General features: G+C 37.5%; 4 protein-coding genes and 2 long non-coding RNA genes across 7 annotated transcripts; 2 read left to right on the forward strand and 4 right to left on the reverse strand.

Annotated features, from left to right (window-relative positions):
• The first annotated feature begins 2,481 nt into the window (after positions 1–2,481).
• On the forward strand, positions 2,482–4,675 carry LOC143890703 (uncharacterized). Its single transcript, XR_013255220.1, has 2 exons — positions 2,482–3,474; positions 4,259–4,675. It is a non-coding gene; the product is annotated as an uncharacterized LOC143890703 (long non-coding RNA).
• Positions 4,676–6,071: 1,396 nt separating this feature from the next.
• On the reverse strand, positions 6,072–26,923 carry TOC64-V (translocon at the outer membrane of chloroplasts 64-V). The gene is made up of 14 exons (XM_077395316.1): positions 26,853–26,923; positions 24,718–24,999; positions 24,463–24,615; positions 23,284–23,408; positions 21,129–21,254; positions 19,787–19,969; positions 19,449–19,593; positions 15,380–15,548; positions 12,604–12,738; positions 12,061–12,261; positions 10,300–10,427; positions 9,365–9,416; positions 8,030–8,099; positions 6,072–6,464 (listed from the first exon to the last, which is right to left on the reverse strand). Exons 1-14 carry the CDS (start codon positions 26,921–26,923, stop codon positions 6,382–6,384), a joined length of 1,923 nt encoding a protein of 640 aa, XP_077251431.1. The 3' UTR covers positions 6,072–6,381.
• Positions 26,924–27,741: 818 nt separating this feature from the next.
• Positions 27,742–29,027, reverse strand: LOC143890823 (uncharacterized). The gene is made up of 2 exons (XR_013255255.1): positions 28,493–29,027; positions 27,742–28,388 (listed from the first exon to the last, which is right to left on the reverse strand). It is a non-coding gene; the product is annotated as an uncharacterized LOC143890823 (long non-coding RNA).
• A 1,348-nt stretch (positions 29,028–30,375) lies between these two features.
• On the reverse strand, positions 30,376–40,384 carry LOC143889553 (putative protein phosphatase 2C 9). Of its 2 annotated transcripts, none has more exons than XM_077393804.1 (6): positions 40,159–40,384; positions 39,919–40,001; positions 38,484–38,729; positions 37,756–38,032; positions 31,436–31,590; positions 30,376–30,859 (listed from the first exon to the last, which is right to left on the reverse strand). In XM_077393804.1, the coding sequence occupies exons 2-6, from the start codon at positions 39,961–39,963 to the stop codon at positions 30,719–30,721; spliced, it is 864 nt and encodes a 287-aa protein (XP_077249919.1). In that variant the 5' UTR covers positions 39,964–40,001; positions 40,159–40,384; the 3' UTR covers positions 30,376–30,718. The 2 variants fall into 2 exon arrangements, with proteins under 2 accessions (XP_077249919.1, XP_077249918.1); XM_077393803.1 differs by having other exon boundaries at positions 39,919–40,021.
• An 8,443-nt stretch (positions 40,385–48,827) lies between these two features.
• Positions 48,828–58,786, forward strand: LOC143890704 (tobamovirus multiplication protein 1-like). The gene is made up of 11 exons (XM_077395384.1): positions 48,828–49,044; positions 54,349–54,439; positions 54,519–54,571; positions 55,295–55,387; positions 55,480–55,551; positions 55,670–55,742; positions 56,816–56,861; positions 56,972–57,035; positions 57,900–57,953; positions 58,039–58,116; positions 58,427–58,786. The coding sequence occupies exons 1-11, from the start codon at positions 48,913–48,915 to the stop codon at positions 58,517–58,519; spliced, it is 849 nt and encodes a 282-aa protein (XP_077251499.1). The 5' UTR covers positions 48,828–48,912; the 3' UTR covers positions 58,520–58,786.
• A 3,373-nt stretch (positions 58,787–62,159) lies between these two features.
• Positions 62,160–69,515, reverse strand: LOC143889554 (cryptochrome-1-like). The gene is made up of 4 exons (XM_077393806.1): positions 68,643–69,515; positions 66,761–66,979; positions 64,623–65,329; positions 62,160–63,093 (listed from the first exon to the last, which is right to left on the reverse strand). The coding sequence occupies exons 1-4, from the start codon at positions 68,953–68,955 to the stop codon at positions 62,992–62,994; spliced, it is 1,341 nt and encodes a 446-aa protein (XP_077249921.1). The 5' UTR covers positions 68,956–69,515; the 3' UTR covers positions 62,160–62,991.
• Between the last annotated feature and the right edge of the window lie 1,899 nt (positions 69,516–71,414).

Below are 71,414 nucleotides of genomic sequence, written 5' to 3' on the forward strand. Positions count from 1 at the left end.
ATGGTGTAAAATTTGAGGTCTTCACAGATCACAAAAGCCTCAAATATCTTTTTGACCAAAATGAGTTAATTATGCGACAGAGAAGGTGGTTCGAATTCCTCATGGACTACGACTTCACCTTGAGCTACCATCTTGGGAAGGCCAATGTTGTGGCAGATGCTTTCAGCAGGCAAAGATGTGCGAAGATGGCTTGTTTGATGATGGAGGAATGGAAGCTTTTAGAGCAGTTCAAGGATTTGACCTTGGGAACTTGCGAGGCTCGTAAGAATTCCTTCATAGCCACCTTCGAGTTCAGTCTGATTTCCTGGAGTCGATTAAGTCAGCTCAGGCTGATGATGCTGAGATTGCAAAGTTACAGGCCAGTGTAGATTCTAGACCACAGTTCTCTGTTAGTACCGATGATTGTTTATATTTTAAGGGCAAGATATGTGTACCAGCCAAGGAGGACCTCAGAAGGAGCATCTTGGATGAGGCTTACAAACTCGCTACACCATCCATCCGGGTAGCACCAAGATGTATCAAGATCTGAAGAGTAACTTCTGGTGAAATGGAATAAAGAAGGAAGTAGCTGAATATGTCTCCAAGTGCTTAATGTGACAAAAGGCAAAGATTGAACATTAGAAACCTGAGGGCACTCTTGATCGTTTGGAGATCCCTATATGGAAGTGGGATAGCCTATGCTCTGTTCACTTGTGTTCTCGGGAAATCAAATCCTGGGAAAACACATCTTTTCTTCCCGAGAAAGCTAAAATAGTGGTGTTCACTTGTTTTCTTGAGAAACTAACATTACATAGGTGGAAAATTGGAAAAAATTGGAAAAATGACGTGGAAAATGGTGTTTTCTCGCTAAAGCGAGATTCCATTTCCCACCTGGATATTGCGAGATTTGTTTTCTTTTCTCGCACGGGAAAAAAAGAAAAGACGGGCTGCCTTCTCTCTTCGAGATTTGTTTTCTTTTCCTGCACAGTTTCTCGGGGTTTCATGCGCGGGAAACCTTTTCCTGCACAGTTTCTCGGGATTTCTTTTCCTTTTGCCACGTCAGTTTCTCAAGCATCTTTTTCTTTCCCTTTCCCTGGAAAACAATTGAACGTATGGGTTTGCCCAAGACCAGGAGTGGGATGGACAATATTAGGGTGATTGTAGATCGTCTCACCAAGTCTGCTCACTTTATTGCCATGAAGAAAACCTGGACATTGGAAAAGTTGGCAAAGATCTATGTTGCACAAATTGTCAGAATGCACGGTATACCTGCGTCTATCATCTCTGCCTTTTGGCGGAGTCTACATGGAACTTTGGGGTCAAAATTGAATTATAGTACTGCTTATCATCCCCAAATTGATGGTCAAACGGAGAGGGTAAATCAAATAATGGACCTTTTGAGGGCTTGCATCCTTGATTTTGGGGGAGATTGAGACCGAATCGTGGGTTCGAATTGTGCCAGCTCCATTATGTCAGATGATCTCATGCCCTGAGTAATTCAGGGGAACATGAGTAATAGCCAATGAATACCCACCTATGAGGCTCTAATTTTTGAATAACTGACATCCTTTTACCCTTTACCCTTTTACTCTATTTGCTGCTATTTTTACCCTTGGTGGAGCCGGGTATTACATATGGCCAACCCAAAAGAGGGGCCACATGTGCCACGTGTAGGCCAACCCTAAAAAGAGGGCCCACACATGAGGGGGGAGTGTTAAAGTATAAAAGATTAAATAACACCATCTCCTCCAACAGATTAAGCTTTTGGAGTAATTGGTTGTTTCACGGTAGAGCCCAACGTAGAAACACATGCAAAACCTCTCCTTTTGCTCTTCCTTCAATGCTTCTTCATCCAACAGATATGATGGCGGAGCTCAATCAATTTCTTGGTAATCCAAAGCGACAAAATCTATCATGCGTTTGACGTAGAAGAACCCACCGTTTCTAGAACTTCAATCGACATTGCTAGCTTTTCTAGTTGCTACAAGATATCAAGGCCATGTCTGGGAAATATGATTTTTTTTATTTTTCATGATAAATTAGTTTCTCAAGTGACGAGGGGTAGGGTGTGTGGGAGGAGAGACTTGAGAGGGCACGAATGGGCATAGAGTGGGAACTGGCTAGAAAACAAGGAAAAATCAATCATTTTTTGGGTGGAGTTTTTTGTTTCCTTGTTTTTCAGGCTTTTCTTACCCTTTCCTCATTCAGTCCCTCTGATGTCTATCCCTCTCCCACCCTCCCTCTCACCATTGGGTAAGCTAATATTCCAAGAAAAAAAATCATAGTAGCCAAACATGCCCCGAGTGTTCTATCTATTTATAGATTTCTTTTTTGTATGTGCGTGCTGTTAGAGATCCTAGGATTTTATTTACATATTTCTGATAGACTGAAACTGTATCACCATATCCGTGATTCTGTTCAACATGGTCTCTCCTTTTTCTTGATGTTAGGTGAACTTGATGTTTCTTCCCTCCTTATGTCTATTACAGCTAGGAATGTTTCTGGCTCTCTCTCTATTACATCGAGTAATGCTTCAGTAGGGCACTCTCTTTCGATTGGTCTGGATCATATCTCCTTTCTTGGATATCCGATGTCCCAAAATTAAAGCCAATCAAAAAATCCTAAAATTCAGCTAAGGCCATGTTTGGTCAGCATGAAAAATTATTCCATTGAGTGTTCGTGGGGCCAGTTGTGTTAGATGGGCCAGAGATGGAGACACTTGAGAGGGTGGTAGTGTGGGGAGCATGAAAACATCCAAAAAACTAGGAAAACAAAAAACAACTTCTATGTAGATATTTTCTTTTCGCTAGTTTTTAGAAATTTGTGATACCATCTCTACTCCTGCCCACTCAATTCTCTCCCTCTCCTCAGCCCGGCTCAAACGTAGGGTTGCAACTTGGGTTGGGTTTTACCTGACCCGCATAACCCTACCCGAAAAAACTTTGGGTCGGATTCCAAAAGAGTGGGTCTTGGGCCAGGTCGGGATTGACCGAAGTAATGTTGGGTTGGTTCGGGTTTAAGGGGGTAAAACCCTGCCGGCTTCATTTTAGTTTTTCTATAATAAAATAGTAGCTGTACTGAAATAAATTTAGAAACATGTGATTTGCCAAAGATTTTGGCTAACCGCTCCCTTGCTCTTGCCCTTTCTCTCCCTCTCCACTTGCAAAACCAGAAAGAGGAAACTGAAACTGCAAGACCCTTGCCTCTCTCTCTCTCTCTCTCTCTCTCTCTCTCTCGATTTTAACCGCCGCTCATCTTCCTTTACGTCTAGACACCTTTCCTCCATCCCATTGCATCAAGAAGGTATGTTATTCCCTCTTCCCCTGTCTTTCGATTTTAACCGCCGCTCATCTTCCTTTACGGCTGGACCCCTTTCCTTCATCCCGTTGCATCAAGAAGGTATGTTATTCCCTCTTCCCCTGTCTTTCGATTTTAACCGCCTCTCATCTTCCTTTACGGCTGGACCCCTTTCCTTCATCCCGTTGCATCAAGAAGGTATGTTACTGCAAACCCTAGGCTTTGATACCAAATTGGTGCAAACTTAGGGTTCGCAGGGTGACTTCCGGGAATTAAGAACAATAAAAGGGTTTTAATTCGATAGAAGACACCAATTTGCATTCCCAAAATCATATTAAACATCCCATAAGATTCAATTTCAGCCAAGATTTTGTAAGAACTCATAGCCATGTGCATCCATTCTTCAAATAGTAATATGCAGCCCACACATGTTCCATATTGGATCACATCACATGTTGATTTTTCGCTTTTCTATTTTCCCTTTTCTTTTTAGGCTTTCTTCTTCTTAAGTTTCTTGTTAGGTTTTCTTCCACAACACTGAGATTTTATTGTTTTTCTTGCATTTTTGACGTTCTTTAGTTTATTTTGGTATGCATACCATCTCCCTTTCTATAGATAGTTTAAAAACCCTGAAGTAATGTCATGTCCGTTCGGTTAAAAAATCTATACCATCTCCCTTTCGGTTTTTCTTTGTGTCCACCCTTTCTTTATTTTATTTTTCTGTATATAATTTCGGTTCAGTTATGGCATTAATATCAGTGATATGGTATGCAATTTCAGTTTTCTTTATTTTATTTTTACACCATTGGGATTTTGTTGTTCATATGTTTGTGTTCAAGTGGAAATGAAAAATTCTTACATCTTCATTCATCTCTCGTTTATAGTTCTATTAAATGATCATAGACTGAGAATATGAATTCAATAAAAAATTTGTTCGTCTGTTTTGATTTTCTCCTCTCATTACATATAATGAACTCTGCAGATGCTAAAGCTAATAAAGGAGACAATGAGGATCCTTCTGTTACTCTGTTATTGCATCCCACTTGGAGAGTATGTTTGCCAAGTAAGTATATAGATCAATCCGAGTGTGTCTTCATGGATTCTTTGGGTCACAATTCTAGCAGAACTACTGTAAAAGGTGTAGGCATTATTCAAACTGAAGGTGGAAAAATGTTCTAATCCTTCAAAACATGGTATTCTCAGCTTCATTGAAAAGGTAAAGGGCTCTATTGCGAATGAAATTAGCTTACCCTCACCAAACACTAGTTGAATAGAGATTTGTAAGATGAAGAACAAGTGGTTAGATTTTCAGCCAAATGGGGGTGTTGCTCATTCATGGCAATGTAACAATGATACTCATTTTAGGCTTGAATCAAACTGAAGTAACTGGTTTTTTGTTGGTGGTTTTCATTGGTGATACTAAAGCAATTCCAACTCTTGATCCAACTGGTTGCAGAATTAGGTAAGCTGATTTGTGTTCTCAATGGTTGCATCCTGCCAATCTCCTAAAACTCATAGATTTGTCCACTTTAATCTTTCCTTCATAAATAGTTGCATTGTACAGCTTGTTCATGCAATAATCTTGCTGAAAATAGACTGAAATTCAACAAATTCATCTCTCAACCTATGTATTGTGTGGCGATATGCACTGTACATTTGAAAATTAAGTATCCTGACCTGAGAATCTATCTCGGGTAGGGCCGGGTTTATGAATCTTAGGTTTTCCAAAATAATACCTGATTCGACCTGAGATGGTTTCTTGGGTAGTAGGCGCCCATTTCAGACTTATTCTCTCTCCTTCCCCTTCAATCGGGCATTGCAAAACCCATCCGAACTTAGTTGCAGCTCTACTCACCCAGTCGGACTAACTAATATTCCATGGAATGATTTTTCATGGTCGCCAAACATGGCTTGGAAGTAGTTTTTGTTGAACATCAGAAACTGTGTACTCTGGCCAACAGTACACATTCAACTACTAATATCGGGCGACATAGAGAGCCCTTGCTGCAAGGTTTTTGAAAAGGCACCCTTATAAAATTCCAACCACAAGGGCACTCATCTTACAACATTTATAATTAGTGTAAAGGGATTTGCTAGCGTCCATCGCAGAAGGCATTTGGCGGATGGTCTGCTGCATCCGACAGCAGCCACCTAGTGAATGAAGACAGAATCTGCTGAAAAGTGAGCCTCTGTGGCTGCCGCGAAAAGGCTTCTGCGATGGACGCTAGGATCCAATGGGGGCGCCCTTGCAAAAACTCAGCCACAAGTGTGCCCTGGTGCACCTATATCATCCGACAGCAACTATAACGACATTGAAAAATGTAAAACGATTGGGGGGTGATTTGGATCCAAGTGGGTGCCCTTGGGGTTTGGTTTATGTAGGAATTTTACTTTTATAGAAAAGATAAAAAAAAATGGACGTATAGGTAACTTTCTTTATTTTTACTGAAAGTTTTATGCAGGAATTTCCAAAGTTTTCAGTAAAAGACAGAATTGAGGTTGTAACTTGTAAATCCATCCATTTTTTGTGAAAAAGACAAAAAAAGAGAGGTGGAAATAGCATTACTCTTGTGTAAGTAAAACTTTTCATTGAGCTGTCAAATTTTTAGACCTACAGGAATTGTTTGGTGTTTTGATATCAACGGCTTAAAATCATTCAATATCGATAAAATCAAAGGCATTGGGCCAGCCTAATTCAAGCACCAACGAAGTATCAGAAATGAAGAAATAGAGAGTGTCAGCAGCATCAAAAGTATGACTCTAAACTAACCAGGAAACTAGAAAAGTCCAAAGAATCAAAAGCACAGGGCAGAGCATGCCCTAGCAAAGTCGTTCTATCAAATAAACAAGAAACTTTTCTCAATTCATGTGATCTCGTTCATTTATATGCCAGTTACAGTAACAGATTAGAACAGTTTATAATACAAGAGATGCAAAAAAGGAAAAAAAAAAAAAAAAACTATACCGCGATTATGCAAAAGCATGCTTGACTGGAACTCAGTGATGTCGGCCATTTCCAGCGGCTGACGGAATAATAAGATACTTGGAAAAATTTCTGACTCAGGCAGATTTGATTGTATGGAATGGGCGAACTCTCCCCGAATATCACCCTGCGAGTTTCCTCAATCTTTTCTCTGCAAGAAGGGCAGCTTTGTTTTGTGGTTCCAAAACTAGTGCATGCTTGAAATCTGCAATACCATTAGGAAAATTAAATCTGTAAGTCTAAACTTGCTCTAGAATAATTCCTTCTTTCTTTTCTTCTTTTTTTTTTTTTTTTTTTTTTTTTTTTGTAAAAGAAAGAAAATAAACTTGCTCCGAGGTTCCATTACGACCCTCAAACGAAAACTTTGTATCGGAAATCCTACGATGAAGTGCTCCTGCCCTATTGCTGGGGACTTCAAGATGGACGTGAGAGCCACAATATCTCCTGAATCCACTGGCTTTATGAAAGAAAAGAGAGGTTTTGCGCTAGGCTGAGCCACCAAGCAACGATTGAGCACGCGAGGAGATACAGAAGTAGGAAAAGACAAACAGAAAGCAAATGGGAAATGATAAACACTTTTCTGATTGGCCGTTGATAGCCTTTTGGGAAGGGAAATGATAAATGCGCCCCTTTTCATTACTAGGGACACCCAGCTACAGTGTATCTATGACTGCTGCAAAGGTGCTGATGTACTTCATACTTGAAGGAATGAAGTAACCTGATTGCCACGTACAATGCAGCTGGGGGTCCCAAGTGATGCAGCTGGGTGTCCCAAGTGATGAAAAGGGCGCATTTATCATTTCCCTTTTGCTCTGTTTGGTTGATTGGTTGGTTGCGCAGGAAGATTAGCGGAAGATGTAGGGTGTCGTTATCAAAATATAGGGTGTAAGAGAGAGAAAGGGAAGAGAGAGAAAGAGAGAAAAAGAATAAGGCAAGAATCTTCTCCTAATTCCCCACACAAATTTCACCATTTTGGTGAAAAAAGGAGAGAAGATTATGGGGGGGAACATCTCCGCCACGTAGGCGCCACCTAGGATAAAAGGCAATAATGATGTCTAGAAGTTGTCTAGTGGTCAAAGGTCTAAATGACAACCAAACATGGTTTGGGGAGATCTTTGGAAGATCTCAAGCATTTGAAACTCCCACAATCCCCCCAAAAAGAGCAACCAAACAGAGCATTTGGGAATTGTAAACAATACAAGTATCAAACTACAATCAATATCTCGTATTCTCGTGGCGCCACCTAGGATAAAAAGCAATAATGATGTCTAGAAGTTGTCTAGTGGTCAAACGTCTAAATGACAGCCAAACATGCTTTGGGGAGATCTTTGGAAGATCTCAAGCATTTGAAACTCCTACAATCCCCCCAAAATGAGCAATCAAACAGAGCATTTGGGAATTGTAAACAATACAAGTATCAAACTACAATCAATATCTCGTATTCTCATGCAAGGAACTCATTTTGGAAATCAAGATCCCAGGCTCTCTCAAGGTTCAGAATTCAAGCCTATCATAGCTGCTAAATGAAGCACACTGATGTTACAAATAGATGTGTTGCCCAAAATTGCAGAAGTGACACATCATTGCCTATATTAATGACCAAACCTAAAATAATATCATTTTGCCTTTTTTTATAGAGTTTTCTTTTCTTTTCTTTTTTTAAAAAATGATTATAGAGTTTTCTTTTCTATCATTTAAAAAATTAAATTTTCATAAGCAGCAATTCTCCATCAGAAAAAAATGCTGGCTATTTAAAAAATGCATTCACACCTTGAGCAGCTTCTTTATAGCATAAAAGCATTTCTCTTGCTGTTCCTCGTCTCAGATACGCTTTCACATTCTGTACATGGAAATAGAAAATAACTGACTAAATTATTAAGTGCACAGGTGCATAAAAGAATTATCAGAAACTTTCTAAGCTTGCATTACATGCATGTAGAACTAAAACATTAAGAAACTATGAAACTATGAAACTATGAAACTACGAAATTTCCTCATTTGTTTAAATTCTTGACATGTTGAATTAATTTTTATTATTTATGATTTTAAATTAATTATATGTTCCGCACTAATTTCCCAATAAAATGTCAAATTGAAATTATATCGATAAATATCCAAGCCAATAAATTCTCAATAACAATGTGTGTGTGTCAGGGAATTGATATCCACACACCTTTCTTTCAATAATAGCAACTCCTCTCCTTTGTACTTTTTAGCTAAAGTTTTTTACAATTCCCAAGATGCTTTTGGAAGTTTTTGGAGGGAGCGTTTTGAGTTTCCTAATCTTGGTGACTTGAAATATCAATCCTAAGATTGTTTGGTTGCACAGAAGCCAGGATGGCTTACGGATTTTGTTTGGCATTTGGGTGCCACGTCAGCAAAACTACTTGTTTGGTTGCCAAAATACCATTGAAATTCCTGGAGACTCCCAATAGCGAGAAAATGTGCTGCCTATAATGATGCCTATATGTTTTAATGCCTTCTTGGTGTACTAGGAAGCTAATGTTACCTAGCCAGAATGCGGTTACATTTCAAGGGAGCATAATTATCCTTGCAAGCAAACATAATTTGATAAGAATTGCGAGCATGACATGATGAAAGGTTATGCCATCCATAAGGAGTATATAGTCTTAAGACTCTTAACAATCATAAGTAGTCCAATGTCTTTAAAGCATAATTTGATATCAAATAAGCAGATTTATTTTTGGCAAACGTACAACTACTAGAAAACAGACAAAAGACTGGGCAGACAAACATGACTTACAAGGAACCACAGCTGCAAAAACAAAATTTCTGGAATAGATATCTTCATTCCTTTCCAATAACAGTAACATGTGCTTATATAAAGCGCTTAAAGATGAGCACTTAAAGATGAGCATATAGAAAGATCTAGAAAGATCTTATGTTAAGAATGAAAATAACTAATAAACATTAACCTAATTTTGACTAATATCCAAATCAATCCTAGTTGCTTAATCTACCCTAATACAAGGGATCTGATATATTCCAAATCTACTAATTTATTCAAGTCTAAAGGGACCCGTCTAGGCACGTAACATATTAACAATTGTAGAACCTGACAAGATAATTAAAATTTTGTTTTACCTTCTTATCAAGTACAATCGCCTGGCTGCAGTCTGCATCAGCTTGCTGAAAGCTGCAAAATTGAGAACACACAGTGAAGGGAAGCCTCAAGATATCAAGAGACCCAGTGAAGGTCATTATTGTGCAAATCACTTATGCCCTGTTCGTTTAAGATTCTGACAACCGAATTGTGACTCCAATACCGATTATTGGACTCAAATTTACGTTAAATTCAAAGTCCAATAATCGGTATTGGAGTCACAATTGGTTGTCAGAAATTTAAACGGACAGGGCCCTGAACCTATGTCACAAATGTCGTACTCGGGAATTTCTCGGCAAGGCAAAATCTCTGGATATTTTTATTTTTTTCGGGTTTATATCGAGAAAAACGATAAAAATAAAATTATTTAAAAACTATATAAATATATAAATTTTAAGAAAAATATAAAATAGAAATATCATAAGAATATCGGGATAATATCGTGATATTATCATGATATTTTACGGGAAATGATTTCAGTGCTCAAGTGTTTTGATAAACATGCGCTCCACTTGTTTGTCGTGTAGCATTTAAAGGGATGTCAGATGATATTACGGATCTCAAAAACTTTTAAAGCCCTTTAAATACTACAGACAAACAAGTGAGCGCATGTTTATCAAAACATTGGAGCACTGAAATCATTTCCCTATTTAACGATAAAAATGAAAATATAGCTATATTTTTAAAATCTCGGGATTATCTTGGGATTTTGTTGTTTTATCAAAATGCCGCAATAAAAATGGGATATTTTGAAAATATCGGAGATATTTGTGACTTAGATTCTGACAACCGAATTTTGACTCCAACACCGATTATTGGACTCAAAATCACGTTAAATTTAGAGTCCAATAATCGGTATAGGAGTCACAGTCAGTTGTCAGAATCTTAAACGAACAGGGCCTTAAACGTATCATACCATCCCAGCTCTAAATAAGCAGCTGCCCTGTTGGAGTAATAGGTTGTACTGGTGCCATTCAACTTGATAGCTTCAGTGTAGAAGTTTACAGCTTTATTCCACTGTCTTCCTTTAAAAGCAGCATTGCCCTGCAAACGGTTATGGAATCAATTACTCATGAATTTATGTACTGGTTAGAAATTAACATGCTACAATGGTTAGAAACTCAAGATTTTCAAGCTGTAAGCTCAAGATTTTCAAGCTATAACCTCAAGATTTTCAGTGTATAAATTTACAGATTTATTCCACTGCCTTCCTTTAAAGGCAGCATTTTTCTCATTCTTTGTTAATAGGCCGGTTTGTATTTTCTGGTTGGATATTCAGCAAGTTAATTTGTGCTCAACTTGATGAAAGGGAATTTTTATGTGCACCTTCTGTCTTTGTGTTTTCATTACTTTCTTCTCCTGTTTGAGTGCTTACTGCCGAGTGTCTGTACTCTAGGGAGGCTACACGGGAGTTTGGTATTCGGAGAGGACTGCAGAGAAACTGGTGAGACTAACAGAAATGGGCAGCGTCGAGGTGGCCTTGGAGCATAACTAGCTGCCCAAGGCGAGCTGTTGCTGTAGGCACGCGCTCTGGCTGAAATTGGGCTTTTGGAGAGAGTAGAGGTATTTTGGGTTATTGTTCTTTCGGGGGCTAACCAAGCTTGGTGAATTGCACCCAAATCCAAACATGGTGACTGATATTATGCGCTGCACATATCACAGTTATATTATAGATGTCAATGCAATTCATTCGGTATATTATTTCATTTTATTTCATACACTATTTTATGCAATCTAAAGCATGCATGAATATTTAAATATATAGTTACAGCCATGGATTTAAATTTTGGTTTTGGCCTTGGCCGAAATTTCGGGATTTCGGCCGAAATTCAGTAAAAAAGTAATAATTTATTCTTTCCGGCCGAAATTTCAGAAAAAATATATTTTTGAAAAAAAATCAATTTTACAAAATTTCCGAAAAATCCGAAATTTCGGATTTCGGGAAATTTTGGTTTTGGTCCCAAGGCCGAAATTTAAAACCAAGGTTACAGCAGCTACTATCAAAATCTAAAATATAGTTACAATGGATGCATGAATCAACATATATTTAAATATTAATCTAAAATATAGTTATGATGGATGAATGTATATTAATGTACTTGAATGGATTAAATAGAATGTACAATTATGCTATGTTTTATGCATGCATACTGCTAATTACTAAAAAACTAACATTTTGTATAGAACAAAATAATTAACTAAACCAGTTAACACATCCATTATACAGACTTTATAGGCCTACAAATACTTCCCGCAGAGGTCAGATAAGATTTATTGCCAGTACTTAAATAAAAGACCATCTATCACAAGACATTGACTCTTGTTTGAGGTCAGATTTAGCACACCAAAGAACACTAGTCCGCCCTATTCCATATACCAAAATCAAGAGAACCCGCATAAATCAAGGAGACCTCCCATCCAATTCCATCCAGGGTTGGGTCAATTGATTTGGGCCAAGTATTCTGTGGAGTACCAATTGTTTTCCCTGTCTTGTTTATCATACTAAACTCAAAACACAACCTCCTTGTCTTGGACCATGTTTGTTGTAACTGCCCTAAACTTTAAATTGGGAAAACCATGATGACGTGATCCATTACAAGACAATATAAGCAAGGTAATAAAGCAATTACACGTATTGATACATTCATAATGACTATAGCAGAAGAGAAGAAAAAACCTTTTCTTTCAGGAGTTCTGAAGCATCCATGTCTCCATTGGTATCCGGTAACGGTGATAAATTTGACGCAATGCTGACTTGTTCTTGAAGAGAGGAAAACATATCCAAAACAGTATCTAGAAGAAATTTATCCGATCCGTGTGATGCTATAAATGAAACTGAAATAGGAGAGTCTTCATGCTTTCCTATTGGAATGGTAACCTGGCATCCAGAACTAATAAAATTTAGTAAGCTTTATAATAAAAAAAGATAAATTAAAAAAAAAGAGTTTGGATAATCTACAGTCCTCAGAATGCATTTCATATGTGACCATAGTTTTAAATTTCAGATTTTGGTTAGGACCGAACCCGAAATTTAGAGAAATTCATTTTTTTCTTTTTAAAAAATAACATTTTTATGAAATTTCGGCCGAAATTACCAAAATGATTAGTTAATTCTTTTTTTTTACTGGATTTTGGCCGAAATTTCGGTTTCGGCCAAGGCGAAATCGAAATTTAAATCCATGTATGTGACTACAAATTCCACAGTACCCAACTTAGATACCTGACAGCAGCCAGACATCCCAGCAATGCTCAATAATGCAAGCGCTCTATCCTGGAACTCATTGTTCGGGTTTTTCTTTGAATTAAGCTTTAAGGGAGTATCTGGAACTGTTGGAATTACTAATATTCCATCATCCTAAGGAAGAGAAAAGGAAACCACCAAAAAGAAAAATATATTAAAACAAAAGAAAAAGGCTGTCAAAGTATAAGAGAATCAACAAAGATCAATCAAATCAGCAATAAAATCAAACCATAACAAAACTGAAATTTCCTTGAACAACTATACTACATATCATAAGACACTAAATTAAAAGTAAAATAGGGAGCCCGTGTATAGTAAGGAAATTGAAAATGTGAGAGTAATTTTCTCATGGTGCATGAGTAGTTTAAACATATTAGAAAAAAGGGAAGTGATATATCCACCCCTTTTGATTACTTGGGAGACCCAGCAGCAGTGTACGTGGCAATCAGCCCCATTGAATCCTTCTGACGTGAAGTACATCAGCCCCTCTGTAGTCATTGATACAATGTTGCTGGGTGTCCCAAGTAATCAAAGGGGGCGGATATATCACTTCCCCAGAAAAAATCATAGTTGCCAAAGCAGGAAGTGAGGGCTCTGATAGAGAGAAAATGTGGGGAGATAGAAATACGGTAAGTGATGGGGAAGGCAAACTTCATGGGTAGCGAACATGAAGCGTGTACAAAGCGTCATTGGAAGCAAACGAGAAGCATATATGTAGAGACGAGATTATGATATAGTTGGGAGCGATGATCCGTGCAGTTAGGTTCCAAGGAGAACTTCATGGTCGATAATGGCTACAAGATATAGGGATTTATTTTAAAAAATTTAAAAGTCATTTAGATTTAACAATAAATTGTATTCCAAAATTTCCATTAGGATACATTTTGGGAGAAAGCTTCATAAGTTCCATTTGCAATTTTTAAACGGGGTTTTAAAGGTTTAACTATACTCTAAATAGTATATTTAAAAGGAGTCTTTAACTCTTAAGCAAAGTCCTTTGGCATTACCAAAAGGAGAAAAACTCCTTTTGAAAAGAAATACCAGCAAAAGAAGGCGTGCACTTAATTACGAGAAAAATGCAAGAGTGCACACTTTCACTGAAATTTGGGAGCTAGAAGACTTTAGCTTCTGAAGCAAGTTACCGCGGAAGCAAGGTTCCGACCCTAGTGGGGCACTTCCAATAACTATGGAAAAAAATAAAGGAACCTAGATGGGCGATATCGATCATTGCACCTATCCCATTCCTAGTTGTTCTGCCTAACGACAAGAGGCACACCGAGTAGGACATTAGACATCCTAACTCTCTCCCAATGAGAATTTTGAACCAAAAATGTACAATCACAAGAAAATATCATCATCACGGACCATTCGTTAGTCCATAAGAAGACCCAACTTCCAATGGAATGAGCAAACAACTAATCAAGTAAATAGGTGTATCGATTGCCTTGACCTAGAGGGGAGAGAGAGACTCAAAAAGTTTTCAATACACCCAAGTCCATAAAGTGCAGAGAGATTTATAGGTTTTTTGTGCACCCGAGCACAGAAAAGGCGAAGATATTCAAAAGTTTTCTGTGCACCCAAGTACAGAAAGAGGGGAGAGCCTCACAGGTTTGTTGTTCATCCAACAAGAGGAAACCACTAGATCTTGTGGTCCAATCAGAACAAGACAGATCTAGGGTTTCCAATAGATGTATCAAGAAGAAGAGGGAAACGAAGAAGAAAGGTGGAAGACGATTTTAGTAAAAGATCAGTGCTCTCAGACCATATTAAAGAAATAAAAGAAGAAGAGCATTACAGAATATCACCCAGCATGTAGAATAGAGGGAAGATGAGAGAAGAAGAAAGAAAGATATTGAAGGATTTGGCTGTTTGACGCACGAAATACATACATTTATATACAAAGGGATTGAAAAACAACAATTACAACAATGTTATTAATGAAAATGGGCCCTATCATAGCCCATATAACTAGTCATTAAAACATAAAATAAACCACTAAAATACATTCTAGTCTCAACACTGCTCATCATTGCAATGGGTAGATACCCAAACGATGGATCTCAATGAAAAACACACCCAAAATTTACAGACTTCGATTTTGATCAATGGTTGCAGAATAATAACGATTTTTTTAATATTAATAACGAAAACATATTCATTCTCAAAAACCTTGCCTCAAAACCCCACATCATCTATGTCTCCAACGGGACTGACTTGGTTTGTAAAATAGTTAAGTACACTCCCCTTAGCTTGAATTGGGCATAACACATAAAAGTTGAAAACAAGAAAAGATAAGGCAAAAAAAATAATTTGAAAAGTCACAATTCTACTCCCGTGTGGTCCTACGAGGCTTACTGCCCAAACTTGAGGCATACACGTCATGCACCACAGTATGCCTCAAGGGTTTGAGATGCACGTCTCAAGGCATTGCGGCTACGCCTCACCATTTCATGGTGTGTGCCTTCAAAACATTTCTACTAACATACAACTAGTGGCAACTACATTTCAACTCTTAGTACCGTTTCTATGACAACTTTAAGCAACCTATAAAATTTATAATCAAAACAAAGTCATATAGCTTGGTTTTCTCCAACCTTCAAGTATGAACATGTGCATAAATAATTTGCCTCATCCCACAATAAGAAAATCTAACTAATTTCAATGTAAGAATAATAAGCGCAATTGAATGAACTTCAAAAAGAAAAATAGAAGTACTGTTAGTTAAATTAAATATAATGCTAAAAAAATGGAATACCTTCAAGAGGCTTTTGAGTGCAGCTCGCATTTCAGTCCGGACCTTATAGAAAGACTTAATGTTCTTGTGGGTAGTGTTTACGGCTGCAAGAACACGAGCAGAGATATCTGGCCCTAACCTGGGCTTCATTGTTTTAATCCATTCTTCATGATTTGTTTTGAACTCGTATCTAGAAAAAGCAATGGACATCATAAAAGTTGGTCAGAGTGAAATTGATGTATCGAATAAAGTGCAAAAGCATAGTCATGACATTCGCTACCCACACGCACAAAGGCCTCCCTTGGCAACAACACGAAATATAAAAGGAAAGAGAAAACCAATTAATTAATAACGGCACAACAGAGGCTTAAGGATATAAATACAGTGAAGGAGATCTACAAAGAATAATGCAACATGCATACTCACAAATATCTCCAATTTTTTCAAAATATCGAGATTTTACTGCGACATTTTGTTAAAACGACCAAATCCCGAAATAATCCCAATATTTTAAAGAAACATTGCGACATTTTCATTTTTATCATTTATCACTAAAAATATCATGATATTTTTAAGATATTTTTTATATTTTCTTAAATCATATACTTTATATATTTTTTAAATAATTTTTATTTCAATTTTTTCCAAAAAAATCTGAAAGTAACAAAAAAAATTAAAATCTCCCAAGATATACACTTGCCAAGAAATTACCGAGGCAAATATTCGTGACTATGGCAACATGCACCCACAACTTTAGCTTCTTTTGTAAAGCTCAGGCAACCAAGTGTTTCTTGGCCCCTCTATAAGGTGGTATCTAAGTGCTTCCAGACACAATGTGAATGTCATAATTAAGGTTGGGCGTCTATCTTATAGGGGTTGTCAAAGAGAAATTCTTGATGCTGTTCTTTAGCCTGGGAAGTGGTCATATCCAAACCTCCTGACTACAACAAGGGTTAGTCTTAAAAAATGGACCTTGAGTCCTTGAAAAGGCTCATTTATTGGGTTAGAAGAGAATGTTCTGTCCACTATTATGCAAGACTGAGAGAAAGGTTCAAGGATAAGGAATAAGAGTGTATATATCTGCACTCACTGCTAAACGGGTCAAGAAGGAACGACCAGAAGCTCCTCAGAGTCACCTGAGGATACCCATTCTAACAGAGACTAGTTCTGCATCAAAATTGTACGAAACATGTTCAAAATCAAGCAGTTATTGGAATGATTCCTCTCAGTGAGATCAATAAATGGATGCTTGGCTCAAAACCTATTATTGTTATTGGTTCTTCCTTCAATCTTTTTAGAAGCTCCAACCCCAAAAAGCTTGGATAAGGGATCCCTTCTCTCCATACATCTCTATCATTCTTGGATAGTTATCGGTAGGGTCATATTGACAGCCAGAAAACAACAAATATGGAGATCAAGTGCCAAAATATTTGAGGAATGCTTTCCCAAGGTTCTTAAAGTAAATTACAGGTGACGAGGTTCAGACCAGGCAAAATGTTGAGTAAGGTGCATCCAAATGCCTATTTGCTGGTGCTTCCTATCGACTTTGGAATAAATCCTAACTTTAACGTATCCAATTCATATAATTCTAAGGAAAGTGGTGAAGAACAAATGTTGAAGATTGAAGGGCCAAAGGAAAACAATGAAGAAATTGAAGATGTCCTTGACCAGCATACCACGAAACATGAGGAACAAACATGCAATTTCTTAAAAAGAAAAAGAACAAAGGGCCAAGAGAAATAACTTGGATTCAAGAAGGGATTCGTAGATTCCAAATAAGGCTATACCTCAACATCAGACCTATCTCTAGAATATCCAATTTATATTATTATGTGGGTCATGGTGAAGAACAACTAATGGAGACTTCATGGAAAATGGAACGACTTCTAAAAGGAAAAACAAGGAAGAAGTTAAAGATGTCCTCTACAATCAAATCATGGAAATGTGCAGAGGAACCTACGCTCAATTTTATTAAAGCGGAAGAACAAATGGCCAACAAAGAGCACATATATTCGAGAAGAGAGTTGTTGAATCTAGATAAGAATATTCCGAAAGATATGTCGAAGCCCTACGTTGTATCAACATTCACCCCAAATGGGAAGGAAGGAAGATTGGTGTATAGTCCAAAACAATCAAAATCAAGACAAGAGAAAGCCGAGTTTTTTTTGCCAGTACAAAAAAAAAAGAGAGGAAGAAAAGTTTCATTCAAGAACAAAGAGAAGAATAAGGGTAAAGTCGACCCTTATTGCGATGGGGTAGAGACAGCAAAGGGGCCCACAAGTTTTGGCTCAAACAAAGAATGAAAGGTAGCTACTCATTTTTATTGTTTCGATTTAACTGTAATTTTTATATGAATTTCAGGTTAGGTCCTGAAGAATTTTAGAAGTCTGGAGTTTTTCAAAACCATATGTCCTGTTTTGAAGTTGGGTGTTCAATTTTAATTTTCAAAAAGAATTTAAGTAGTTAGCAGATCTTTAGGTTTCTACAAAAATAAGAAACTGCCTTATAATAGTGTAAGGAGTTAGTGGTCTCTAATTAGAGTTGAAGTCACTATATGGGCTACAAAAGGAAACAAACTCATGGGTTTTTTAACATCACCTTCAAGTTAACCGAAGCCTTATTTCCTGCTGGTTTCTCTTTGAAAGCACCCATACCCATCCTCTCCATCTTCATGAATCTCGTTTATTGGTATGTGACATATTTACTTTGGTTTTTGGGGTTTAAATTCCGTCTTGTGAATTTCCTCCTATATGGTACAACACAATGCTGCAATACCAAGTACACCCTAAAAGATACATTAAGAAAATGAGGTTTTGATCCTATACGTGTGACCAAGGTGTATGAGTTCATTCACACTAAAAAATGTTATTTCCTTGGTTAACATAAGATCCGCAGCACACTAAAAAATGTTGTTTTCTTGGTTAACATAAGATCCACAACCTTCCTTAATAATACAATCAGGTGGTTGCTCTAGGGAGCAGCTTGAGTAGAGGATCGACTATGAACCATTTACTTTTATGTTGATTTCCATAATATATGTCCATGCCAGCTCCTTAACAATTATCTGACCCTCACACAAAATAAAATAATTTGTCCAGGTATAATAATTTGTCTTTAAGGAAGCGTTTGGATCACTGGATTCGGAAATAAGAATTGCCGTAGTATTCCGATTTAGCCTTTTCTAATGTTTGGTTCATATTTGGAAAAGGAATGAATGGCGCTCAGCCGAAAATCGCCCGGAATTTAGGGCGCCGTTGCATACCCGCCTGGGGAGGTAGTATTCTGATTACAGGAATCAAATCAGAGTAGAGATGTCCACCAACACGAAAATCCCTACCCCCCCCCCCCCCCCGCTTTTCTCTCCCTCTCTCCAACATGAAATCTCTCCCTCTCTCAAAATGTCATCATTCTCTCTCCCAAAAATCTCTCTCACGAGATTTCTTCTAATCTCTCTCAATCCCTCCCCCTAAATATCTCAATCTCTCACAAAAATCTATCCCCAAAACCTAAATTCGGATATGAGTAACTTTTGTGAGAGATTTTCGTTGGAAGGTATCTCTTTCCAAAAAAATTCTCAATCTCTCGCAACAATCTCTCCCCAAAACCTAATTCGGATCTCAGAAAATTTTGTGAGAGAAATTTTCATTGGAAGGTGTCTCTTCCCAAAAATTTCTCTCAATTTCTCACAAAAATCTCTCCCCAAAACCTAAATTTGGATTTGAGAAAATTTGCTGAGAAAGAGATTTTCGTTGGAAGGTGATGAATTAGGGTTACGATTTTGAGTGTTGAAAAAAAAAACTACTCCGATTCCCATGATTAACCAAACACTAGATTTGGAATAAAGATTCCCTTTACAGGGGAAATGAAATAGGATTGGAATGGGATCCAATTCCTGTTTCCAGCAACCCCAAACTCACCCTAAATGTACAATCTCTAATGCCTTCAGATCAAACATTATATCCATGGATGGACCAGGTAGTGCATGACAAATAACGCATACAAGTAATATGTAAAACCGAATGAAATTTTAGAAAAAAAGGTTATCGATAAGGATTCACATCCATATTATAAAAGAAAATGCCTCCGATACCTTTGTAATGATAGCATCACATTAGAAAGAGCCCTCAAAGTAGATATTCCCTGTTGGATGTTTGTTGATGCTTCACGAAATCCCTTTAAACTAGGTACATTGGACGCAATATACTGGCCAATATTCATATGCTTTGGTGGCTGGTCTGCACAATCGATGGAAACAACAATAATAAAAACCATTAAGACCATACTGCCAATATATTTATAGAACCAACTTTTTACAGAAATCAGATCGACCATAGAACCACAATGAATAGCAACTCAAACCAAAGAAATACAACAATACGAGCACATAGCTATCAAAAAAAAAAAACAATGGAGAGCACATAGACTTACACCCAGATAACTTTTCGGTTGCTTTGCTGACAACATACATTGTCTTCTGCTGGGGAACCTTTGAAAGCTGAAAGCAATCGTCGGCAAAGATAAAGCACCTTGTTCTTCTTAGCACAAAAGGTGACACTTGTAGCAATACATGCCCAACACGGTGTAAAATAGATGGATCTCGTGCAAACCACCCTAAAAGATTGCCAAAAGTATGGAATGATGAGAGATTTGGAAATATAATGGAGAAAATGCAGTTCAAAAGCATTGTCTTAAAACATTTGATAATAAGCCAAAAGAGTGTACAGAAATGGACACTTAATGTTCTACAAAAATAGATCCTCGAATGTCCAAAAAAGATGACACTTCAACTACAAGAGAATGCAATACAATAATCTAATCTATAAGTATAAACAGAGGTAATTGAGGGAGATCCCCAGGCCAATGTCTTAAAAGGCGAATGCAGGCCAAAACGGCAAAAGATCCTAGTTGACTCCACGAGCATGGCTCGTTTGTCGTGATCATAACTTGGGAGAGTTGAAAGAATTTTGATTGACTTGGTAGGGCAAAATGCTGACCTGGACAAGAACTTTGGAAAGGTAGAAAGGGAGTTAACTCGAGGAGCCGACGAATAACACAGAGAATTTTGAAATGGTGCCCTACGCAATAAATAACCTCCTAGAGATACATGAAGCGTCATCTCTTATACGACAAAAAAATAATATTTTATGTATTAAATAATGCCATATATGGATGGTATAGAGATAGGAGCTCTTATTCAAGTTCTCCGGGCCAAAAAAAAAAAAAAAAGAGATTCGTACTCGCTAGACAAAATAAGAAGAGGGGTATCGTTCTCCGAAATAAGTAGAGATAGTGGATATCAAATGCAGACCAAGAACCATCTAGAAGCACTTTGCATCTAAATAGCCCATCATACACATTCATCTGAGAGAAATAAACTGATATATGCAAATTCTGCAAGGAAGTATAGTTCGATAAAGGCTTTGTCGCCAACATTTAGTCTGCATGCCATAGAACAGTTTACCATACCACTTCAAGATGAACGCTTTGTCTCATACATTTACCCTTTGTCTCATACATTATTAATCAATGCATGATTCCTCAATAATAATAAAATCATGATAATGGAACTGATTTCACCAACTTAAAAATGAAACCAAGTCAAGTTAAAAGAAAAAAAATCAACAACAAGAAATAGTAAGATCACAATAAAGGAAAGATAATATTGCATGCATGTGTCTAGAGGGTGGTAGAGAATTAATTTTATATCAACTAACACTGAAAGGATGAGACATTTGATAGAACCAGAAAAAAAATAGTTGAGTTCCCATACCAACAGTATCTAGGCTCTGTGAATTAGACAAAAGTCCAACAGTAGATACAGCCCCATGAGAAGGTCGAAATCCAAGGATACCACAAAATGATGCTGGGATTCTTACACATCCAACTGTGTCAGTACCTACAAAAACAGGAGTCAGAAGAGACTTCAAAAAATCACAGATCATATATAGAGCAAAATGATACAAGTGATGCATAATTTAGTCAAGGAAGTCTGTGCAATGTCATAAAGGCACAGGAAAAAGAAAAACTAAAAGAGGCATGCATTACCAACGGGCTAAGTGGTTCACTAAGAATAATAAATTATAAGTTCAACAATAAGAGGATGAAGATGAAAGTAGCACAATTTCTTATTACATAAGGTGCACAACAGAGGATGCTTGAAAACCATATTAAATTCCGGAAGAGGAATCACAAGATTGCTAATGGAAAACATGCAGCTGACATTAGAGAGTTAGCCACTAAAATTATGGTACATTGGTGCTTATGTATAAGTAGAATAAAGTCTGCTGGAAGCACCAATTGAAGTAGGAAACTGGATGCAATAATATTAGAGGCATTAAAACAAATAAGACAAGAAAGACATAAGACATGGTATATATATTATACATAATGCTAGATTGCTAGGTACGCAACATAGAAGGAAAAAAATCTCTTAAATGCAAACTCTTAATCTACCCCTTACACAATTGGCAATGAAGTGGAAGCAACAACTACTAGAAGAAGAAAAAAGCTAGGTACGCAGCATAGAAAAAAAAACAAAAAATTCCTTACACGAAAAACCCTTAATCTATCCCTTAGACACTTGACAATGAACTGGAAGCTACAACTATAGAAAATTAGAACCGTAAAAAACATTCCCAATACAAAGCTCTAGCTATGGACAATGCATGGGAAAGAATATTGCTACCGCACATTCTTTCGAGAGTCGTGATGATATTATTCAGGAACGTCAAACATTATTTATTCTACGTCAGCAGTTAGCAAGAATCCTTCTATGGGATTCCGGAAATATGTTTCATGTAGCTTGGCAAGGAAATTTTGACTCATGGGTAAATGACCCCTTACATGTAAGACATACTGCTCATGCTATTTGGGATCCTCATTTTTGTCAGCCTGGCTTTGCTCAAACCTAGTTCATTCGTAGTTGTGATCTTACTTTCTTTTTCCTACTCTGCCTAACCTAAGAGCAGCCAACCTAGCCAGAAGAGATATTGATTAACCGTTCCCTAGTGCTAGCTGAAACCACAAGGAGCTCGCCAACCTGATCGGTCTACCAATCTACCCTCCTCTCCTTAGTTAGCATCATTCTTATCAACAAGCAGTAAGTCTCAACAAGTGGGACAAGTCTGGTCTAAGATGTTTGAAATATCAGCATGAGCAAGCACAAGACCGGGCACTCAATGACCAAGGGAAAGCAATGATGAAACAAGCTCCACAAGCAAGAAGTTTAATGAGAGGATGGATAAAAAAGAACACATTAGGGCCCCATTTCAAAATATGTTGAAGATTATGAATGTCAATAGCAGGGACCTTACATGGATGCCAACAATCCTAGGTACTATGGTGTGGACAAGGACTTTTAGTAATGGGGTACGGATGCACTAGAAGTCATGCATATCAAATAACCACAAAACAAATAACTAGGGATTAGATTATGGCATAATAGTATTGAGGCCGATGCTAAGTGCATCTGAGGCTTGAGGCATGAGTCTTGATTAACTTATTACTTATGAACCCTAGTTCAACACGTGGTACCATAACCTATTTTTCTGCTTTGCTCGAATTTCAACTTGACCCCAACTAACAACGGGAGAGCCATATAAATCTAAAAAAGATTCCCACAACCCCCCTGAAGCACTTAAAGGCATGGCGACCCATGAAGTCCATCTCTGAAATAACAGTGTGTTTTTCAAGACTCTTCACTTGGAAGCATGATTATGTATTTCACTTAGAAGTGTTGAAAAATAGCACCAACGGCATTACGCTTTCAGCTCAAGCTATATTATATCTAACTTAATTTTTCATGTCGCTTTAAATTCAAGTGCTCGTGCAATTCTACTATCAAGTCTATCATTGGTTTGTGAAATTTCAAGATTTTAACTATGGCAAGAACACTTCATCATTCTAAAATTTGAAATTCAACATACCGAGAGCAAAATCGACAATTTCAGCTTTGACCGCCACAGCAGAACCACTTGACGAGCCTCCAGGGATCTGTGATGGGACTTCTGGGTTAATAGGAGTTCCATAATGCATGTTTTCACCTGTCATCCTGCAATAACAGTCACAATGTTATGTGTTTGTAATCAAGCTGTGAATGCTTGGTTGTGGGCGTAACTTGCAAAGAGGTGGGAGTCTAGTATTTATAGTCAGTCAAGTTCAAGTATACAGAGTCCAGTAGATGGAGTCAAGTGTGGGTGTAACTTGGTGGGGGGTTTCACGCGGGTTATGCAAGACTATAGTGGGAAATGATCCTGTTCTATAGGAGGATCATGGGTAATGGGAGAAAATCAAGGGAATGAGAGTTTTTAGGAATCAGTGGTTAGGTAGAATATGTCTTATGGTTATAATGGGGAGAACCAATTGTAACTGGTATGCATTTTCAATCAATGAATATAATTGCAAGTGGAGGTTGGTTCACCCTGAAGAAAACTACAATTTTCCTTTCTTTTCTTTAGTTTCTTAATTCGATTCTCCTAGAAATAGATAGACAAAAGAACAAGAAGGGAAATCGTGAGCTAAGCTACTTGGTTCAAGATCATATCCTCGATTGGCTAGATTCACCTACACATTATACACGATCACTTGATCAAGCACATACCAGACAAATAAACTACGTAATTTATATTTTTTGGCCACAGATATTGGCACTACCATGCTTTTATAATTGCACTAAATCACCTTGTCTATTACTTTTTAACCAGCTATAAAAGTTTATTGCAATTCCCAGAAAGCTGTAACAAGACAGTTAAAAAAGAAAAGACAAGGTGAGTTGTAATTATCAAAAAATGGTAGTACCAATATCAAAAATCCTTTTTTTTTTCTAGCACTAAAACATAGTAAAACAAACAGAAAGCAGAACTTCCATTTACAAACCCATAAGAACCATATCCAAAAACAAAGTGGCCATTAGAATACATTCATTTTATAATCTAGGATTGTAAAACCCTGGTTTTTATAAGCTAAACAATCTATATATTTGTAAGCTAAAACCTAGGTTTTAGAATGCAGGTTTTAGCTTGTACGATCCAGGATTATAAAATCCTTGCATCCAAATGGCCAAAAATCCCGAGAAATGTTCCATTTTGTTTTCCCAAAACACTCACCCAAATGCGAATTCATCCATGATCGTCTTCCCAACACAAGTAGCCCCTTGCTTAAGAATCAATGAAACCGCCACCGCAGTCCTAACAGCCGGCTCGTGCGAGCTCTCCCAATCCGGATTCCCAAATCCGGTCACATAATCCTTTATATCGAAACTGAAATGATCCAATAAAAGGACATAAAAACACGAACAGGGGGGGGGGGGGACAAGATCTTCATCATTAGAAAAAAAGAAAAGAGAAAAAAAAGAAGCTTACATGTCTTTGACGGCAAAGGTGAGGCCGGCGAGAGGATGCCGAGCGGCAGGAGGAGGAGGCTGAGGGGACGGAAAAAGCTCGAATCGATCAATAAAAGCGCCAAAATCTTCTCTAAATTCGATTTCTCCATTTTGTTTTCTTCTTCTTCTTCGATTCGTCTCTGTGAGAATCAAAATTCCGGCTACGCCGAGGCCGAGAACGATCCAAATCTTAGGGTTTGATACATTGATCTTTGCCAGATTGAAGGATTTTGAAATCGCCAGCTTGAATGATCTATAAAAGCTTCAGATAAAACACACACAGAGAGAGAGAGATTAGGGTTTTGGTTGCAGTTAGATTCCCTCGGTGAACTATATAGGTTTTGGTATGATACGCGCGCTGGTGACGCAGAGAGAGAGAGAGAGAGAGGAGTAGGGTTTTGGGAAGGTTTGGAGTTAGATTCTTGGCGGTGCACTATATATATAGTTTGGTATGGTGCGCCCGCTCAGTGAAAGCCGTACTGGTGTGTGCGTAATACGCAGACAGGAGACAGTGACTCCTCTATACGTCTATGCCCTTCTGGTCTTGTTAGAATGAGTTCAGCTACAACACATGATTGGTGATCAGGACCGTTAATCTAGTGAGCCTTCTTTGGATGGATCTGGGTCAGAATAGAGATCTTGATTTTGGAAGATTGAAATTTTCACTTATCAGCAGATTTTGTCTTTATTCACTAGATGGCTGCTCTCACATGCAACGGCCTATCCGTGAAATGCCTTCTGTGATGGACGCTAGCAAATCCCTTTATTAACAAGATAAATCATATTATGAAAGGCCGTGTGAACAAGAAAAGGTGTTACGATAAAGGCACCACCACCCTTGATATTTGATCAACAGCAGCTCCTCAAAAAGTGAGTTGCTATTGGATCAAATATCAAGGCTAGGCAGCGACGGAGCTGCATGTAGCATAAGGGGGCAGCTGCCCCTCTTGAGTTGGGCCAAACCCCTTAATAGGCCCAACTCAATTGGGCAGATGGAAATGTACTTTGGGCCTGTCTGGGGTTAATTCCATCATTGGCAGGGTTCTCCTAATTCCAAATTGAGGGTTTTCTTCTAAAAGATTGTGTTTTTTGTGAAAGATGGGTCCTAAGGGAAGTTGGGGCTCTATCTCAAGGGTTGTCGTGCTGAGGGTCTATAAAGAGTATGAAATCCACTGAAAACACATCATAATCATCATCCGGACATCCACCACGGGCTCTCATCAGCTAGGCGGGGCGAAATGGGCTGTCTATAGTCATGTAATGCTTTTATTGATAACTTATATATTGGATGGAGATCATCACTTGGTCCGCCACGCCCCCCACAACTTAGGTATTTGCTCTTGTAAATAGATTGCAAGCGTTTTCTAGCATTGGTCTACCTGTTTTTTTGCCATCATGGCTGATTTCTGTTGTTAATCAAAATGGGTAGCCTAAAAATCATCTTTTTATATTTCAAATGTGTCTTAGAAAAGGATCAAACCCAGCAATTTCAGCTCTTCATGGTCCCTTCTTTGGGTACTTTTCCAGGTTTATTATTCTTTCTTTGTTTATTCTCAAATTGGGCATACAATTCCTTTACTACTTCGTTTTTTCCTAGTTTTAATAATTGTTATAGGCTTTGAGCATGTGCTATATCTGTGTATGTTCCAGCTCTGTCTTGAATGTGTTCGCCTTAATGGTTTCCATGAGATAACTAGCTAGTGGGAAGATTAACTCTTGAACAACACCTTTCATAGTTGAATGAGTAGTTTACATGTATAAGGATTTAATAATTTATGTTAGTAATTCAATTTAGCGTTGGACTTGGTTGAGATTCACCGTTGGATTGTCTTGGTGGTAGATTAAGCAAGTTGGTCAGACGAGGCATCCTAGAAAGATTAGGCAACCGGATATTTTAGTCTTATCTCTCTCCACATTTATCACCTGTTACTGTGTTTATACCTTTGCTTATATAAACAATTGTAATTGAAAACAAGATTACTGAAAATCTTCAAATTTTATCAATTTCTAAAGGGATTTGCTAGGGTTTATAGCAAAAGGCATTTCGCAGCTGGTCTGTCACTTGTCAGACCAGCCACCTCATGAATGAAGACAACAACTTTTATCTCCATTCACGAAGTGGGTGGTATGGCATGCAACAGACCAACCGCGAAATGCCTTTTGCGATAGACATTAGCAATTCCCATTTCTAAAACAAGAAAACCTAAAAAAACCATCTTAGGTAGAGTATCATGCCTTAGTAATGCGACCAGTCTCATCTCTTCCATAATTTTAGTTGTTGACTAAGTTGCATGATCTTCAAATGTGGAACCCGTTCGGGCCGTTTGGATATGCAGATTTTAGAATCTTAGATTTCCTCAAAATCCTCAATAGGAGACAAGAGAAGAAGGAGACGGTCAGTTTCGCTTCTCTTTAAAGAATTTTTTTTATGGTGGCCGACCATACACCAACAAGGGCAGAGAGAGAGAAAAAAATCCTCCACCTTGATTTTTTGTCCAGCATGAGTAGGGGTGCAACTCGGGCAGACTCAACCCAAACCTCGTAGGTTGAGTTCAAGTCGGGTTCGGGTTGGGTTTTCCCAACCTAGGTTGAGTTCGGGTTGAGGGGTTGGGCAACCCAACCGAGTTCAACGAGAAATTTTTAATAATTTTTTCAGTTTTTAAGCTTAAAATCTCGAGTTGGGTCGGGTTCGGGTTGGCAAAAAGGGCTGCTCGGGTTGAACCTCGTCCGGTTGGAACTCGGGTTGGGTCGGGTTTGGGTTGAGTAAATGGTTGCTCGGGTTGTCCTCAACCCGAACCCGACCCTCCCGAGTTGCACCCCTAAGCATGAGCCCCCTTTTTTTACTTTTACCTTGATAAAAAATCGAGGTGGTAGATATTTTCTCTCTCTGCCCTTTACATATAATTTCTCCTCTTTTAGAAATCTCTCCCATCCTGAGATTTCTAAAACCTGGAAAAATGGAATGATCTCCTACTCTCTCACAGATGTAAAGAAGAGCAAGAAATAAGAAAATGACAGCTGGTCTCCTTCTCTAGTCTTTGAATCAGCCTAATGTCCTTGAATTCCCCCCACGGCTAGAATCTGTACTGTTACATGAGTTGCTTTCTAATCGATTATGCCTTTTTTTATGTTGGACTGCCAAGATTGTTCTCTTAATTCATAATTTACTTTGATATATGTCCTGTAGATCCTCTGCTGATCTTGCTTGATGTTCATTGTTCCTGAGAACATACCCATCCTGACCATGATAGTAGTTAGTGCCATGCTCTATAATGTTTTTGCTAGCAGTTGCATCATGGGTGTATTTTTTACTTGCCTTCATATCCATTTCCATTCTCACCCGCCATCTATATTTCCATTTTTCATGTCCCCAGTCATCTCGACCAAATTTGGGCTTCATTTTACTCCCCCTGTTTTCACATTCATAATTTTACCCTGGTTCCAGAGCGATTGGCTATGTGGTTGTTGACTTGCTGTGGTCCGAAATGAATCCTTTTTCTTTGTCTAATATGATTTTTTTATTAGGTTATTTTATGAGGAAAGTGTTCCTATAGCTCAGATAAAGCTTATCTGAGCTATAGCTGCCTCCACATCTTTCGGGGGATCACATTCATCTGAGAAAAGCCTTCAGCGACGGTCCCTAGCAAATCCCTGTTAAGATAGTGAGAGCTTTATCTCGAATGGTAAAACTCTTGGAAAATATACAGATATTGACTGATATTGGCACTACCATGATTTTATAATGGGCAACTCACCTAGCTGTTCTTTTTCATATTTTTGCTATGCAAGCTGGGATTGAACCTCCAACCTCAGGGCCGAAGAACATAGTCTCTCTTTAACCTTCTACCGAGGGCTTTTTGGAGAGTGTAATGGCTTTTAACTACTGGTTAAATAATCAAAGACACTGTCAGGTCAGTATCAAGATATAACATGAGCCCTAAAAAACCAAGAAAAGAAAAACCAAAACAAAAAACAAATTGGAATGTACCAGAGCAGGAAAATCCAGAGTAACAAAGGATACACCTGGTAAATAAGTCCTAAATCTCTGGGTATTAATATATGCCCCCAGAACAAAGCCATCAAGATATAGATGCAAAAGCATCTCTCTCTAGCAGCTGAAAGGAGGGGCAATAAACTAAATTTAAAAAAAAAAAAAAAAAAAACAAATCTGGAGATAGGAGGAGGCTAACTGAGCCCTCCGATTAGATGTGGAGATCAGATCAACGGCTGAAATAGATCTAATCTCGGGCTATCACCGAAATTGGCTCATGACGAGAACCCTAGAAATAACGCTGCTAATGGTGAATAGAAGAAGCTCTCTCTGTACGAGTATTTATAGAGAGAGCCAGAAAAAAAAATCCAAGAAACCCTAGCCAGCTGTTGCGCTTACACTGTTGCCATTGTCTGTCCTTTAAATTACGGAAATGCCATCACTCTAGAAAGTAAGTGGGGCAATTTTGGTGGGACCCATTGTAGATGTGACCTATTGAGGAATCTTGACCGTTTGATTGGTGGGTTGGAAATAGAAATTGGTCAGCATTCAATGCCCAAAAGTCATTTGATCCGACGGTTAGGAACTTTTAATCAGTACTCAAGAATTCCTCCAAAATAGAGCTATTCGGCATGGGGATAGCTATTCCCTAGAACTGCACTACCATCTCCCCTTTTTCCTTCCCGTCCTTTCTTCCTTCACTTACTTTTGTTAGGGTCCTATGTGGGGCCTACCTAGGTCTGGACTTGGTGAGACCCATGGTCCTAAATAGGTTTAAAGGGTCTAGCCTAGCACTATCCATCTGTTATGTGGAAAGGACTACCTAGAAAGAGCTGCTTGGTAAGAAAAAACCAAATTGAAAGCTGTCACAGAGTGTACCATCACCTCCACTTTTCCTTCTCTTCTCGTTTTAGTATAACAGACTTAACCCAGAAAACCATTTAGTCAACCTTGTTTTGTCCTGGGAAGTTCTTGACTGAGTTGAGTCTTGAAACATCCAATAATCTTTTTCTTTCTACCATTGTGTTCATAATAGCCAATCTCCTGCAATTTCATAAAAGAGCCAAGGAACACAAGACCCCCTACGTTCAATCTTTCATGGAAATGAAATCAAACTTGCTGAATTACAAAGAACTATTTTAAAAGAGAAATGATTTATGCGCTCCAGTGTTCTGATAAACATGCGCTCCACTGGTTTGTCGTGTAGTATTTAAAGGGATGTCAGAGGATATTACGGTTTTCAAAAAGCTCTTAAAACCATTTAAATCCTACACGACAAACAAGTGGAGCGCATGCTTATCAAAACACTGGAGCGCTGAAATCATTTCCCTTTTAAAATGGAGCAAGTTCGACATCAATTTAGAGTTCACTCAAATTCAAACTCGGCGAAGATAAAGGTGAGTCGACTCGGAAGAGTCGATGATTGAGTAGGAAAGTTTCTAAACAGTGTTTGAATGATGTTCAATGGTTTCATGTTTTCTTTTCATTCACAAAAGAAAAATCAGCATGTTCCTCCAACCTGTTGAACCCCACAGTTTTCTGTTATGATATTCTCCGACGAACAAAAGAAAAAAAAAAGGAAAAAAAAAAACCAACTTTCCATTATCCCCACAGTTTTCTGTTCTGATACTCTCCGACAAACAAAAGAACGAAAAAAACAAAAACCAACTTTCCATTCATTAATTAAATAAAATACTAAAAATACTTTGGTGTCAATAGAGATAGCTTCGCAGTCTCCATGGAATTAAAAACAGGGAATATATGGGGTTGCATTAATGCATTGAAATTAAACAATATCAAGCCAAACAAACTAAGGAAGAGATAAATTTACAGGAAGAAAGTTGAGGGAGATGTGACCTTTTCTGATTTTTTTAGTAGTGCTGGTTTGATGAGAATCACCAGAGTTGTACAAACACTGCCATTGGACGTCTAGACGCCTTCCCAGTATGAAGAAATTATGGATAACGAGGGGGTGAAGGGTTAATAGCCTTCACACCCTAAATCGAACGACGACACAAGATATGTCGTCCTTACTGTCTCTATCCAATGCTTCGGAAGTTAGCTGCTTGGCCGCAGCCTGTGGGTCCTTGATCTTTCTAGCAAGATTGACCGCCTCTTGGTTATCCATAACCTGGATAAATGATATGTAAAAAAAAACCATTTTATATAGAAATGATTTCAAATATAATATGTGCAACGAAACAGAGAGAATGGATTGCTGATATGGGTGCAATTTGGATCTGGTCGGGTTGTGCTGTTGCTAAAAAGTGAATTGGAATCAACCCAAAACCAACCCGAATTTATGGTAAAAGCTCACTTGATCAAAAATCAAAATTATGGTAAAAGCTCAACCCGAATTCCCAAAAATTGATGTGATCCATTAGCCAGAGACTTATTTTAGTTTTTTTTTTTTCATGATAGATTTATTTAGCTATTTTATTAGGGATTAATTTCTATTTTTAGTTAAAAAAATTTATAATGAGGTGGACATCCCCACATCTAGGATAAAAATTATAACTAAAAATAGAAGTAAATTCCAAATAAAATAGCTAAATAAATCTCTCATGAAAAAAAAAAACTAACTAAAACCCTAGGCTCTGATACCAATTAATGCGAACCCTAGGTTTGCGCCTTATTGGTACCAAAGCCTAGGGTTTGCATAAAAAATTAACCCAAGTTGCACCCCTAATTGTATAAGATAAGTAACCTTCCATAGGCCGTCACTTGCAAGAATGAGAAGTTCTGTATCTTGATCAAAATCTGCATGTTCTATGTCAGGTTCTGAACTTAAGTGTGATTTGAGGCTCTTGTCACCAAATGCGCGAGAAACAGCCAACTGACCATTAACTCTTGGGACATCCCCTGAGAAAAAAGATGAATAAATATTTAGTATCTATATCAGTAAAGAAAGAGTACAAAATTATCTTGTCAGAATTCCTTGGAGAATAAAACCTTGGGGCTCAACAACACCTTAGAGTCTTTCCTAACACTTGGAACTACTTAGAAATTTCTCCTCTTTGGAGAGGGTTAGTTACAACTTATATTTTCTCTTGAATATGTTATTCTAATAGACACTTCCTGAAATTATTAGCCACTTATTAGCCACCAAATAAAAATATTCTATCCTCCAAAATTATAAATAGTTTCCAACACATATGACATGTAGATAAGTCCTAATTTAATTTTTTGAGCAGCAAATTAATAATTAAAAAAAACAATTATCATTTCCAATACTAGTTGACACTGACACTCCATGATCCAGTGAATGGTTATATCTTGAGCAAAAAGTTGGTCTCAACCATTTATTCGAATCAGTGCCTAAATTTCTTATAAGTTGGACAAAAAACTAAAAGTTATTTCCCTCCCTATGAATATGACGTTCTCCAAGTTCTATGAGCTCACAAAATCTGCTTTTTATAACCGTATCTACTGAAGATTAGGAATCATGAAATGGGCAAATTTTTGGCATTAGCAATGACACCAAGGGGGAAAGTAGGAAAGCAACGCCTAGAAACACCTCTTGGTTGAACCGTTTAGGATATCATGATGATAAAAAAACTACATCCTTGTTTATTACAAATATTGTACACATGGCTCGACCCAAGAAATATCACTGATAGCTATTATACTGTGGCTCGATTCAGGTAAACATGCGGCTTACCACTTGAGGAACACCATAAACCTTTAGCCTAGTACTCATTCGCAAGTGCATCAAATGGACCCTCAAGTACTGTTTGATCAGATTCTTCTCCTTGAAAGGAATTTTCGAGAGGTAAATCGAGGCAATCCAGCGAAGGGAACCCTGCCCTTATCCCAACCAACGGGCATGCATGTAATCAAGTGTAACAATAAAAAATAGGATGTGATCCAACATTAAGGCACGCATCACGTCAAAAGATGGGTGTTTCCTGGGTTGCAAATCCATGCAAAGAGGAACATGCGCACCAAGGGTATCATACGCTCTTCCATTCCCTCAGTTTGATCTGAAATTATTAAAAACTCAAGTCTTTAATTAACCTTGGACGACGATAAGGCGACCGCCCTTCAGCATGGTCGGCCTACGGGCAAATGAGGTGGGCGATTACTTACTGAGGCCAAATCTCCGACCAAATTTTCTAACTATGGATTTTCTAGAATGCAATGATCTTACTTCAATCTCCTATTCTAGTTGCATATATACATTCGTCCCCATATCCTATCCAAACACATGTATGTTCGATCCATTAAAAGCATTCCCAGATTATGTGAGGACCAATGCCTCAAAAATCAGACAAGGTACCCTTCACAAAAGGCTATCACCCACCTAAAAAGTTGACCACCTTTATGGGGGGGTCAATCACCCATGAGGTCCAATCTACAGCTTGCAAAATCTTTTTTTTTTTTTTAATCTGTGAATTCTCCCATTGCCCTCAAACAGCTAATCGAAAATCATACAAGGTGATCACCTTCACAGGGGGTGATCACCTGCCTAGAAAGTCGACCGCCTTAATGGAGAGGCAATAGCCCGTGTGGTCATTTCTACGGCTTGGAAAAATTTTAAAAAAATTCTATTAATCCTCCCATTGCCCTCATCCTTGAGTCTTCTCTTCTTGTGTCTTCCACAGTCAGACTCCAGTCATCCTACCATTGTTCCTAGAAAGCACATCTCCAGTCATCGTAGAGATTCCCACTTGGCCTGTCAATAGCCACAGATCATCAATCACATGTCTCCTATATTCCAAAGGTTTGATTTTCCTCCAGAACATCTCCCAATGGCTGGTAACCTGGTCATTGTAGAGATTCCCGCTTGGCCTGTCAATAGCCACAGATCATCAATCCCGTGTCTCATATATTCCAAAGGTTTGAGTTTCCTCCAGATCATCTCCCAATGGCTGGTAACCTGAACGATGCCACGTTCCGCAACCATCTCATCAAGGATATGACTGAGCAAGTGAAGACACAAATGAAAAAGCAATAAGATATGTACCCACTGTGAGTTGGAGTTGACTCATCAACAGTCAAAGAAGAACTTCATAGCCTTATCACTAGGTGGAGGGCTAAAGAATCTCACCTGCATAATCAGCCTGACAAAGAAAAACTAATGTAATCCAGCCATCATCTTAGTCGGGTTTAGTTTTTTTTTTTTAAATGGGACTATTAGACACGTGTTATTGCTCTTTAGGTAGTATCTTTATTTGAAGTATTAGCATTTTACTTAGCCTAGATGTGAGGGATATCCATATTGAACCAACCTAACACTCGATCCAACACCTTGCTAATCATCTTGCAATATATGAAATTATGAACAAATGATCTGCCAACTCCACTTCCTACTTGCACAGAATGGATGGTGCACTAATTTTGTAACCTAATTTCGTAACCCCAGATTAAACACTCTAATTTCGTAACCAATCAAGAGCATTGATCTTTATTCAAAACAACAGTCCAAGTAAAGGCTTGCATCCTAGGAGGGACCAAAGGGTTATAGATTCGACGTCACTTCATATTGGACTTCTCTTCATCACAAATCAATCTAAAAAAGATCTAACGAAGAACGATTCTCTTAGAACTGGTACCCAAAATCTTCAATCCTTTTCTACGTGTGAAGTATTAAGAGTTCTAAAGCAAGCAAAGCATATAAAGGACACTCCTAAACTCATCATCTTTTAAGTTACAGTAAAAAACCCATCACCAAACTAACCTCCCACAACCCTCTCATTACATGGAGGCATGGTGACCCCTTCAAAGGGTAAGTTACCAATCCAAGTGTCTTCAGAACCTAAACACATTTCTTCTCAAACAAAAAATAAAAGAACCTAAACACATTCCCAACCCCAACTCTAAATCTAATCCCTAGGTTAAATTCACTAATTTCACATATAGACTTCCTAGCGCCCGAGCCTTGACCAATAGACAACAAACCCCATACTTTCATTGCTCCCTAGAGAACTTGTTTATCCTCTCCAAACCCCCATAATCTCTTCCCATGGTGGAAATTGCTTCAAAGAACAAAATTTCCAAGGCCAAGGCCACCACCCCTTTTAGATTTGCACACTTTCCCCCACATCACCAGAGATGTTTGAGGCATTTCTTCTCTTCGTTTCCCTCGCAAAAAGTTTTTGTGAAGCTTATAAACTATCCAATCCACCATCTATGATTCGTGGACACAGACATGAGTGTCACATGTCAACACAGACACGGAGTGTCTACACAGACTCGGAGTGTCGAACATGGCAAACCCCCAAAATTTAGAAACAGGGACACGGCTAAAATAGAAACTATATATGATCCAACATCAAATATTAATTAAAGAAGAGCTAAAAAAGAGTTTATAATAAAAGAGGTAAACACAATATGCAATAATAAAAAATAATGTCACACTTGACACCGCAAAAAAAAAGTGTCCACACCCACATTAAGCCTAACACTTATAGTAGTACATTTAAAAGGTCCAAAGGAGTGTCGACACGGGTGGACAAACAAGTCATGTCGGACATTGCATGACACGTGTCAGCAATAAATTCAAAGTGTCCACTAAATCATAGTCCACCATTGTAGGATTTTCAGGGTATGTCATCTATAGTTTCAGTCAGAGTAGACGACCTATAAAATAGCCTGACCAGGCGAATTTGATAAACTGTTTGTCAAACGATTTTCTAAAATACTTGCATGTTTTGAAATAGATTTGAAAATGCATTTGAGGGCCCATACTGCTTGACTGGAAGGTATACTGAGAGTGGGCCTAGGCGTAAAACCAACTTGAGATAAAATAGGGGAAAATGTCGACACAATATTTCCCCAAATTCGTGTGATACAATTCGTTTTAAATTTGAAGTTTCATAGAATCCTAATTCAAATTGGACTACAAATTGGATAGAAAATGGGTGGTTGAATTTGAGAGGGCAGCTTTTATGGGTAATTTTCCAGCCAAAAGACGTTTGATTTTTTTCCCACCCAGCAACTTCCTTTGCATCTACTCCACAATGGGGTCCATAGCTTCAATAATGGAATGCCAAAACCAAGATGGAAGCCAACATAAGAGATCACAAAGTGATCTTTACCACATCATAAAAAAATAATAATCCTGCCTAACTACCTCTCTCGACAAAGAGCCTGCCTCCAAATTCGCTTTACAATGAATGTGGAGAAAGGATAATTGAAGTTTTTAGTCAAATCCAATTTTTCATCAATCAGAATAGTACGGCGCCAAGGGAAACTGCTTCTCTTTGAAGTCCACTTTATAAAAACCAGCAAGCTACCTTCAACAATAAAGGAGAATTAGATGAAAGCAGTGTTTAAAAACGCGGATGTGACGCGGAACACGGACAAGAAAAATCCTTGTCAACTCGGCGCGGACGCGGCCAAGAACGCAGTTGACGCGGTCAACACGGTCATAACTCGGGAGAGTCAATGAGGTTTTTATTGACTCTACAGGGCAAAGCGGAACACAGATGTGTACGACGCGGAACGCGGCCAAGAAAAATCCTTGTCGACTCGGGCAAGTTCCTTGTCGTGTCAAAGAGTTTTTAAACACTGGATGAAAGAGGCCTTATTCCCTGCCTTAATGAATGTACCACCACACCTTTTGAGTCATTGATCCTCAGCGGTCCCAAATATACCAATCCAACGTTGCCCAAGTTCTCTCTTATAATACCCCTGAGACTCACATAGATAAAGAGTGACCTCAAGCAATATAGAACATCAGCAACATCATTCATTTCTCCCTCTTTTGCATTTTTCCATTAAATCATTGGTTTAGATTAATTATTCATTACTCGGTTGAGTTGACGAGTTTTTTGAAGAAAAATCAAGTTGAACCCTGTAATTCAGCAATTCAATTTCCAGTTGCTTTTATTTCAAAGCAAAAAAAGCATTACGATATTGATATAATCATATAATGCATACATGTATAACTACAACTTATAATTCAATCAAGTCATGACCATTTTTGAACAATCGAAGGCATAATCTGCACATATAAGAGACAACCAACAATTAGAGACAATTCTAGTCAGATTTTTTGTTCTTTTTTTATCACTAAATAAATTGCAAAAACATGATAGAAACTGAACTATGCCTCTGAGTTGTACAACATGACATTAAAATATAACAGCGGGTACAACACTCCAAGCTAACAAATATTAATGATAGACAAAAAGAATGGAACATGTTGAGAAGCACATAAATAATAATAATTCAAGTTTTACAACAAAAAAAGAAAAAGAAAACTTAATTTTGGTGCCCATTTCCTATAAATATAGGAACCAGCTGTGCAAAATAGCAAAACAAGACTAACTTTACTAGTGCAATATTTTTCTTTATCCAAAGGGGTTCCCTATTCACTTCGAAGTGTGCCTCATATTTCTACTCAGAACCTTAGAAGCAGGAACCTTCTCTCGGGGTGCCGCTCCCACCTTGAAACCTCGATTCGGCGCTCCTTAGGAAGGAGCTTCCAGGGAGCGCGACCCCAGAGAGACGGGAACCACTCTAATGACGCTCCCAGCCTGTTTCTATTACTCTATAAGTCCCACCATCATTATCTTCCTTACTTCATGGGAGCAAGCACAAAGGCTTGTGCATCTTCAGAAGGAACGAGGGACGAGTGTACACAAATGAAGATGGTGAGGATGGTTACAAATTAGCTTTTAGATGTACCTAAATTTTGAAAGATACATATGAAAATGGTAAGAAACAATTTTTTTTGATGTATTTGAATTTTGAAAGATATATAAAGAAAATATTACATACACGCTCCCATGACGCTCCCAAACTTAGACTCTTCTAGACCCACGCTTCCCCGCTCCCACTCCCGCACCCGCCTTCGCACCCGCACCCGCTTCGTGCTTCTAAGCTCAGAACCTGTTTTGCTCTACTTCGAAGTTCGAATGTGATATCACAGAGGGAAAGTATTTACAGAGAACCAAGCTTCCCAATATCTATGGTTCAGCACAACTAATTGTTTCACATCCATAGTGGACATTGCATCCATATTAGTAGAATTAATGAGAACAAATATAACTCTTCAGAAAAAAGGTTGCTATGAAGAACCTGGCATGTTTGAAACGAAGCCACCTCTTGTCTCGATGCTCCCACGTTCCATGTTGGGTTCATGATCAATTGTCATCTGTACTGCTCGTCCACTTTTTGAAAGAACTGCTCGTGAATCGCCAACATTGGCTATCCATAACTTTTCACCATTTATGAGAATGGCAGTGACAGCTGTGGACCCACCTCGTCCCAAGTCGGGAGTGTGAGAAAGAATTGCTTGGTCAGTCCTCTCATAGGCTTTTTTAATGGATCTATCTGGATGGGTCCAAAACTCTTCCTGGAACAATAATAACCATACATGGGATTAGACCATAGTTAGCACAACGTGATCGGCCAAAAAACCAGGACGAGAAAAATTCGAGTTTAATACGGTATTGGTTGAAAAAAAAAACGTAGTCAAAAAAATGTAAACACAAAAAAAATGGGTTTAAAATTTTGTAATTTACAAAATATAGCGGGGGTAAAGTAGGAAAGTTGGTCAAAAAACGTGTTTAATACGTTTAACAATGTGTTTAAACTTTAAAACATTTTCCTAAAAAAAATGGAGTTTTTTTACTGTATAAGTTTTAAACGGAGTATTAAACGGCAAACCAGTAAAACATGTTTTTTTCCTCAAAAAAATGGCGTTTAAAACGCTGTTTTGCTAACTATGGATTAGACAAGAAAGTTCATATCAATCAGTGGTGTAACCAAAACATGCAATCCATAAGATTCAACCAACATCCCACCTCATTTATAATATTTGATAACAAATGTTTTTGTAGGTAAGCAGGCACACTATCTCCCAAATGGCCATCATAAATAGCAAACAACCCAAGCTCATGTCCCTTTTTTTGAACAAACTTCGCGACATGATAGTCCTCCATAGGATGGTTTGCCTTCCCTTTGACAAGGCTGAATCCATAAGTGATCTTAATTGGACCCCGATGACTTTTTCCTTTACCAGAACCAACTGACGAATGTCCTCCTATGGGCTAAACAGCAAAAACCAACTTTAACCACAAATTTAAACTAGCATAATAGAGCACTAGATAATAGAATTTACAAATATGGAGACTCAATAAATAGACAGGAACCTCTATCTGGTGTAACGGTTATTACACATTAAAAGGAAAATGTGTACGAAAATTGGAGTCCCAAAACCTACAAACACTAAGAAACAAGCATAATGACAAATCTCATTTTTGACACACTTTTTATTTTCTAGGTTGATCAGATACTCATTACTAAGCAAACCCCTTTAAAAACCATATAACGAAATCCACGCATTTAAATTTGGTGGAAAACCCACGTCCAATAATTCAATTTTAATTGAAAAAAACCCATCCCCATGACCATGAGGTATATGCGAGGTTCATATATAATTACCCTAAACAACAAACAGTTCCTCCTTTTTCAACAAAAAACAACTTAAAAAAACCAAAGTTCTGAAACCAGATGACTTCCCACAGACCTAAATATCATTTTCCCCCTTTACTATTTCACAAGAACCCAGAGCTACTATTGAATTCTTAATATCCAACTGAACCAAAGTAAAGCTTTTAACTATTTCATAAAGATAAAGAAAGAAAAAGATTGCCATTTAACCACCCGCAATTAGAATTCAATTTCAAAGCTCAAGTAAACTAAAAAGGGAAAAGAATTTAATGAAAGGAAAACACAAACCACTCTAATGTCATTAATTTTCAAATCATGAAACTAGTTTAAAAGAAACTGTTACATGCCTAGATGGGTCCCACTTAGGGTGGAATTAATAAATTGCGTACTTTGTGGAGTTTTTTCTATAGTTGTTTGGTATGACTAGGAGTCTTAGAGATAAGGGTTAAGGTGTCTAGAATAGCTTGGGTAGGAGTTTTAGTTTTAGAGGGAGTGACAAGTTTGTTTTTTATTTGGTATAAATAACATGTAAGTAGCATTTTTCAAAGGAATGAAGAAATTTATGCTAACACAAAGGAGGAATAAACCTTATCTTCCCTCTAAGAAGATCAATCACGTTGTGAACAGATTTGGGTTTGTAACAGAAACCAACTAAGTCTAATCAGTCATTCTTAACTAACAAATCCACATAAGAAAAAGCAGATGCATAGATAAAAAAACAGTACACAAACAAACAAGTATGGAATAAAAACAGGAAAAAGCAAAAATTAGGGGAAATTTCTTTACCTGGGAGTAGACAGAATTAAAGCAGCATAACCTATCTTTACACATCGACACCCACTCGATTCCTCCCACTAAATTCTTAACATCTACAAAACCCAAATCAAAACTTCACAAAAACCCACCTTAGAAAACTGATATTCATTCAAAAATTCCACAAAACTAAACAGAACCCAACATAAGAAACAACATAAAACCCAACAAATACATAAATTCCCAATCTGGGTTTTTCATAATTTGTCTTACCGATTCTTCAATCTGCTCTTCTTTGTTCTCTTCTTCTAATAATCGAGAAAAAGAGGGAGAAAAGGAGCTTGTTCTTCAAGTGTAATGCAGAGAAAGTAAAACAAAAGCAAGAAAAAGAGGGTGTAAAACCTTTGTACTAAAATATAATAAAATAAAGAGGAATTGCCAATGTTATGTTTTTCCGAATTTGTAACCGTTTTGGGGTGGTCTTTGGAGTGCAAAGAAAAGAAAAAGGGTTCCACCAGCAGGACCTGCTCCCGTTGACTTTTGTTTCTAATATTAGAATCACTCTCATTCACTCGTCTTACCCTAAATAATCTCACACTATGCTCTCTTTTCTATGTACTTAGAAAATGCCAAAAAGGAATAGGCCCTAAAAATCTGAAAAATACTAAGGTAACTTTGGTTGCAGTTATTTACCTCGTTTGGCATTTTCTAGAGTGTCCTTTTGAGTGTACGAGTAGTCAACAGGGAGGAGACAAGCATTGGATTTACTTTTAACTTAGTTCGTAGAACAGTGGTAAGTAGTGTTTGGTGGTACCAATGTAGAAAGTGAAGAGAGATAAAAGGAAGAGAGAGAAAAGGAGAAAAAGCATCATATTCCCCCATAAATCCAAGCAAAATTTTACCTTTCTTGAATTTTACGAGGAGGAAAAAAGGGGGGCATGTCAAACATGCAATGATTAACCACGAGACATCCCTAGTAGTCTCTAAGGATTTCAATCCTATATTGACAACCAAACAAGGGGTGGGGTTTTGATGATGTGGCACCAAGATGCCAAGTAAAACCTCTAAGTCATCCCGGATTTTCATTTACGATGAGATGGCTACGGCCCGCCACCTCACATTGGTAGGGTGTGGCTGACCCCGCCTTTATATCATATGAGGGGTTTTGCTGACGTGTCACCCAAATGCCAAGCAAAAACCAGAACCATCAGGGATTGGGGATTGATAGACAGAACATGTCGTATCTTTTCTTTTCTAATTCATGGATATTTTTTATTAATTATTTATCATTTCTATGCCTTTGATGCTTCAGAGAGGTTGTGTCTGATCTAATCTGCTAACATAGTTTCAAAGTTCTCAGTAATTGAAAATACATTGAAGAAATTTCAAATTTTTAATCCACTAGTTTTAAATTTTAAAACTATTGAATAATTCGAAAACACCAATTTAGAAATAATTTGGACTTTTTTTACGTTTCATCTGTAAATCTCACGAGAAATTTGAAACAAAACTGATCTAACAACATAATCTAGCAAACAAATACGCAACCATCATTTTCATGCCTTTGTTGTGTCTTACTTAAAAAACTAAGTGTGTGCGCATGCATGCGCCATAGTAGAAATTGCATCATAGATTAGGGAAGCAACTGGGGAAGATTTTTGGGAAAAATTTGGTTGGGTTTGGTTCAATTCCAATTCATTTTTTAGCAAAAGCTCAACCCAACCCAAGTTGCACCCGAATCATAAATAGAAAGAAGCATGCGTTTTTCTCAAACACTTCCCAAACATTTTCCAAATTTTTAGTGTTGGCCTTGCCAATTTATTTTCGAGACTGAACTTTGTAACTGTGGGATGGACTTTTGTGAAGCTAATTGGGGTGTTTTTATTAACCAATTAGACTGGCAACAAATTCCTGGAGTGAAAATTCAAGTATAATTACATCCCAAAATTCAAATGAAGCGAAGTATTCCATCCCCATGACTGTGATAGCTTGGTAGCTGTAATGACATTGTTGGCTAGAGTTGAATTGACTTGTAGTTTAGCCATTGATAAGTTGGTATAACATAAAAGCTTCTTTATTTGTTTCCTTCTTATGTCTCCAATTCACTTTCTATTCCACGAGATAGATTGAAAATGGACTCCATTATGGATCCTCTTCGTAAGATCAGAAAAATTTCGGATTGTGATCAAGACATGGCAAAAAAAATCCGCTGCATAGTCACGATCCGAAATCCTTTTACTAAAATACCCTCAAAATATTTCTTATATTAATAGTTAAATGAGGGGTATTTTCATAAAAATGAATTGAATATTACTTAGCTCACAACTTTCCACTTCCCCCCTTTTCCAGGCATCTTTTTCTATTCCTATCCTCAATCGGTGTTTCTTCATGTGAACTTGCCACTCACCTTCAACAAGGATTAGTTACTCAAAAGTTTTATCGTCACGCACCCTCGAACAGTGGAGTTCTTTTCAACAATAAATCATATTCTTCATCATGGGTTATTATTAGATATAGTGACTAATTCTTTTCTGAATTGATGAAGTTTTGGAGTTCATTTCAAGTAAAGAAGGCTGGCATTTTTTGTTGTTTTGTAAGTAGGACCTACTAGGACACTCCGATGGACGGTCCGATTTGAAATGGATCGTGACCGGGACACAAGAAGTAGGATCCGAAGAACACTCTGAATCCGATCCGACCGATAAGGGATTTGAATGGATCGTGGCTACGACATAGGTGGATCCGATCCGAAGTGGATCCGTTGACACCCCTAGACTCTAAGTCTCCAACTTTACTATGCATACCATTGATTTCTTTTTAATCCGAGGGATTAGATTGACTACAACTCTTACTGTAAATATCATTGAACTCTTTTTATTCCAAGAGATTGGATTGACTCCATCTCTTTCCATATAGATATCAGTGATTAGTACTATAATTAAAATAGTTACTAATTTTCATTTGTAATTTCCTTTATAAAATGGAAAGCATGAAACCAGAGGAGGTAAGTAAAATATCACAAAAATGTTTCTATTCTGATATCTTATATGGTATTAGATGACAATTGTTTTCTCTTATATGACTTTGGCACCAAGTAGCCTTTAGTGAAACTACTAATTACTCCAAAAGCTTAAGCTTTTACAGGTCCCCCTCATGTGTGACACTCCTTTTTTAGGTTGGCCTTACACTGGCACTAATTTTGGGTTGGTGGTACACATGGCTTTTTTAGGAATTTGCTAGGCTATTTTGTGGAAGGCCATTTTGTGACTTGCTTTTGCAGGAGAGAACAACCACCTCAGATGAATTAAATAAATAAGACAGAATCTGCTAAAACGTGAGCCGGTGTGGTTGTTCTCTCCCGCAAAATCAAGTCGCGGAATGGCTTTCCACGAAATTGACTAGCAAATCCCAATTGAAAATGGTTGGGCATCTAAAGTTAGAGGTGCCCTTGTTTTGAGGAAGGAACTTTCAAAAGAGAAAATGCCTTTGACTTTGTGGTGGTACCAGATCCCAAAAGCTATTCCCTTGATTTTATTACATAGAAAATGTCAAAGATTAAGGAATTTCACATTCATATTCTTATGCATTGACAAGCTATAGACATTGTCTCTCAAGCATCTCTCTAGCATCCTCCTTTTGTATAGCTTTCGAAGAAGTTGGGGAATGGAATGTAGCCTGCCCACCACCTGAATTGGTAGTCCACCCAATTAAAACAAAGTCATTTATTGGGGTGCAAATGTAGATTGTTGGCCTTTCTTGCTTAAGTGAAATTTCTTAGGCTAGGATTGGATGGTTAGGATTTTCCAATTGGTGATAGTTTTGGGCTGCGGGTCCATCGCCATTGAACCTTACTAAATGTGCATTGCATATCAAGGTGAGTCGACAATTCAATTAGCCCATGCCCTGTCAAACCATGGCTCATTAAAAGTAGGGGTGTCTATGGATCCGGATGATCCAATGGATCCATAGGTTCTGGACTTAATTGGGAAGGACCTGGGCACAATATAGTTACAATATAGTTAGGACCTAGGAGACTCCTATTCAAAATGGATCATGACTATACACTGAAAATAGGATCTGAAAAACACTCCAAAACAAGATCCGACTTATATGGGGTTCAAACGGACTGTGACCCAAATATAGATGGATCCTTTCGTAATTTGATCCATTGACACCTCTCATCAAAATAAATTAAGGAAATCCTCTACTGAACATGTGAAATTTTGTGAATGTGAGGTTGATTTGACAAACTCCAAGATCAAGGTGCATCATCCCATGTTCAGTGGGCCCTAGTTTTTTTTACCATTAGATCATTGGTTGACTAATGATCAATTTGTTAAGCACCGTCGGATCATTCTTTTAGAGTTAAAGAAAAATAATAATGTACCTTTTACAATTTGTCATGAGAACTTCAAATTTTATCTGATTAAGAAAATACAAAATAATAAATAAATAAATAAGAGATAAATATAGTTTGCTCCTTTGAAAGTAGCCCCATTTAAGGCCTGTTCATTTAAGATTATTACAACTGATTGTGAGTGCCAAACCAATTACTGTACATTTAAATCTGAGTCCAATAATCAGCTTAGCAGTCACAATAGGTTGTCATAATCTCAAACGAACAACGCCTTAGTGGAGAGATGGTCTACGCTCGATCGCGAAAGAGCTAGATGCAATACAATACAACCAACCATTCACTTTTTAAGAATGGCAGAGATTAATAATAGAAAATCAGATGCCCGATATCGCCTCTTTCGTGAGAATTATTGGTTGGTTTTGGACTCACAATCGGTTGTCACAATCTAAAACGAATTTGACTCCAATAATTGGTTTTGGACTCACAATCCGTTGTCATAAACTCATAATCTTAAACGAAAAAGTATAATTATTGGACTCACAATCGATTGTCAAATTCCAAAACGAGCAGGGTCCATATTATTACTTGTCCCAACCTTTCCAAGATCACATGTGCATACATAAAGATTCGTAAGAAAAAATAGAAAGGAATCCTTATCTTCTATGAACTTTGTTCATTATTTCTAAAATTTCGCTTTGTTAACATTCCTACTACAATTTTTAGAGGAATGCTAAACCCGAGGGTGCCTTTGCAAAAATCAGCTGAGCGCCCCTGTACGTAGCCAAAACTCTTTGACTTTGAGCCATTATAAATTCAGTTTGGTGACATGCAGCCAATGGGGGAGTCCTTTCGGCTGATTTATGAAAGGGCGCCCTTGAGTTTAGCATTCCTCCAATTTTGATATGAGAAATGGAAGCTAACTGCTGGACAGCATTGACATGGGACACATATAGTGTGGGCCCAGGATCCAATCTTTATTTCATTATTATTGAACCGGCCCAATTAAACTCTATTTGATTAGTTGATGTGTGGGCTCCACCAGGCTTCTTAGAAAACACTTGCTTGGTTGCAAGATTATTTTTTATTGGGTAAGTTATCTTGAGTAGTTTGTTTGGAATAAGTTCTAGGTAAATGATATACTCACCTCCTTTTCTTCCTAGGGGCCACTCTCTTGTTAGTAATAAATACACTGGATGGGAGGTGGACCGGGGAAGAAAAGGGGCCAAATATATCACTTCCCTAAGTTATGTCTTGTGTGAGTTTTATCCCTAAAAATACTCTCTCTAGAAAAAATAGAAATAAGTGCAATTCCACATTTTGGGTTGAAATTACAATTATCCTTACTTATTTGAAGATATTGAGCTTTCTTGGGATATATCTTATCATGGATACATTTTTTTTTGGTAGGTAAGCTAAGATTGAACCACTGTACAGACTCCGTTTGGATGCCAGAATTATTTTGGTTCTTGGGACTTTTGTGGAACAAAAAACTTCCTGAGAGATTGGTGGGAAAAAAAACTCCCTGGAAGTATCCTGGTAAAATAAAAATCCCATGTTTGGTTGACCGGACTATGGTGGGAAAAACAAATCCCGGTAAAATAAAAATCACATGTTTTGTTTGGTTGCTTGAACTGTTGAGAAGAAAAAAGTTCTTCTTTTGGTTATTTTGGTTCCTCGGATTTCGTGCGGGATTATTTTGATTCTTGGGATTTTTTTTTTCCAGCTTTCGGTTTCGTGCGGGGTTATTTTGGTTTGTGGAATTCTTTTTTGCCCACTATATAACCAGCAACCAAACGTGGGTTTCCTGCGGAAATTCCACAAAAGTCCCAAGAACCAAAAAAATTCTGGCATCCAAACGGAGGAGAAGTACAAAGCCCTCTTATCCTAGAATAGTATTGTCGAAGATAATCAATAGTGCAACCAAACAGCCTCAGTAATTATTTTATCGTTTTTTTGTAATGCTGTCTAAACCATCACACACAAGTCATGTTACCATTTGTTCTATTTCTTTTTTGGCAATGTGGTCTAACCTGTCACACACAAGCTATGTTATTGATCACGTCTACTGATAGTGATCCCCTACATATCTGGCCTATTGCATTTGGTCAATTGGTCTCACATGAGAAAATTATTTTATCCAATTTTGAGTGGATTAAAATATTTTTAAATTATACAATATGATCTTCTCCACTTGATTTTCATAAATATTTAGAAAAAATTTAAAAAAGAGAAAGGATTGCCTCACTAGCATCTCTAGGAATACAAATCATATTTATAAAAAATTTCCAAACCAACTTATCCTGAAATAGAAGACAACCAAAGGTAAAGATTTCGTACAATCAAACCATCGCTATTTTGAAGCTGTGACCTCGAGGTTGAGCCTCAAACCCAAAATAGCTCAATGGTTGAGGCGTTGTATCTCAAGTTCTCAACCTCGAGGTCGTAGGTTTGATCCCAGCTTACCTATCAAAAAAAAAAAAAAAAAAATTATGGAAAATAATATTTTCAATGGAAAAATCATTCCATGGAAAATAAAAATTCCAGGGTCTAATAGGGGATGGTGACGTGTGGCCAATAACGGGTTCTAAACTGAAGGGCGCCCTTATTGGCTGCACGTCCCAATCTTGCATTTATTGTGGGAGAAAAGTCAAAGGGAATGGTGACGTGTGGCCAATAAGGACGCCCTTTCACCCCTTTTTTACAAGGGCGCCCTTCAGTCTAGAATTTTTAATCCGAAAAAATTCATAGAGAGGGCATGAGTGAGGAGACTGGGGGAAGTAGAAAAGGAAGGGAAAAGAAAAAGAGAAAACGGTTCCTACACACTTGTGTAGATAAGTTATCTACACACTAGCTTAAAATACAGTGGAGGCCACATTATTTGGGTGATCCAGACCATTCATTTTTAAGGCCCTCACATAAATAGGGTGTCCACAAAAAATTAGATCCATAGGATCATCCTAACCATTCGAACTGTGGAGGCAAAAATTGGACTAATTTGTGAAGGTTTAAAGACATTCATTTTACCTCCACAAATCATAGGGTTGGGATGATCCTATGGATCTGATTTTTTTTAGACACCCTGTCTATGTGAGGGCCTTTAAAATGGATGGCTTGGAAGTTGGATCACCCAAACAATGTGGGCCCCCACTGTATTTTAAGCTAGTGTGTAGAGAACTCTCTACACATATGTGTAGGAACCGTTCTCTCAAAGAAAAGACCTATTCAAAATAGAGTTTTTCTTTTCCTTAGTTTTTTTTTTTTTTTGGCTACTTCTCTCTCTCACACACACACACAAAACTAATATACCATGGGAACAATTTTCATGGCTGCCAAACATAGGTCTTCGATGTAAAAAAAATTCTGAAAAACTTTTTCCTACATACAAACATAGAAATTAAAACTTTTCCCTGCTTACAAGCATATAGGCCATGTTTGGCCATCATGAAAATTATTCCATGGAATATTTGTGGGGTCGATTGTGAGAGATGGCCAGAGATGGAGAGCGTGGAGAGGGTGCGGAATGAGGGTAGCATGAAAAGCTCCTAAAAATCAATAAAACAAAAAAACCAATTCTAAATATGTATTTTCTTTTAACTAAATTTTAGGGATTTTTTTTACGCTCTCTCCACCCCTGCGTCCTGCCTGCTCAATTCTCTCCCTCACCTCCTATACAATTGAGCCAGAAATATTTCATGGAATAATTTTTCATGGTTTCCAAGCATGCCCATATAAATCATAAAGAATAGATCTTTTCTAGCATATTCTATCTTTGAATACAAGGCAACCAATAAATTATATGATGGATGGCCCTGCATGCACACGCAGCCTTAAAAAACAGTGGGGGCCCACATTATTTGGGTGATCAAAGCCATGCATTTGTTGCCCAGAAAATCTTCTCCATAGGATGATCCTAACCCTACAATTTCTGGAGGTTTAAAATGGATGGGTCAGTATAGAAACCTCAACGGATCGAAGGGTTAGGATCATCCTATAGAGAATAATTTTTGAGCACAACCTATATACGTCATGGCACAACAAATGAACGGTCTGGATCACCCAAATAATGTGGGCCCCACTGTTTTTTGGGCTACACATGCATGCACGGCCGTCCACCATCGTATAAATTTTCCAAGGCAACCTATGATAAAATTAACATCCGGTTCAAAACGGTTGGCCGTCCGGTATTTGGCCGGTCCCATCTTTTGTCTTTTCCTTTCTCCGCTTTAACGCTTCCTTTGTCCCATTCTCATAATTTCGTAAAAAACAAAGGGCAATGATATGTTCGCACCCCCGTTTAGGATGATTCGCACCACTAGTAACGTGAATTCTGGCAGACTGTAACGTTTTTTTATGTGTAACAGTGATGCGAATCATCCTACAGGTGGTGCGAATTTATCATCTTCCAAAAAAAAAGGCAAAAAGCGGCAAACTCGCGTAACAATCAACGAACAATGCCACGACATCCGTCAAAGCCAGCCACGTGGCCGTCCAATCCGATCTGTCTCATTCTCTTGTCGCCACGTGTCCTTCCACTTGTCCTCTTCAGAACATATAATCTTATTCTCCTCCTAAAACAAAACTCCCACCTCCTCCTTCCTCCTATTCTTCTTCTTCTTCTTCAAATTAGGGTTTCTTCTTATTAAGGTTTCTTTGAATCTCAATTTTGGAAAATGGCGAGATTCATCTCTGCAGAGTTAATTGATTACAATGGCGGCGCTTTTGATTGGTGGAATGAGATTGACGATCAACTCGTTTTCTTTACTCTCTCTGTCTCATATGCCATTGTTGCCTTTGTCGCTCTGGTAATTTCTTCTTCCTTTGATCTGTTCTTCTTTTCTTGGAAAGTTAGGGCTTTTCTTGTTCTAGTGCAATTTGCTTTTGCTGAATTGGTGAAAGATTAGTTTGTTGCTTATTAGGATGTTGTGATGTCTGTTTTTTATAATGTTGTATGGAATTGCAATCCAATCTTGTTGTCTAGGGTTTTATATATTGTTACGACGATGCAATTTGCTTTTGAAGATTTGGAATTTTTTGTTCTCTTGGTGACAGATTGGTTTGTTCTTTATTAGGATGTTATGATTTTCTTTTGGATAATGTTGTATGGATTTGAAATCCAATTTCGTTGTCTAGGGTTTTAGTATAGACCATTTCTTCTGTCTTTACCCCTATTGCAGAATGGATTGGATCCTATTATTACATTGCTGGCTTCTTGGATGGATGTGAATGCAAGCTAATTTTGGTAATTTTGATTTTGAATCTCTCTGGGTGCCTCTTCGATCTTTATCAGAGACTTTGGTGACTTCGGCTGTCATCTGGAGGATCTCTGTATGTTTTGAAGAGAGCAAGCATGATCTACAACTAGGTTGTTTGTTTTTGTTATTTAATGTATGAGACAGAGGGTTATCCCCCTGGTTGGAATGGCTGGGAGGATAGAGAATTTGGATTTTTAGAGACCCAAGATCCATTGGCAATTGCCAGGTTTTGGTCATTCCATTTCTGTTCGGATACTCTCTTGGTTTACTCTCACGTTTTCTCCTTCCTTGGATAGCAATAGGTCTCTAAGGAAGAGCGAGAGGAGGTTAGAAGGGAGTTTTGTAGTCTCTAGGATGTGACAAGTGTGATTTAAATTTTTTAGCACAGGGAAGAGTCATGGCACTTGGTTTCTGTATGAGATGTGGAAATTCTTGGAGTTATCCACAGTATAGAGGTTTAGATCTTCCTTTGCATGGGGATATGCTTCCCACAATGTAAAGATCTGGATCTTCCTATGCATGGGGGTATGCTTGCCTTGTCGAATTACCAGTCTTCAATTTTGTGTAGGCTTATGCATTTCACTAGTTATCACCAAATGCAAGAGAAATGCTTGGATTCCTCTCATGAGAACTCTTAGAAGTGATGACCCAATTTACTTTCAACCAAGATAGTTGTATTTTCCCTCAAGCTTCCAACCTCTCCAGCATTACTTGTTGGGCGTTTGGGTTTACATCGGAATTTCAATTTGGCCCTTTTAGATTGCAGTTGGATGTATACCCTATCGGCTTAATAGTATGTTTAGCAGTACACGACACACGACACCAATACCCTCAATTGCAATTTGGGTTCAGCATTGAACCCCACCTTTCACACGTGTAATGCTATTTTCTTCTGTGAATGAAGAGATAAAGAACTTTTTCAAAAGTGAGAACCAACTTCCCATGCAAGACCCCAAACTTTAGTGGCATCTACTTTGCGAGACAAATTCAAAATTTCAGTCATTATTTACCACTCTCTGCTAATCAATGGCATGTTTTCTATAAGATTCACATGTGTATCGTTTTGGTTTAAGCATGCATTATAGAGAGTGTTTGCATCACATGATTGTCTTTGTTTAACTCATCTTGTTTCTTTAGTTGAGAACCTCAAGGTACCTGCTTCCTTTATTTATGGTGGAAACTTTGGATAATGGCTGATCCACATTAAAACCCAATGAAACAAAGATATGTGTGACACCCATAGCCCTCAATCTTTCTTTTAAGATGGAGAAGAATTTGTTAAAGAAGAGGAGAGGCTACAAAAGATACCCATGACTGAGATGGTCATGAGCAAGCAATAAAGGCACTGCAATAATGTTCAACCATTCTCAAGTCAATAAAAATCTCTAACAATTAGTACATTGCTATTGACACCACTGTGGGCCAGAGAACAAGCATGTTCCCTCAATGAAGATATTATGCCATTTTACTTTCTATGAAAGGTTTCAATACTCAACTCAACTCAACTCAACAAAGCCTTTGTCCCAAACTAGTTGGGGTCGGCTAACTGAATCCTTTAGAAAAAAATCATGAAGAAGGTAAAAGGAATCTATCCAGCTCTAATCTTGGTTCTAGTTGGGTTCTTCTACGTGGATCATTTTCTTTCATTCTATCCTATCCAAGGTCAAGTTCTCTGTTATGTTCCTAGCTATCAAGTATTTCCTCACTGTTTCTACCCAAGTTGTTTTCGGTCTATCAAGTTTCTGTTAAACTAGTTTGGCACAAGTCGCCTTTTCTCACCGGAGCATCCAAAGGCCTACGTTGGATATGTCCAAACTATCTTAAGCGGTGCTCTCTCATCTTCTCCTCAATTGGTCCCACCCACACTTTTTTATGAATGTCTTCATTTTTAATTCTATCTAACCTTGTGTGGCGGCATATCCATCTAAGCATTCGCATCTCCGCTACACTCATCTTTTGCACATGCTGCTTCTTGGTGGCCCAACATTCTGAGCCGTACAGCATGGCTGGCTTGCCAGTTGTCTTAAAAAACTTTCTCTTCAACTTGGTAGGGATTTTACGGTCGCATAGAACTCCTGAGGCAAGCTTCCACTTCAACCAACCTGCTCTTATTCTATGGTTAACATCCTCTTCAATCTCTCCTTCCTTATGTAGAATTGAACCAAGATAGCGAAAGATATCCCTCTTAGGTACCTCCTGTCCAGTCATATTTCCTACGTCCTCGTCCCGCCTCCTTACATTACTAAAGTTGCATTCCATATATTCTGTCTTAGTCCTACTCAGTCTAAAACCTTTAGATTCCAAAGTAGTTCTCCATAACTCTAATTTAGCATTTACTCCAGCTTTGGTTTCGTCGATTAATACTATGTCATCTGCAAATTAACAACATACACCACGGCATATCATCCTGGATACCCTCCGTAAGCTCATCCATAACTAGCGTAAAAAGATAAAGGCTTAGAGTTGATCCTTGGTGCAATCCTATTGTAATTGAAAACTCACTAGACGTGCCATCCGTGGTTCTGACACTAGTTACTGCTCCATCGTACATATCCTTAATCACATCAGCATATTTAGTAGGTACTTTTCTTTCAAGGACCCACCACATAGCACTCCTGGGAACCCTATCATACGTTTTCTCCAAATAAATGAAAACCATATGAAGGTCCTTTTTATTTTCTCTAAATCTCTCAATTAACCGCCTAATTAAGAAGATAGCTTCCATAGTCGATCGTCCGGGCATGAAGCCAAACTTATTATCTGACACCGTAGTCTCTTTTCTTAGTCTATGCTCAATTACCCTCTCCCAAAGTTTCATGGTGTGACTAATTAGCTTAATTCCCTGGTAATTGGTGCAACTCTGAATATCCCCTTTATTCTTATAAATAGGTACTAATGTACTCTTCCTCCACTCATCAGGCATCTTCTTAGTCTTCAAAATATTGTTAAATAATCTAGTTAACCATACCAAACCCACATCACCCAAGCATCTCCAAGTCTCAATATGAATATCGTCAGGCCCCCTAGCCTTACCTAATTTCATAGTTTTCATAGCTAATCTCATCTCTGATGTTCGGATTCTACGAACAAACCTCCGATTTGTATCATAAAAAACATTATCAAGTTCTCCCAAATTCGCTACAGGTTCTCCATTAAACAACTTATCGAAGTAACTTCTCCACCTCTCTTTAACCTCGTTTTCTTTTACTAACGATCTTTGATTCTCGTCTTTGATGCATTTTATATGATTCAAGTCTCTGCTCTTCCTTTCTCTCATCTTATGCTTATCAAACTTATGATCTAGGCTCAAAATATTAGTATCAGTTAGCGTATTGTTCGAAGGCCGAAATGATATGCATCAGCCTCATTGCTCATTGTTCGAAGGCTGAAATGATATGCATCAGCCTCATTGCTCATTGCTGATACTATTGGCCATACTGGCGATACAAATTCTTATGGTCTAAAAAATAGAGTGATATGCAATGTTTCGACCATGTTTTTTTGTTTACTTTTATTTTTTTATAATTATTTTTTGTAGATAATGATGCTTTTGGCTTATTTACTTAAACTAAAAACTATATTTTGATAGATTTAAGTTGATTTATCAAGCTTGAACTTTTTGGCATGTCTGTTTGTCTATCAATTTTTTTTGTTACTCCTCAAACTAAAAGTGTAGAAAACTTTATTGGCATGTTTGTTTGTCTATCAATGTTTTGTTCTCCTTCAACTAAAAGTGTAGAAATAGTTATTTTAACAATGAATTTTCAAATAAGTACTAAAAGGAGTTTTTAAAAGATAGACATATAGATGTCTATCAATGTTTTGTACTCCTTCAACTAAAAGTGTAGAAATAATTATTTTAACAATGAATTTTCAAATAAGTACTAAAAGGAGTTTATAAAAGATAGACATATAGACCGATACATATGTAGATATAGAGCGATACATATGTAGATCATGCTATGTAGATCTAGATATTCATTTTATCTATTTTTTTATTTAAAGTTATTTTAATTTCTATTTTGCATTTTATTAGACAATTCTATTATTTAATTGTTTCTAGAGCTAGATCTACATGTTATGATCATGATCCGCATTTGTTTTGGCTGACTTCCTTTTATCTTGGTAGAGTTCTCGTTCGTGTTTGAGTTTTGTCCTACCAAGTCAATCAAAACTCCCATGACTCGCCCGAGTAAGTGAAAAATTGACTGTGTCAATCATTGTCTTCCCAAGTTGACTCCTTTTTACCAAAAAACAATGAAACTATACAGTCCACTTAAATCTATCATTAAAAGATAATATTCTATGAAAAAACAAAAATTCATATAAATAACACTTGAACAGCAAAACAATACATGTTTTTGATGTGTCACGACTAGTCCCTAAACAAAAGGAGAGATGAACTAGGGATTTTATCTTGAACAAAAATATCCATAAATTTTTTAAATCTTACCTCGATCGATCAATTCACACATCAAATCTTGTTTTTCGTTGTTGAATTCAGTAGATCTTTGTTGATTTAGGCATAACAATCTTAAATCAAGCAAAGGCCTTTTAAAATAGAAAAGAATTAAAAACAATGAAGTTCACGTGAATATGACACACGGTATGGATCCCTTATCGGCCCCATATTAGTTATATCGGCCCCGTATCGGGCATATCAACCGATAACCGTTGCATATCATCCATATTTGCCGATATAATTGCAAATTTTTGTAAGCCCCGATGCGCCCCCATATCTTATCGGACCCCACGATATGTATCCGTATTGGCTGATACTTCAAACCATGCTTATGATATTATTTTGTCTTTCTTACTTATTTTATTGATCTGCATAGAGGTTTCTGTTTCTAGGTACAACTTATCCGTATTGAGATGAGAGTACCTGATTATGGTTGGACAACACAAAAAGTTTTCCATTTGATGAATGCTCTAGTGAATGGATGTAAGGATCAAGTTGGGATTATTCTACATCTAGTTTCCTCAACTTCTAATACTTTCTAAGAGTATTTGTATCTTGACAGTGCGTGCGGTTCTCTTTGGAATCTACAGGACTGTGTTTCATCTCAAACCAAAAGTAAGTTTCTTCATCTGAACTCTGCTGAAGGAGTTATGCATTTATCAATTAAAAGGAGATCATAAATTTGAGCATTTGTTTAATTTTACCCACCCACTGTTTGTTTTGAATTATTGTATTGATACCATATTAAGCTTCACGATTAATTACCCACACACCCAATTCACATGGAGAAAGGGAGCGAGAAAAATAGAAAAAGGAGTAGAGATGAATGGAATAGAAATCGTGGAGGTTATTACTCCAATCTCACTCCCACATGCTTGTACATAGACAAAAGAGAAGAATTACATAAAGTGCCAATAGGGCCTTCCTAAGATGGGTAATGTAACCAAACATAAGAACTAACTTACCAAGTTACTCAAAAAATACTATTATAAATCTGCCTACACTAACTTTATCTCTTTAACAAGAGTATTAGGACTCCTTATGGGAAATAACAACCAAGTATTTACCTTTAACACAAATGTAGTGGCATACTACCTCATGAATAAATATGGTGTAATATGGTGTAACTAACAAATAAATCAGCAAATCGAATGGCTAGTTTTGGGGGGGTCATATCTGTGTCCAATGGCTGTGACGTAAACTCATATCGATCTCCTCAAATTATTTATCCAATTTTTGTTGCTCTGTATCTCTCTGTAGTTATTCTCATCTTGCTGTGCCCTCATCCTTTTGATACTGCTAAAGTTTGTATATTCTGAAAACATCTTATTGAAACAGGTTCTTGAAATGGTACTTTTAGATCTTCCTGGTCTACTATTTTTCTCAGCTTACACATTACTTGTGTTATTCTGGGCAGAAATATATTACCAGGTACCTTTATTTTCTTACAAGCTATTCCCCATCTTATAACAATGTGAAATCTGATAATGACACTTGTTTTATTTTTTAAAATTTGTTTTCAGGCAAGAAGCCTCCCCATAGACAAACTTAGACCCGCATATTTGATAATAAATGCAGTTATATACCTCATACAGGTAAGGGACAGGAGGCAAGTGTCATTGTTCAATGATATCATGTAGTTCTGACTTCTGACTAAAATCTTATAGTACTTTACTTTGCTATTTATTTTAGTCACTTGTTCTGTTGTGACAGGTTGGCATTTGGATATATGTATGGATCAGTCCAAATCCAACTGCAGTCGAAATGGCTAAACTCTTCCTTTCAGGTCATTGTCGTTAAAATTCTTGGTGAATGTTCTTTTTTTTTCTTGCAGTTAAACCCTTGTTGCTTTTGTTTTAAGTATATTGCTTTTAATTGGTTTATGTGATGACTTAATGGTGAAGTCTTGTTAAGAAAGTTGGAAATTAAAACGATACAGCTAGTTGTTTACAAGGTGGTACTACATAGGGTTGCAACTTGGGTCAGGTTTTACCCAACCCGCATCAACCCGGCCTGAAAATAACCCGGGTTGGGTTTAGAAATCATTGGTCTTGGGTTGGGTAGGGTTTTAGGTTGAAAAACCTGACCTAATCTTGGGTCAGGGCGGGTTTAAACAAAAAAAGAAAAGAAAAGAAAAGAAAAATGAAACCCAACCCGACTCTTACAGGTGTACTATGACTTTCTTAAATATCCCTTGAACTATGTCACAAATATCTCCGCTATTTTTAAAATATAGCGTTTTTATCGCGAGATTTTGATAAAACGACAAAATCCCGAACTAATCCCGAGATTTTAAAAATATAGCAATATTTTCTTTTTTATCATAAAATATCGCGATATTTTTTACGATATTTTTATTTTATATTTTTTCTTAAATTTAATATTTTTATATATTTTTTAAACAATTTTAATTTTACAGTTTATTTCCCGATATAAACCCGAAAAATTAATATATCCCAAGATTTTCTCCTGCCGAGAAATTCCCGAGAACGACATTTGTGACATTGCCCTTGAATAACGTGGCAAATTATTTTCTAATATATTGATATAATTGTTTTCATTGGATTGATCATGTTTGTGATGTGAAATAAATAGTTTCCTTCTTAAATTTATGCACTTGATGATATAAATTTAGAGATTTTTGGCGTAAAAATTTGTCGTTTTCTACAATCTTTGAAATTAGTCATTATCCTACGCTAAATAATAAAAACCCGACCCGAACCAACCCAAGAAAGTATCTTGGGTAGGGTATGAATCTAGGGTTTTCTTAGAGAAAACTAAACCCGGCCCAACCCGAGTTGCAACCCACTACTACATCCAAGGTGGTTGTGGTGCTGATTAATGTTCACTTGTTTGCAGTTGTTTCATTCTTTGCTGCTCTCGGATTTCTAATATATGGTGGAAGGTGATAGCTAATTTAATGACACTGTTAAAGTGTCCATGTGTCCATTTGCTATTTTAATGAGTCTCCCTACTTCATTTGCAATATCTTGTACAACTATATGTGATTTCTAGGTTATTTGTCATGTTGAGGCGCTTCCCAATTGAATCCAAAGGTCGTCAGAAAAAGCTGAATGAGGTAAGCATCAACGGTGGTTTTTCATCGTATTTTAACCTCTAAGTTTCCTGATCTCGTTTGAAGTATGGGAATGCAACCTCATAGTATTGGACTCAAAATCGTTTGATTTTGAGTCCAATAATCGGTTTGGCATTCACAATTGTTGTCATAATCTTAACCGAATAGGGCCTTAGTTGTTTAGACAGTTACTTCTTATCGACATAACAACATTTCGGCTAGGAATGTATCCAATATTGCAATTCAAAGCTACGCTGTTTTACAGTGTACTCATGTAGAAAATCTGCATTTCTTTCAAGGAGTCCCTTATCTTTCATCTTCTGCTTTCTTATGTTTTAATATCTGCGAGAAACCTCTAATCAGAAGTTTCATTTTACGTTTGTGCTTGACTTCAAAGTAAATAAAGACAAAATTATAAAATGTAAGGAAACTCTGAATCAGTCAACAGTGTTACTGAACATTTATTGAGATAGCAATTCCAGGCTCATGGAGTTTTTTTGGCCTTTTAGGGGCTGCTTGGATAACCGGATTTTACAATCCTGGGATTTAGCTTGAAGTGTCTGGGTGGCTAAAATCCTGGATTTTACAGTCCAATAAGTTGGATTTTAAGTAAAGAACCCAGGTTTTAGAAATCTCTATTCCATCCTAAGATTTCTAAAACCTGGATTGAAAAAACTTGTCCAGCTGCTTGTTGAGGGAAGAGGCATGGCTTCATCACCTCCATGTCCACCCCCATTGTCTCTTTCTCTAGGGTTTTATCCATCAAAACCCTAGATTTAAAAAAAAATCCAGGATTTTAAAATAGTGCTATCCAAACGGCTCCTTAGTAATGCCGAAATTCTGATGTTTAAGTCCATTTTCTGGTAGGTTGGCTTTGTGACTGGGATATGCTGCACTTGTTTCTTGATCAGATGTTTTGTGGTAAGTTGGGTTCTTTATCTACCTTCTATTTAAGTAGTACAAAGCTCTCCATACAATCAATGTAAACCTCCATTTGAGTTTTCAGGTTGCTCTTTCTGCATTTGACAAGGATGCTGACCTTGATGTCCTTAACCATCCGATTCTAAATTTCCTCTATTACATGGTAACTTCTTCTTCTATTAAGGTTTACTAATATTTTCATGAGGAATGACAGATATAAGGATGCCCTTACATAAATAGCCGCAAAAGGGCCCTTCATTGGATCCAAGTCATCAAATGGAACTGATTTTACTTTTTCAACCAATTTTAAAAGGTCACTGAAAATGACGTGGATCCAATGAAGGGCCCTTTTGCGGCTCTCTATGCAAGGACACCCTTGTATCTATCATTCCTCTATTTTCATTTCTTACTATAGTAAAATTTTGTCATTATTGCTTCTTGAATGTTTCAACTGGCTGTCCATCTCTTTTCAGTTGGTTGAGATTGTTCCATCTGCTCTGGTGCTATTCATACTAAGGAAGCTCCCACCAAAGCGCGTATCTGATAACTATCATCCCATCAACTGAAACTGGGAATCTCTCTCTCTCTCTTTCTCTCTCTCTCTTCTGCCATCCAGGTACAAGTTCACAAGGTGCATAAGCGGCTTGAGTTGTTTCTTTTCAACCATTGGAACTTTTCAAAGCTGTTATTTTTCAATTTTTATAGCATAAAAAACATGTAAATCCTCTATTCCTCAACACGGAATCTCCTTTCACTGACTTTGCTTTACACTAGTAGTTTCAACTACTCTTCTTTCTATCTCCATAATGCTATATTACACAGATTCTTCTGAATGGGCGAATGGGTGAAGTACTCCTGTGTGACGAATGTTGGATTCCAATGCTTTATGATTCTTTGCGACACTTGGATCTCTTTTATGTGTTTTTTTCTTTCTAAATGCTAATACCACAAATCGTAGGGTTGGGATGATCCTATGGATCTAATTTTTTGTAGACACCCTATCTATGTGAGGACCTTTAAAATGGATGGCTTGGATCACCCAAACAATGTGGGCCCCCACTGTATTTTAAGCTAGTGTGTAGAGAACTCTCTACACATATGTGTAGGAACCGTTCTCTCTCTTATATATATATATATACTAGTAAAAAACCCCGTGCGATGCACGGGCCGACAAAGAACTGTACGGACCATGTCATAGGTTGATCCAAACCGTCCATGTGATGGAACACAACATAAATAGGTTGTGCCCCAAAAATCATTTCCATAGGCTGATCTAGCCCTCCAATCTATAGAAGTTTCCATAATTCCTCTTAAATCGGATGGTTGATTTTTTATTAAAAAACCATAAAGGAGGGGGGTAAGATTGAAATTATGTGGCTTTAATGGGTGCCTTTGTTAAAAAGCATAAAGGAGGGGGTAGGATTGAAAATATGTGAGTTGAATGAGTGCATTTGTTAAAAAAAGTCAAAAAAAAGTGATGTGTAATTCTCATAGAATTTTCAAAAAATTCAAAAAATCTCTTCTTTTCTCTTCTGCTATATATATATACTAGTAAAAAACCCGTGCGATGCACGGGCCAACAAAGAACGGTACGGACCACGTCATAGGTTGATCCAAACCGTCCATGTGATGGAACACAACATAAATAGGTTGTGCCCCAAAAATCATTTCCATAGGCTGATCCTAGCCCTCCAATCTATAGATGTTTCCATAATTCCTCTTAAATCCGATGGTTAAGATCACCCTATAAATTTTTTATTAAAAAATCATAAAGGAAAGGGGAGGGGGGTAAGATTGAAATTATATGGCTTTAATGGGTGCCTTTGTTAAAAGCATAAAGGAGGGGGTAGGATTGAAAATATGTGAAATATGTGAGTTGAATGGGTGCATTTGTTAAAAAAAGTCAAAAAAGTGATGTGTAATTCTCATATAATTTTCAAAAAAATAAAAAAATTCACTTCTTTTCCTCCCAGCTTATATATATATATATGAGAATAGAGTTCCTGAGGTGTCATCTCATAGCTTATATGAGGTGGCTCTAAGGGGCCCACATTTTTGGGGTGATCCAAACCACTCATTTGAAAGACCCTTAGATGGATATGGTGCCTACAAAAAATCAGGTCCATAGGATCATCCTAACCCTTCCATTTATGGAGGTTAAAAATGGGCAGATTTATGGAGGTTTATACCCATCCATTTCAACCTCCACAAATGGAAGGGTTATGATGATCCTATGAAGTTAATTTTTTGGGCACACCCTATTTATGTGAGGGCCTATCAAATGAATGCTTTGGATCATCCAAACAAAGTGGGCTCCTTATGTTTTTAAGCGCCGCCTATATATATATATATACACTAGTAAAAAACCCCGTGCGATGCACGGGCCGATAAAGAACTGTACGGACTACGTCATAGGTTGATCCAAACCGTCCATGTGATGGAACACAACATAAATAGGTTGTGCCCCAAAAATCATTTCCATAGGCTGATCCTAGCCCTCCAATCTATCGAGGTTTTCATACTTCATCTTAAATCGGATGGTTAAGATCACCCTATAGATTTTTTATTAAAAAACCATAAAGCAAGAGGGTAAGATTGAAATTATGTGGCTTTAATGAGTGCCTTTGTTAAAAAGTATAAAGGAGATGGTAGGATTGAAAATATGTGAGTTGAATGGGTGCATTTGTTAAAAAAAGTAAAAAAAAGTGATGTGTAATTCTCATAGAATTTTCAAAAAATTGTCTTTTTTTCTCTTCTGCTATATATATTGAAAATTTTAATATATTACTTGTTATAATTATATTCCGAAACTAGCCCACGCCGGCTCTAGTTGCGTCACAGATCTCCAAACCCATTTGACAAGCAAGGCTTGGTTAAGGGGATGAATGCTCACAATACGAAGATTGATGAGACCTATTCGACGAATCTCCAAACTCGTCCCCGTACTGATGCAACATAGCCATAATAACATAGCCAAATCTTCATGTGTGGTAGATATTTTCCTTCCAGACACCTATGATTGGGGTTTTTAGCTACGACCATTGGTCAATTGAACTATTTAAAGGTCCAGAGCTTGCATTTAGTTAAGGATGGTGCTATTTGCCCCAACTTTGAGGTTGCTGGTTTGAAGTAAAATGGACTTCTCCTCTTTGATGGCAAGTGATTTATCTCCATGGGATGATCCTGACCCTCCGATCTAAAGAGGGATGACACATTATAAAAACCTCTACATATCGGAGGGTTAGGATCTAGAAATCCATCTATTGTACCAATTACCATTAAAAGAAAGTAGTTTCTAGTTTTCCTATCTGTTTTTGGTCTGGACGGTACCAAACACTAGAATTGGAATCGCGATTGATTCCCTTGATGAATTCGAGTGCTTATCCAATACTAGAATTGGAATTGATCGCTATTCTCCTTAAGAGGGGGATTATAATAGGAATGGAATGTGATCCTAATTTTGATTTCCTAATTCTGGCGATCCAAATGCACATCTTTGGCAATCATGGAAAATTATTCCATTGTAATATTCGTGGGCTTAGTTATAGGGAGGGAGGAGTTGAAAAGGAGTGGGGAGAGGGGTTGAGAGGGGGGGAGTGGAGAGAGCCTGGAGATAGCATGAGAACTCCTTAGAAAACAGTGAAAAGAGAATAAGCTACTTTAAATTGGGTATTTTTATGCTTTTTCATGGCATTTTGATGCTCTCCTCGTTTCCAACCTCTCAAGTCTCTCCCTATCCTCCCCATCTCTCAGAGCTGATCCAATTAATATTCCATGAAATATTTTTTCCGTGGTTGCCAAACTTGCCCTTAAAGTTGCCTTATGATCCAAGGGCTAGGATCATTAGTTATAGCAGGGCTACCTTATGATCTAAGGGTTAGGATGATTAATAAGGTAGGCACCTTTTTCTTCTCATAAACTGAGTGTGTGTGTGTGTGTAGGGGGGGGGGCGCGCTCCACTATCTGAACCAAAGAGTAGTCATAAAAAAAAAATGGTTGCAGAGAATTGCACTATCTGAACCAATTTGACACATCTCAGATTTGGGCGGTCAAGAGGAGAAGAAGATCAATTACATGGGTGTTTTGGTTTGCCATCTACTTGGCCTAGCCAATAGCATTGGGCTGAAGCACGTTGTCCACCTCCCAACCTCTTGCCCTGTTATGTAGAATTTGCTGACAATTAAGAGTAATCCACAGAGGGAAATGAGTTGGAAGGCTTTTTTTATTGCTAAGCAGGATTCATACGAACAATCATACACACAGATACATATATATGATAAAAGATGGGACCCAACTGCACATTACATGGGTCCCCAACCGAATACCAGTGAAATCTTTGCCAAGTAGCTAATTTGGTTCTCTATTAGAAACCACCCTCATATCAACAGAGTACTTGGAACATTTTCTTACATACTTGTTCTTTAATAGAAAACACCCTCATATCAACAGAGTACTTGGAACATTTTCTTACATACTTTGTTCTTTAATAGAAATCACACTCATATTAACAGAGTGCAGCAGAGTACTTGGAACATTTTTTACCTGTTCTTTCATAGAAACCACCCTCATATCAACAGAGTACTGGGAACATTTTGTTCAAGCCTCCCAAATGATCAACACAGAAAGGTTGAAGGTTGTTGAGAAATTATGTAGGAGGTGGTGAAGTGAACACTGGCCACATCCACTGCCGCTTAACTTACCAGTTCGTGAAAGTTACCACCAATTCATCATCTGCCAAGAAAGTTATCCAATCTCTAGTAGAGATAGGAACTACATTCCATGTTCTTTAAGAGGACATCAGCCACCCTCATCAAAAAAAAATGCTTAAAGAACACTTCCTTCAATCCTCCAAACGAGCAGCACAAAAGAGTGGTTGAGAAATTATATAGAAGGAAGTGATCAAGTGAAGAGTTTTTTTGGCCTCCTGTTAAATGTACCATGTTTCTAGATTTGTTCAACTTACCCGGTTTGCGAAAGCCGCCTCCAATTCATCAACTGGTGAGACTGCGGAATCCTTTGTAAATAAGAAGAGCTGCCACTAAGTCCAATTTCTTCGCCAACAAATTGCTCCGACCGAGCGGAGTTCAGGAAGCCACCGCCGTACATATTCTCCATTTGGATCAAATTTATAACCTTCAAACTGTGAAGTCCCAACATTTAATTCCAAAGAAATTTCATTAGTAGACTTAATCACACACTCCATTTGGATCAAATTTATAACCTTCAAACTGTGAAGACCCAACATTTAATTCCAAAGAAAAAATGTCATTAGTAGGCTCAATCACATATTCTCCATTTGGATCAAATTTATAGGGAAATGATACCAGCACAACAATCTCTTAATAATTGCACAGACCCAGCTTGTCTTTTATTTTTTAACTCGCTTGTGTGTAATAACCTTTTGACAGCTCTTCAAATACTAAAAGACATGAAGCGTTAGTGGAAATATCAAAACATGGTTGTGCTGATATCATTTCAAACTTTATAAACTTCAAACTGTGAAGGCCCCCCCAAGATTTAATTCCAGAGAAAAATTGCCATTAGTAGGCTCAATTACGTATTCTCCTTTTGGATGGAATTTATAACCTTAAAACTGTGAAGGCCCAAGATTTAATTCCCAAGAAAAATTGTCATTAGTAGGCTCGATCAAAAGTGAAATGGAAATTATAAACACCGTCGATTATTTATCATGAAACTAGTATATAAGGGTTTATTTGGATTACTTGAATTTTTTATGATTGCTATAATAATTTTACTAATGATATATTTAATAGCTTCCAAAGGGAACTGAACACTCTTCTTTTTGCAAATAGGATTAAATTAAAATCAGGCTACTGATATCCGCACGACCATGTTTTGATAACGGGACGACTCGCTTTGCTTTACATTTCTCTGATCGTCTGCTGAGAGTTTTTGGGAAATAGCCTCCGACAGCTGGTTAAAAATGTAAAACAATGAATTCATCTCATGATCCAAACATGGTCGTGCGGATATCAGTCCCCAAAAATAATCCTATTTGCAAATAAAGACCAATTTTAGTGGGCATTCAAAGAGAGCCTAATGTGACAAAGAAGAACGAAAAATTAAATGCACTCCAGTGTTTTCTATTTAATAGAACATGGTCTAAATTTTATTTGGTTTCTGCAAAGGGAGTTCAAAAAATCCCAAGAAAAAACTCCAATGTTTTGTCAGTATAATATCAGTTGTAATTTAGTAGTAGTGTAAGGAGTTCTATAACTTATGATTTATTTCCTAAATTCTATAAGAATTGTAAGGATTACCGTAGAACTTCCCCAGACAGGATAAACAAAACAATCAGAAAACTATCGAAGTATAAATGATTAAATAACACTAGCTCTAACAGCTTAAGCTTTTGGATTAATCAGTTGTTTCAAATGGTACCAGAGCTATTTCCTCACGGCAGGGCCTGGGGTTCAAAACCCAACAATTCCTTGATATTAAAAATCCAAATGTACGGCCAACCCAAAAGATGGGCCACATGTGCCACATGTACGTCTAACCCAAAAAAGAAGAAGAGGGCCCACACGTGAGGGGCAGTGTTGAAGTATAAATGATTAAACAACACCATCTCAAACAGCTTAAGCTTTAAGTGTAATTGGTTGCTTCACAAAAACCAAAAAAAGAGATGAGACTAATGAAAATCTGTACCTGTGGGTTATCTATCCGATCAAACTCACGACCATCGGGAAGAGTTCCAGATATGTATTGCCATCCTAGAGCATCACTTTCAAGATCAGCATCTAACAGTGTGTCCCAAAAGTACTTCATTCCCCATCTCCATGGAAGCTGAAGGACCTTCACAAAGAAACTAGACACTACCACACGTATCCTGTCATGTAACCAACCAGTAGCCCACAACTCTCTCATCCCAGCATCAACCAAAGGATAACCTGTTCTACCTTGCCTCCACGCTTTAAAATAGTTCTCATCAACCACCCAAGGAAAGAACTTAAGGTGTGCAAGTAGAGGCCTTTCATGACTCGAAGGGTGATTAAAGCTCAAGTATCTTGAGTACTCTCGAAGCCCGATAGATTTGAGAAACAAATTCACACTTTCTTCGCCTTCGAGATTTCCTTCATTAGCCCAAGCAACTTGTTTGATGCGGAGAAGATGAAAAACTTTGCGGACGCTAAGTTCCCCAAAATGAAAATGTGGTGAGAGAAAAGATGTTGTGGCTCTGTCGGCTTTTTTACGGTTCACAGAGTAGTCGATCAATGGTCCATTAATAAAGGTGGTTAGAGCTTTGTCGGCATTGCTCCACCCTGGTGACCATGCCCGGGCAAGAAGAGCATTACTTCCCTTCTCAGATTCGTCCTCAAAGATCAATGTATCTGAAGGACACCTTGACATTTCACCTATAAATCACAAGAAATGTTTGAATGCAAAACTGTAGGTGGAAATGGAGTGGTAGTTCAAAGAATTATGAATTAATAGAATCACAATGTGACACATCATTGCAGCCTTGTAGGGGAAATGATATTTCTACAACTCTTGGTTTAATATAATATAGAGATAGTAAAACACTAATTTTGTTAAATAATAATGAAGCAATCATAAGAAAGAAGTATTTATAGACAGATTATGCGTGCATACCATAACAAAATTCTAACTGAAGATGCTAAGGGACTGACTTCCTAGAAAATAGTCTCCTTTTTTTCCCCAATTGGAGAGCCCTCCCTTACCTCATTGAAATCCTTTGGACATGCCCTTGTTTTCTCAACCATTCGAAAGAAAATAAATCTAGGTGTTGCCCTTATTCAGCAATCCTTTCCTTCTGTTAGCTGTGTTGCATGGATTCAGATTCGCGTGTCGAGATCCGATGCGGATTCGAGGTGTCAGATTCGGCAAACACTAAAATGTAGGATTCGTGGATTCGGTAATTTTTATTAAATAAAATTAAAATTTTAAAATTGAGGGTGGGGGTCGAGGCGTTAGGGTTTTCATTAATAGAGTCGAAGGAGGGGGTCTATGCTCGAGGGTGGAGCGTCGAGGTGCTAGGGTTTTTATTAAGAGAAGATGGGCTGTGTTTTTATTAAAAAAATTAATAAAAAAACACATTCAAAGGGAAAATATACAGGATTCGCATTTTAAAAGAGATAACGATGTGTCGGATTCGCTTAAAAAATAAGATTTGGGGAGGACATGGCTACAACAAGAATCCGGATGTGTCTTACGAAAAACCATTTCCGATTGGCATGTCGAAACATATCGACACGGATTCGGCATAGGGGAGCAAAAAATTCGTGCATTACAGTCTGTTACTAATAAACTTACTAATGTCGCTTTCTGGTTGACAACGAATCACAATGGATCCTAGATAGCAAGAAAGCACTTTGTCATTCATTTTCTAATTTCCTTTTAAGTTTTTGTAACAGATGAAAAGAGAAAGTGAAAGAAAAAAGGAGAAATGTTGTGGATAATAATGAGGGAGATTAAATTTTGTTAAAAGTAAGCATATTAAACAATTAGAAGTCGTCAACTGTGGAGAAGAAGTTATCCAATATCCTGAAGGAACAATAGCAAACATGAGTAAACACTAAATACAGTAACTGACTACATCATGAGAGAAGAAAGCTAAAACGAAATAGACCAGTTCATTAGTTTTCATTTCCATTGGATAGTGTTTTACTTCCCCTACTCATTAGCGTTGTGTATAACAATTTAACAACCATACAGGTTAGTTTCATACAACTAGTACATAGGATTATGAACAATGGAGAAAGGAAGACTATAAAACAAAGATTTGAGAAAATAGAATGGAACGGATAGTGTTCTGATGAGTAGACCTGATGTTATCCTTTTGGGTGGGAGCAGGGGAGCCGCTGGATCACAAGGCATGCTAAGACATCTATTCCAGAAATCTGTAAATGTCGAAAGTGGCCGACCGTGCACATCACTAACTTCCCATGGTTCATAGAGCAAGTCCGCATTAAATGACCGCACCGCTATGCCTTGAGCTGTCAGAAGTTCCTTTGCTCGGTGGTCTCTCACAAGAGACAAGGGATCTGCAAAGAAACATAATCATAGTTACAGGCACAGGCTGTGGCAAAGAAAGTGTGATTCTCGCATATGATGATCCATGCTTTCCTTCCAAAGATAAGGAGGCATTTGAACATCAAAGCCATAAAGGATCAAAATGTTTTAAGGTTACCAGCCACTTTTAGTGACAATTCACAAGCTGATAAGTAAACACAAAGCTACGAAATCAAATCAAGGGGTTTGCAAAGAAACATAATCAAAGCTGATAAGTAAACACAAAGATATGAAATTGATGCAGAACGTGCAGCGTAGAATTAGTCCTTCAACTTCTATTTTCGTCATCTTATTTGTAACATATTTTTCGGGCATCAAATCTTGTTAGTTTGGCTTTATTTTGGTATCCTTAGAAAGGTTTTTCGATTACCTATCTAACGAGTCCAAGATTGCGTCATTTGACGAAGTTATGGAAAATTTAGGGACGTGCAACATATTTATTACGGGATTTCTATTTTAGGATTATTTTAGTCTTGATTCTAACTTTTATTTATGTTGCTTTACATGGAAGATTGAGATTAATTGTTTAGGTAAGTTAGCATTTAGGGTTTCCATTTTGGGTTTTGGTCATCTATATAATGTAATGATATGAGGAAGGAAAGAGATGTATTTGAATAAAGTTAATTTTTAGAACCTTCTTTGTGAGGAGAGTCTTGGCTCTTTCACGTGGTTTAAGGAGCTTGGTCTTTCATGTGTCATATTGGAATTTTTCTTCAAAACTGTGTCATGGATTTTTCTTCAAAACTGTGGCATGGATTTTTCAAACCTCTAGTTTTAGTTGCTTTTTGTGTGATCTCCATTTTGTGTTGCTACTCGACGGTCCTGCATCAGAAACCAAGTCAAGGGGGTTTGCAAAGAAACACAATTAACTGTGATACTCACATATGATGATCAATGCTTTCCTTCCAAAGCGAAGGCATTTGAAAATCAAAACCATATAGGACCAAAATGTTTTGCAGTTACTAGGCACGTTTAGTTGACAATTCACAAGCCGATAAGTAAACACAAAGCTACGAAACCATGTCACATCGCGCTGATCAAGGTTCTAAAGATGACACACTGGCTTGCCACACCGATGATCATCATAACGACAAGTTGCTAAAAATTTTCAATAAAATGTCAAGGATCACCTGTGTATTCTTTCGAGATTCTAACTAATTCGGAGAATAAACGAGCAAAAGAAAATAATCAGTATGCCCAAAAAGAAAAGTCCCCATCATTACCACCAATTCTTCACATAGTGTGCAAATTACTAGAGAACATAAGAAATTCATATCAGCCAATATATGAATGGAGATGAAAAGAAAAGTAAATGAGCACTGTTCAAAATCAACAAGAAAACCCACATCCCAAATATCCAATTCCAGTCCACCTAACCATCCTAGGGAACCAAACAACACTGCACAATCAAAACAAAAGGATATAAAATAATACCAATCTCAATATTACTGAAAAATTAATAACAAGAGATCAATGTACCAAGATCTAGTGAAGCCCATCTAATCAAAGTCCAATAAAAGAAACATAATCAATCAGTTTACATATGATACATCACAAAGCCAAACTAAGAATTAGAACCCTCAAAAAAAATATTTTGAAAAAAAAGAGAGACAAGGAAGAAACAAATTAACTGACCATAGAGGTGGTTGAAGAAAAGCTGAGTTGCCCCAGTAGAATTGATAATCTCAATTAGAGAAGATACACTATCAGTAGACCTCTTGGTGATAAGGGATGTCCCAAGGCTCCTCAAGGAACTATCAAGGTGTGCTAGGCTTTGATTAAGCCACCATCTTGACACCCTCCCTGGGTGGTAATATCCTTCTTCTTCTGGTGCCCATATAAAAACTGCAAGAATTGCCCCTGATCTTACAGCAGCTGACAGTGCAGGGTTATCCTCAACCCTCAAATCTCTCCTAAACCAAACTATGCTCAACCCACCACTAGACATGTCTCTACCCAACCAACCCAAAATTCAAAAAACATCCAATCTCATGTATCCCTCGACACCCTTTTCCCAACCAGCCCAAAACTCAAACAAAATACAATCTCATCTACCCCTCAACAGCCTCTTCCCAACCAACCCACAACTAAAAAACATACAATCTCATCTATATCCCTCAAAATACTCTTTCTTCCATACAAGACTCACATAATGAATTTTTGCTAGAATACAAGAGGAAACTGGGAAGAGATACCAGAAAAATGAGGGAATGAAGAGATGAAGGTCTAAAGCAAAAGGGTGTCTATTAAGATGGGTTTTTGATATTATGGCAAGTTTCTCCGATTCTTTAGGAGATTGGTTCAAGGCCTTAGGAAAAAAAAGGTAGTTTGAGAAGATGGGTTTTTGCTATTATTCTCCTTTCTTTTAGGAGAATTGGTCCCAAGGCCTTTAAGGCAGAAAAGGCAGTCTGGGAGGATAGGTTTTGCTCTTATCCTTCGTATAACTTTATTTGTCTGTTTTTCTTTTTAATGTTTTTTCTTTGATTCATCGAGGAGGAGCTTGGATTTTCCACTTACAATTGAGAAATGAGGGAAAGGGTGAATGGTTTGGTTGAAGCAGAGCCACACAAAGTGATAGGCATCTTATCGCCACAACTTTTCTGATGTTTTTTTAATCATTTTATACGACAAAGCTTATGCATCATAGTTCCTTCACCAATTTGCTAAAGTGGGTGCAGTCATTTTTTTTTTCCATCCAATCCCACTTAGCTTTGCCACTTTGGTTTGGGCCTCCCCCATACATTTTGGAATTGACCTAAAAATGCATGGGAAGGTGGGGACCTTGTCTCCTTGCATGGCTTTCTCTTTCATTTTACATTTTGAAATTAAGATTGGGAAATGATATCAGCACAACCTTATTTTAATAATTGCACAAACTCAGCTTGTCTTTTCTTTTTTAATTGGCTTGTCAGAGCATTTTGGGAATTATAATAACCTTTGACAGCTCTTTATTTAATAAAAGACAAGATGAGTTAGTGCAATTATTCAAACATGATTGTGCTGATATCACTTCCCTTAAGATTCCTTTATATAACTCTAGAAAAGCTTCTCTCTCTCACACACACATCTTTTTGAATACAGTTGGAACTTAGTGTATGAAGCACCTTCGTCATGCAATTGGTGGACATGCAAGTTTATCTTGACCACCCATCTCTTTGAATACACCAAAGCCAAAAAATTCCACCCATTAAATTTCTTTACTGTCCAATTGCTTGTTTCTACTCTGGGACAGATAGGAAAAGTTTGTGACAGATGATTGATTATTTGACTGCTTGTCAAGATAAATTAGGTCATTTGGATAGATTAGCAACTAAGCTTAGATTTAGTAGTTAAGATTTCTATCCTAGTCAACTATACATCCAATCCAACGATCAGATATTCTCTAAGAAGTTGGATACTCGAGGTATTTAATACATTTGAGTCCAATAATCTTCTATTTGAGTCCAATAATCTTCTTTGGACTCACAATCGGTTGTCAAAATCTAAAACAAACAGGGCCTAAGAATACCATTAAGGCCATGTTCGTTCAAGATTATGATAACTGATTGTGAGTGCCAAACCAATTATTGGACTCAAATTTAAACTCAATTTGGGCCCTCACCATCGCTTGTCCCAATCTGAAACGAACAGAGCCTAAGAGTAATGCTTTGGAAGGGCGCAACCTTATTCTAGTACAATGGGGCGTGCCCACTACTGCATAGTAGGTCCCACCTATCATAATCCAAACCATCCACTTGATAGGTCTAGCTATGGATTTCCTATACCCTAAAAGTTATGTCAATTTACTTGACTCTAATATCGAATAATGTGTTTTTGTCGTTGTAAGTCAAAAACTACAGATAAGCAACAGTTCACAATCGACAACAAAAATTACAAATTATCTGATGTGACTGATGATTGGCATTATTTTCAGCTAAATGAGATCCAAAGCAAGGGTCTCAGATGAATGGTTTGGATAAATCAAAGGCGGGACCCACTGTTCCATCGCGAGCGTGTCGCATTGTATTACAATGAGGTTGTGCCCTACTGAAGCAACTATATACATTAATTTTGGTGTATAATTTAAACCTAAGATCATTCTTTGTAAGTAAAATCAACCAACTAAAAAATTTTCAATGAAAATTGAACTCTCACAAAAGAAGAGAAGAAACCCCAACAACATGAAAGGGTTCCCTTTTATGGATACATGCATTTCTTCTTTCTATCAATATTCAAGATTCACTTGCAGCTGTGTAAAAGCAAAGATGGTAAAGCAAACATATTCTGCAATCTAAGAACATAAATGATTTGAGCTGTGTGGGCCCAAAATCACTCATCTAATTTCAGACAATAACATGTGGGAATTGCAAGGCACTGAAGGTTTAATTATTCTCAATATTGTGATGATTCCTCTTGGTACCTAATGAT

The sequence above is a fragment of the Tasmannia lanceolata genome, unplaced genomic scaffold, assembly GCF_043159265.1.
Source record: "Tasmannia lanceolata isolate RefF3 unplaced genomic scaffold, GAP_Taslan_0.1 ptg000013l, whole genome shotgun sequence".
Lineage (NCBI taxonomy): Eukaryota > Viridiplantae > Streptophyta > Magnoliopsida > Canellales > Winteraceae > Tasmannia > Tasmannia lanceolata.

What these genes read in the sequence shown, in the direction of transcription:
- TOC64-V (XM_077395316.1), bottom strand. Translation starts at nt 26,923, where the DNA reads ATGGGAATTGCTAATGTCTATCGCAAAAGGCATTTCGCGGTTGGTCTG. An exon ending in ACCTTTGCCGTCAAAGACAT is followed by an intron (nt 24,616 to 24,717) that starts GTAAGCTTCTTT and finishes GGATCATTTCAG; the next exon opens with TTTCGATATAAAGGATTATG. An exon ending in ATGGATGAATTCGCATTTGG is followed by an intron (nt 23,409 to 24,462) that starts GTGAGTGTTTTG and finishes CTGTTATTGCAG; the next exon opens with GATGACAGGTGAAAACATGC.
- LOC143889553 (XM_077393804.1), bottom strand. Translation starts at nt 39,963, where the DNA reads ATGTGTAAAGATAGGTTATGCTGCTTTAATTCTGTCTACTCCCAG. An exon ending in TATCAAATATTATAAATGAG is followed by an intron (nt 38,033 to 38,483) that starts GTGGGATGTTGG and finishes TTATTGTTCCAG; the next exon opens with GAAGAGTTTTGGACCCATCC. An exon ending in CAAGTGACGGCCTATGGAAG is followed by an intron (nt 30,860 to 31,435) that starts GTTACTTATCTT and finishes TCATTTATCCAG; the next exon opens with GTTATGGATAACCAAGAGGC.
- LOC143890704 (XM_077395384.1), top strand. Translation starts at nt 48,913, where the DNA reads ATGGCGAGATTCATCTCTGCAGAGTTAATTGATTACAATGGCGGCGCT. An exon ending in TGTTTCATCTCAAACCAAAA is followed by an intron (nt 54,572 to 55,294) that starts GTAAGTTTCTTC and finishes TTATTGAAACAG; the next exon opens with GTTCTTGAAATGGTACTTTT. An exon ending in TTTCTAATATATGGTGGAAG is followed by an intron (nt 56,862 to 56,971) that starts GTGATAGCTAAT and finishes TGTGATTTCTAG; the next exon opens with GTTATTTGTCATGTTGAGGC.
- LOC143889554 (XM_077393806.1), bottom strand. Translation starts at nt 68,955, where the DNA reads ATGTCTAGTGGTGGGTTGAGCATAGTTTGGTTTAGGAGAGATTTGAGG. An exon ending in ACCCAAAAGGATAACATCAG is followed by an intron (nt 65,330 to 66,760) that starts GTCTACTCATCA and finishes TGTGATTTATAG; the next exon opens with GTGAAATGTCAAGGTGTCCT. An exon ending in ATCGGATAGATAACCCACAG is followed by an intron (nt 63,094 to 64,622) that starts GTACAGATTTTC and finishes GGGACTTCACAG; the next exon opens with TTTGAAGGTTATAAATTTGA.